The sequence below is a fragment of the Macrotis lagotis genome, chromosome 1 (genome assembly GCF_037893015.1).
Source record: "Macrotis lagotis isolate mMagLag1 chromosome 1, bilby.v1.9.chrom.fasta, whole genome shotgun sequence".
Classification (NCBI taxonomy): Eukaryota; Metazoa; Chordata; class Mammalia; order Peramelemorphia; family Peramelidae; genus Macrotis; species Macrotis lagotis.
Genome location: NC_133658.1, coordinates 501,266,975 through 501,339,063, shown reverse-complemented (window position 1 = coordinate 501,339,063; position 72,089 = coordinate 501,266,975). Strand labels below are relative to the sequence as shown.

At 36.5% G+C, this 72,089-nt stretch overlaps 3 protein-coding genes across 8 annotated transcripts in view; 1 reads left to right on the top strand and 2 right to left on the bottom strand.

Annotated features, from left to right (window-relative positions):
* TTC3 (tetratricopeptide repeat domain 3) overlaps window positions 1-12,882 on the bottom strand; it is a 187,913-nt gene extending 175,031 nt beyond the window's left edge. For 4 of the 6 annotated variants that reach the window (XR_012473988.1, XM_074213968.1, XM_074213969.1 and 1 more), the window contains exons 1-2: window positions 12,774-12,857; window positions 8,073-8,158 (exon numbers count right to left, since the gene is read on the bottom strand). Coding sequence is in view for 5 of the 6 variants with exons in the window: in XM_074213968.1 (XP_074070069.1) it covers window positions 8,073-8,147 (75 nt within the window). In the remaining variant the exon portion in view is untranslated. Of the gene's footprint in view, window positions 1-7,424; window positions 7,507-8,072; window positions 8,160-12,773 lie in introns of those variants that run through there. The other 2 variants (XM_074213971.1, XM_074213967.1) reach the window with 2 other exon arrangements.
* Window positions 12,883-13,153: 271 nt separating this feature from the next.
* PIGP (phosphatidylinositol glycan anchor biosynthesis class P) lies at window positions 13,154-28,785 on the top strand. Its single transcript, XM_074213966.1, has 4 exons — window positions 13,154-13,298; window positions 24,689-24,761; window positions 25,013-25,131; window positions 27,485-28,785. The coding sequence occupies exons 1-4, from the start codon at window positions 13,217-13,219 to the stop codon at window positions 27,613-27,615; spliced, it is 405 nt and encodes a 134-aa protein (XP_074070067.1). The 5' UTR covers window positions 13,154-13,216; the 3' UTR covers window positions 27,616-28,785.
* Window positions 28,786-42,955: 14,170 nt separating this feature from the next.
* Window positions 42,956-64,948, bottom strand: C1H21orf91 (chromosome 1 C21orf91 homolog). Its single transcript, XM_074213965.1, has 5 exons — window positions 64,823-64,948; window positions 62,690-62,820; window positions 49,747-50,280; window positions 48,765-48,827; window positions 42,956-46,636 (listed from the first exon to the last, which is right to left on the bottom strand). Exons 2-5 carry the CDS (start codon window positions 62,811-62,813, stop codon window positions 46,470-46,472), a joined length of 888 nt encoding a protein of 295 aa, XP_074070066.1. The 5' UTR covers window positions 62,814-62,820; window positions 64,823-64,948; the 3' UTR covers window positions 42,956-46,469.
* Between the last annotated feature and the right edge of the window lie 7,141 nt (window positions 64,949-72,089).

Below are 72,089 nucleotides of genomic sequence, written 5' to 3'. Positions count from 1 at the left end.
ATTTTTGGCAAAGTTTTGGGTTTTACAATTTTCTCCCCCCCCCCCCAACAGAAGGCAATCTAATATAGGTTATACATTTGCAACCAGCTCACATTACTTACAAAACTGTCCTTGAACTGTGCTTCCTTTTTAACTTTTCTGTTCTCTAATATCCATTAAAAACTTTTCAATGATCATTTTTTTAGCATCAGTATTGCTAGTCTTCTCTCCACACCACCCCATGTTCCCAATTAAAAACCAAGCAAAATAAATCTATAATGATTATGCCCCAAAATATGTCTTTCTGCACATAGGCTTCACCATAAGGTCCTCTATAGATATAGTTGGTGATTACATTAACCAAAATTCTTAAGTATTTCAAAATTATTTTTATGTACAATAAAATATTGTCAGGACATAAACCATTCTAGTTTAGCTCACTTCATTTTGTATTAGATCATGCTACCTAGGATTCTCTGTAATTATCCAAAAAATCATGAGGAATAGGACTTCAGAATAGTCTGGAAAGACTTGCATGAATTGATGCTAAGTGAAGTCAACAGAACCAGAAGAACATTGCACACACTAACAGCAATATTGTGTAATGATCAACTATAATGGACTTACTTTCTTATGGCACAGTAATATCTGATTACACTCATATGGCACAATTTGTTCAGCTATTTTCCAACTACTAGGTATCCTATCAGATTTTAATTCTTTGCTTTATTTTTTTTAATTTAGAAAGTCTTGTTTTGCTTTGCAACAACTTTGCCCCAATATTATCTTCTTGTTTACTTTCACTTTTCTTTCTTCTTTTACCTCTTAGAACAAAGTCAATCCATCTCCCAGATCTGATTTTCTTATTTCACTTTCCCAGTACCTTATGAAGAAATTAAGACTATAAAGAAACAGACACATTTCTTCTCCCGTCGATATGCTAGTACTATGTCTTGCATATAATTCTTTCAAACTGCTCAAACTTATTTTTCTAGATTTCTGTGGCCACAAATTTGTATTTCAAAGTTCCTACTCAGCTCTGGTCTTTTCATCAGAAGTCTGAACCTTCTGTTCAAGGGGTCAGCAAATTAGAGCTCATGGATCAAAACCTTTTTGTAGGGCTAATGAGCTAAGAATAGTTTTTACATTTTTAAATAGTTTCACCATATTGTGCTACCATACAAAAGTCAAGTAGTTCTAAGAAAGCTTTTTTTTTTTTGGCAAGGCAATGGGGTTAAGTGGCTTGCCCAAGGCCACAAAGCTTAATTATTAAGTGTCTGAGGCCAGATTTGAACTCAGGTACTCCTGACTCCAGGGCCAGTGCTCTATCCACTGCGCCACCTAGCTTCCCCTTAAGAAAGATCTTTTGTGGCACTCTCATTGCTTCTCACTTGAACTCAACTCATGTTGTGACAGTTATAATTTGATATTGTTTCAAGTGTCACCTGGCTTACTGTAACATAAGTTTTTAAAAAATATTTTATTTATTCATTTTTCCAACTACATGAAACAGTAATTTTTCAACAATTATTTTTTCTTAGATTTGAGTTTTACATTTTTCTCCCTTCCTACTTTCCCTCTTGGAAAGGAATTTAATATAGGCTATATAATCATACTAAACACAGATACATAATAATCACATTGTGAAAGAAGAATCAGATTAAAATAAAAAAAACTATAATAGCTAAGAAAACTTTTAAAAATGGAAGATAGTAAACTTTGGTCTGTATTTAAACCCCATAGTTCCTTCTCTGCATATGGATGGTATTTTCCTTCACAGGTATTTTGGAATTGTCTTTGATTATTGTATTGCTGAAACGAACAAGTTCATCATAGTTCATCATCACCTAATGTTGTTGTTAGCATGTATAATGTTCTTCTGGTTCTGCTCACCTCACTCAGTATCAGTTTATGCAAGTCTTTCCAGGTTATTCTGAAGTCCTGTCCTTCATTTCTTATAAAACAAGTGTTCCATTACATCCACATACCATAATTTGTTCAGCCATTCCCCAATTGATGGGCATTCCCTCAATTTCCAATTCTTTACTACTATGAAAAAAGTTGCTATAAATAATTCTATACATGTTAATTTTCTTAGCCTTTTTCACGATCTCTTTGGCATACAGATCTAGTAGTATCACAACATTCTTAATTACCAGTGAATACCATTATGTCAAAACAAAAAAAAAATTATATAAATTTTTGAACTCGGGAATGAAACTGGCTTTTCTGAACAGGAAGAATCCTTATTATGAAATACTGAGTGGCTTTTGAAATTAATTTTTCTTCAGACTTGATCTTTCTTCATGAATTCAACCTAAAATTACAAGGTATAATAAGAGTGCTTACATACAAAACTTTAAGCAAGTGAATTCAATAAGTATTGTTTAAATTACAAGTAATTCAAACTGCTCCATATACTTCCCATGCTATCAAAAATTAAAATAAAAAAGATATGCTCTCCATTCCCATACAAATTTACAGTGAATATATTTTCTGAGCTCAAAATACAGTTTCAGCATTTTTTGGGTTTGACAAAAGTACAAAAGAAATTTTCATATGTCCCTTTATGTTTGTGGTTGGTCCTTAGTTCTTGAAGAGACTCATGATATGCAAGTGAATTGGACATAAATGAAGGAGGGCTGTGCCTGATGCTAATCAGAATGACTAGTGATGGCACTAGATGCAGTGGGAGAACTTGATCTTTTTAAGCTAAAATCTTTTTTTAAATTATTATATAAATATTTTATTTGTTTTCCAATTACATACAATAGTTTCTACCTATCATTTTTTGGTAAGGTTTTGAATTTTACATCCCCCCCCCACAGAAGGCAATCTGATAGTCTTTACATTGTTTCCATGCTATGCACTGATCCAAACTGAATGTGTTGAGAGAAAAAACATATACTTGAGGAAGAAATAAAACTTTTTTTTTAAAAATGTAAGGTAATAATCTTCAGTCTTTATTTAAACTCCACAGCTTTTTCTCCAGGTACAGATGGTATTCTCCATTGCAGACAGCCCCAAATTGTCCCTAATTATTGCACTGATGAAATGAACAAGTCTGTTAAGGTTGATCATCACCCCCATGTTGCTGTTAGGAGTGTATGATGTTCTTTGCTCATCTCACTCAGCATTAGTTCATTCAAGTCTTTCCAGCTTCTCTGAATCCCCATCCCTTATAATGTTCTTTGCTCATCTCACTCAGCATTAGTTCATTCAAGTCTTTCCAGCCTCTCTGAATCCCCATCCCTCCTGGTTTCTAATAGAACAATAGAGTTCCCGCACATACGTATACCAGTTTGTTCAGCCATTCCCCAATTGATGAACATTCACTTCATTTCCAATTCTTTTCCAGCACAAACAGGGATGTTATGATTATTTTTGTACAAGTGATGTTTTTATCCTTTTTCATGATCTCTTCAGGGTTTAGACCCTGTAGTGGCACTGCTGAATCAAAGGGCATGCACATTTTTGTTGCCCTTTGGGCATAATTCCAAATTGCTCTCCAGAAAGGTTGGATGAGTTCACAGTTCCACCAACAATGTATTGGTGTTCCAGATTTTCCGCATCACTTCCAACATTTACCAATGTCCTTTCTGGTCATTTTGGTCAATCTGAGAGGGGTGAGGTGGCACCTCAGAGATGCTTTAATTTGCATTTCTCTAATCAGTAATGAATTAGAGCAATTTTCCATGACTATAGATAGCTTTGATTTCCTCATTTGCAAATTGCCTTTGCATATATATATTCTTTGATCATTTGTCAATTGGGGAATGGCTTTTTTTTTTATAAATTTGACTCAGTTCTCTCTATATATTTTAGAAATGAGTCCTTTGTCAGAAACACTAATTGGAAAAATTGTTTTCCAATTTACTACATTTTTTTTTATCTTGGTTACAGTGGTTTTGTTTGTACTTTTTTTAATTAAAATCTTTAATATAGGCTATACAATAAGTTTTAGTTTCACTGGGACAGTTATCATTCAGGGATCTAGACTAGGTAAGAAAGCAATGATGCAAAGATTGATCTCTTTTTACCTATTCAAAAAAAATGCCAAAAATCAATCCGGGAGGGAAAGACCCACAGGGTTTCTGGCCAAAACAGAGCAACTGTTTTATACATTCACTCTGAGCCAATCAGAGCCCAAACAGTGACCAAGTGGGGCTTGGCCTAGGAATCCCATTGGTCAGTCAATGAGAGCCAGAGTGATTTGAGGCCCATAAACTCCAAAGCATAATTTTTGATGTCCATTTAAATGTGCAATTGAAGAACTTTTTTACTAATCTTCATTTTGGAATGATTAATCCACAATGTAATGACTTGCTAAAAGGCAAGTATCAAGAATTTGATAGAATTATATAAATGACTCTAAGAGTCAAATATGTAAATTATATGTTCATACACTGCTAACAGTATTTCATGGCACCTATCTGTATGAAAAGACATTTTTCAAAGATGAAATATAAAAAACATCAATACAAGTCAGCATTAACAAATAAACACTTGCATTCAATTTTGATGATAGGGAATAACTGTAAATCACAATTAAATGAAATGTTGCCCCCAGCAAAAAAAAAATTCCATTCTTCTCATTAGTTAATCTGTATTACAAAACCATAACTGTATATATTATTATATTTTAAATTTCAACATATTATATTTTTAATTACAAATTTTAAAATTTGTTTTCTCATTATATAAGTACCTTTAGAATACTCTCAATTTTGCCTACTGGCTCACAAAGTCAAGAATATTTACTATCTGATCCTCTATAGAAAAGTTTGTCAATCCCTGATCTAGTCCACTGAAGTTCCATCCCCCCCCCCCCCCCCCCCCCGTAGGACCATACTGAGTTTTGCCAGCTGATGATATTTGCTCTTCATTCTCAAAGAAGATCATGACATCAGGAAAAGTGATGCTATAACAAGCACCAGAACTGGATTTGAGGGAGGGGGTGCTGTGCTAAATCACCAGCCTCATTTTCTCCTCCAGAATCAACTGAATCCACTGGCCAGATATGTATTGAGACGACTGGAGGTGGCCCTGGATGCAAGGCAATAGGGGTTAAGTGACTCGTCCAGGGTCACACAGTTGGTAAATATCAAATATCTAAGGCTGGATTTGAAATCCCATCTTCCTGACTCCAAGACCCATGTTCTAGCCACTGTGTCACCTAGCTTCCATGAACAACTCAGTTTTGCCACCTAAGTTATTCAAGGTTGTAAGTCTGGAATTTTGGGCATCTCAAGATTTACAATAATTTTTTCATATTAGTTTTACATTAGCTTCTTTGGGTTATTTATCACTCCAGCTTTAGTACCTGATTTAGGCCTTTGTGTCAGAACCAGCTTTCTCTCCCTGCTGCACTGTTGGGTGGGCTTGTTGACTCTTCTTGGTCAAGGCCTTGTTCCCATGGGTTACTATGCTGACACCTACTTTTCAAAATAGAATTGTCACCCTTGAACCCAGAACTTTGATGATCAGAGCACTGGACCTTTAGGGACCTCTAGCGCTTCTCAGTACGGAATGCTATACATACTGGCCCACTCTACTGAAGCAGGTTAAGAGTGACATGTTGCAACCCTTTGGTATGGAAACAAACAGTAACTTTCCTATATAGTTAAATTGGCTTTTAGAAACCCTTTTGGGTGTCTATGTCTGGAACTGGAGGGTGGCCATGTGTCTGACCTTGGTCATGTTCTTGGGGCAGTAACACGTGAAATACCAACAATTGCCAAGCATGCTCAGTAGGTAATAAACCCAAAGCATGGGCACAGGATAATACCTGAGGTCAAACATTTGCTACTCTTCAAGGATGTGGCATGTACAGTGGAAGGCCATGTCCACACAAGCTTTAAACCACTCAATCCCCACCCTTGCTCCTCCCACCACAGAAAATCATCACTTAAGGAATCATCACTTTGTCATGTGACTCCATTGGGCAGCTACTATCTGATTTCTTTCCTCTTCCCTCCTCCAGGTTGGACCCCCATCGTGTCCCAGCTCCATGTGAATGGATTCTTGCTGATCTAAGCCCAGTCACTGACTTGGCTGTTTCCTTTCCCTTTCCCCTTCCCCCCCTTTCTTAACTTGACTATCCTTTTTGCTATTCTCCCCTCAGCCATCTCTTACCTCCCCAAAGTTCCTAAACTAGACTCCTTCATGAAGGATCAGTAGTTTCCTGCCTTCACTTTACTTTCTTTCCCTCAACTTCTACTACTTAGCCTGCCCATTAGTCTATCTCTTTCCCTTTAGCTCATAGCAATACTGAAACTCACTACCTTGCTGCTTCTTCAAAAAGCCTAATTTGTGAACTTTTGATAGTAACTTGTAAACTGTACAATCTGTGAATTAAAATTTAAGCCTTTCTTAGCTACCTGAGACAGAGTTTGGTGATTTCATCACCCAAAGGAACCACAGCTGTCCATCTCTCTGGAAACACTATAACTTTCTTGGGTGTGCTCATTCCTCTCCCTGCTTCTAGACCAAGAGTCACACAGTCTACATGTGACTGTGGCCAGGCTCTGATTATTCTGGAAGCTACTAGCTTGTTTGCCTTTTCAAGATTTGCTGGAACCCCTCATTCCTACTGCTAATGGACCTCTGGCTGAATTTTTGCACAGTTCTGGGATGGAAGAATCACTGCAGCTTCTCACTCGATTTTTTTTTATTATAATTTTGGGGTCTGATGTGAATTTTACATTTTTATTAAAAAGGTCAAGTATCCATCTTAGCTGAAATCTTTTTCATTTCATTTATTTATTTTCTTTAATAAAGATCTATTTTATAGTCATTGCTATTCTACTGAAATCTTACTCTGATTTTTCACTGTGGCAAAAAAAAAAAAAAAGGTCCAGAGTTTTCAAAAGTAACAGCACAAGCTCTGGCTTCCAACCAACCAGAAGACATCTGAGGACTGAGATTTACATTTGGAGAAACTCAATACCAGGTTTTTTTACTTAAAAAAAAAAAGAATAGAAAGCTACATCACCTTTCAGAGATCATCCAAGATAAATCACAGAGTCGCAATATAAACCAGAGAATGATGTATCCATCCACAAAGAGGAAAAAAAAAATTACAGCTCCTGTAAGAACTGAAATAAACCTTCAGAGATCCAAATTCCATCCTGAGAAGTGTTAAATAAGAGCCTCTGGAGCTCTTATGCTTCTGTAGTAGTACTTACAATCTATCAGTAGCAGAATGCAAGTATACAAGAAGAAATTACTGGAATTATTGCTTGAATATAGCCAACAATGAATATCATGAATAAAACTTAAGTGCCAATTAATCAAGGAGAATTTATTGAGGTCTTACAGTGTGGCAAAGTTAACCCTGAAGCAGTAACAGGCTCTGCCATCAAGTAACTTATACTGTTATCAAGGGAGACAACACGCATATGAATATATATAGAAAATAAAGTGTAAGGCAGGGAGAAACTCACTATCTGCTGAGGAGAATCAGGATAAGCAGCAGGGAAATGGTATATGTCACTTGTCATTTCTTCTTCTCATTCTTGTCTCCTACTGAGAATTTTTGTAATTTTATCATTTAATTCTTTAATATCAGAAAGGACCAATGATTTTAATAATTGGCAGATATAAGGAAAAATTTATGATGTCATATAAATGTAATTTCTCTTCTACATAAAATTGCTTTTAATTTCTACCTTCAACATACATCCTCACTAATAATGATGTAGACTAGACAAAATGCTGAAATTAGAATTAGGAAGACTTGGGTTCTAATCTCAACACATTTAATAGCCTTGTGACCCTGAACAAGTTACTTCAGCCTCAATTTCTTTATTTGTAGCAATAATAATAAGAAGAAGAAGAACACCTACCTCAAAAGGTTGTTGAATATCAAATGAAATAATATAGACAGAAAATGTAAATTCTAGCTATCATTACTACCATCATTCTGTTAATTTTCTAGTTTATATCAGTTCCTAGTCCTGGATTTTTTGGGCAGTTCCTTCCCTTTTTCAGCTTTTTCTTCAAAAGTACAGATGGCATTAAAAATCGTTCATTCACTCACATTAGCTTTGAAAACAAATTTTAAAATGTATTTGCTTTTTAAAAATGCTCACCTGTTCACAACAAAGCTTAGCAACACGAACATAACTGCTGCCAATTAAATCTGCTTCAGAGATGGAATTCTCCATTGTACATGATCCTAAAGGTCAGCAAAAACAAATACAAATTCCAAATCAATGAATTAAATAGAAATTCTAAAAGTGAACCTTAACTTTGTCACAATCAAAACAATAGTAGAGACAACCACTGATTTTTTTACAGAATACCTGGGCTAGGTGAAGGATGGTATAGAGGAAAAAACATTGGCTCTAAAGGTAGAAAACTCTGGGTCAATTATCAGTTCTTGGTTTCCAGTTAAATGAAAAGTATGACAAGTTGTAATGGAGTCCATATTTCCCACAAATACTCCAGTTAAGATCAAAGAGTATAATTACTAAAAAAGAAATGCAAATCAAAATAACCTTCGTACTAATATTTAGCAGATTGGAAAAGATGGAAATAATCATTGTTGGAAGGGATATTGAATGTCTGAAGAATTAAAGCTTTGTTGGAGGAGTAGAGAAATAGTACTACTATTCCAAGAAGCTATCTGAAATTATTTAAGAAAGGGATTAAAAAATATTCATACTCTTTAAACCATAGACTTCACCACTAGGCATATATCCCAACAAAGTAAAAGACAGAAATAAAGACTCAATATATGTCAATTACATGCATGTAATGGAATATTACTTTCCTATAAGAAAATATGAAAATGAAAATACAAAGAAGCAAGTAATGACTCATGTGAACTGGTGCAAAGGGAAGTAAGCAGAGCAAGGAAAACAACATAATACAATGACTACAACATAGGTACAAAAATCAAATAATAAAACAACCGAAACTGAATGATGAGAAATTATAAAGAACAAGTTTGGTCCACAAAAGAAAATGAAAACTCCCCCTACCTCTTGGCAGAGATATGAAACATTGCATATAGTGTCAGTTTTTTGTATGTGTTAATCAGTTTTGCTTAACTTTTTTATTCCATTTTCTTTTTTTTCTTACAAACTGTTAACATGGGCTCTCTAGAGCAAGAATACAGGGAGAAATCAAGTCAACTATCTATTTTTAAAACAGTGACAGATCAAGTAAAGATTAATAAATTTGAAGAGAGATTGAATACCCAATCCAAGAGTGATACAAGTATTACCAATCCCAAATTAAGATTTGAGGCTACACACAAGTAAACAGAAGACAATAAACATCTTCTCTAATAGAGACACTGAAGAAGTAAACTCAGAAAAGAATACACATAGATATATAGGCAAAAACCTCAGGAGGAAAAAAAAGCTTGTACACTTTACACAAGGACTACAAAAATACAATAATTAAGATTAAAAAATGAAATAAGAGGGGGGAAGGCAAGGGGGAATGAGGGAACTTTCACTCTCATCAGAGGTGTCTCAGAGAGGAAACAGCATATATACTCAATGGGGTATAGACATCTAGAGTAAAAAGGAGAGAAGGGGGATGGGGGGATGTGAGTGATGGAGGAGAGGGTGGATCTTGGGTGGAGGAGAGTGGTCAGATATAACACATTTTCTTTTTTTACTACTTGCAAGGGGCTGGGATTGGGTGGCCTGTCTGGGACCACGGGGCCAGGTGGTTGCTTGGGCCTTAGGGGTAGTATGTGGGCTTGGGATCTCTTGGCCCCAAGGCTGGTGATCAGTGTGCTGTGCCACTGCTCAGCTACCCTACAGCACATTTTAGAAGAGGGACAGAGTGAAAGGAGAGAGAAAATACGGTATATAGTAGTAGGGAGGTATGAGTGGAGGGAGTTGTGATCAGCAACAGCAATAGTGGAAAAATAAGGAAGTAGCTTTTGCGATGGACTTATAAAGAATGATCCACCAGAGACAGAGCTGGTGGTGTTGGAACACAGACTGAAGCATTTTTTTTCCTCTTTTCTTTACTTTATTACTCATGAGGACCTATATTTTTTTGGGGAAGGGGGTATTATGTTTACTCAAACAAGAATATTTTAGAAATGTATAAAAAAATCATTTGTAAAAAGATATTGAGGTTATAATGGAAGAACTGTAGTGAGTGCAACAGGAGCACTAAATTTGTAGTAAAAAACTTTGAATGCTGGTGTCAAAAAAATGAAATAAGCACTCTAGAGACAAAAAATGAAAAGAGTGAGATTAGAATTGAAGGTGGAAAACCTTATCAGGTAAAGAGGTGGGCAAAAAGAATTCAATGTCTTCAGGAAATAAAAATAAATATTAGAATGACAAAATCTAACAGTGAAGTATCTTTTGCCTTACTTTTGTAATGTCAGTTGGTCAAATAACCATTTATTTGTACCTTATATGTGACAATTTCTGTAAAAATTACAAAGAAGGGCAAAAGATAGTTCTTGCCCTCACTGAGCTCACAATCATGGAAACAAGTAAACAGATATGTATAAACAAGTTATATATGGGATAAATAGGAAATAATTTACAGAGGGAATGCACTAGAAAAAAGAGGGATTGGAAAAACTACAAGGTAAGAATGTAAAGTATCCCTACCTCTTTTTAGCCTTATTCAATTTTTATTCTTATTCACTTTCTAACCAAATTTTTATTACTCCACTGTTCATACTCAAACATTCAACAAGTATTTCTTAACATTTATATGGGCTAGGGACTATGCTAAGCATGGAGGTTACAAAGGCAGAAAGAAAGAAACTTTGCCCCAAGGCAAAGGTGGTGCAGTGGATAGAACACTGGCCCTGGAGTCAGGAGGACCTGAGTTCAAATTTGACCTTAGTCACTTAATAATTGCCTAGCTGTGTGACCAAAGGCAAATCACTTAACCCCATTGCCTTAAAAATATAAACAAATAAAAGATTTGCCCTTAAAGATTGTACATCCTAAATAATGAGGTACATTCAAAAATAAATCCTGAATAGAGGAAATCAATCTGAAAGCTGAAAATCTCAGCTTGGGAGTTAGGTAGGAAGGAGAGAGAAAAGTGAGTTCTTCTGGCCTAGCTAGGCTTCACAGTCCATCTGTGTCCTTTTACTGTGATTTGGCATTGGTAATGTACATTTGAAATTTGTTTATCTTCTTGAGTCATTGGACTGCTATTCAATGCAAGGGTCACCTTCTTCAGGTGGCCTGAAAGCACTAGTATTTTCTTCATCTCCTCCTAAAGTTATCTTTCATCTTTTTATATGTTCTTAGATGTAAATAAGTGTTATGTTATCTTCCCCAACTAGGATGTAAGTTCTTCTCTTATCTCCAGCACCTAGCACAGGCACCTTTAAAAAATGTTTTTTAATTAACTGAGGTTTCTTCCACTAATGTCATACACTAATACTTCATCAAAGCATGGATTTGACCAAAGATTCTAAAAGACCATGATGGTAAAAGCTATCAGATGCAAGAAAGTTGCAAAAGCCAAGAAGAATGGGCTAATTTAAAGTACCAATCTACCAAAGTTCTGGGTGGTTCACCATTAGGTTGCCAAGGAAATTAATTTCTTTTTTGGTTATTGCTTCTCTTAGTCATCTACTCATTAGTGAAGACAAGTTTTTCCATATGAATAAAATCACATCTTTGAAATATTGGGTATGAAGCTTGCAGAAGCTTTCCATGTCATCTACTGACTTATAATGTATGGAAAAGAATCCACATTGTTCTCAAATTGATCTTTCCTTCAATTTAAAAGAGTACACTTTATATTGATCACCTACTAGGAATGGGTCACTAGGGATTTTTTTTTTGTTTGTTTAAAAGAGTACAATCTATAGTGATCACCCACTACGAATGGGTCACTGGAGATTTTTTTTTTTGGGGGGGGGTCTGTTTAGATCTGTGAACTAATGCATGTAGAGACCTCTTATCCCGCACAACTCCCTTCACTGATGAATGGTAATTGGTCTGTTAGAGAGCTTGTATAATATTGAGAAATTAATTTTTTGAGAAACTGAGGAATTGATTGTTCATGCCTTTATAGCTGGTATATAATGGAAGTAGAATTTGAACTCTACATTGTCTAGGGATAAGGCTAAGGCTACTAAGGCCCAAGAAAGTAAAAAAGAAAAAACCCCAACACTTCCCACTCTGAGGAGCTTCTATTTCTACGGACTTCGCAGTCAAGAAACGCTTGCTGGTTGATGGACTTTTTTAAGGATTTTTGGCAAGGCGGTGGGGCTAAGTGGCTCGCCCAAGGCCACACAGCTAGGTGTGTCCGAGGCGGCATCTGAACTCGGGTCCTCCGGACTCCAGGGCCGTGCTGCATCCACGTCCGATGGGCTTGTAAGAGCCCAGGCGATGAGCGGCCGGACGCGCAGGCCCGCTGCCCGCTGCCCGCTGCCCGCCCCTGCCCTGCATCCGGTGCGCGCTACCCAGCTGTACCCAGTGTGCAGGTGTGCGCGCACACGTGAGGCGGCTAATGTACACGCCGCGCCCGGCCCCCGGGATGCCCATCTTCCCTGGCGGGCGCTCTCCCTCGGGCAGCCGGCCGGCCCGGGCATAACGGCCTCCCACGGTAACAAGTGGCAGAGCGGCATTTGCACACACACACGAATGGGGGGCGCGGATGACGGGCGTGAGGATGGAGGCGCAGGGGGAGGGCACGGAAGCCAGACACAAAGGCACACACACACACCCCGGAGCGACATGGGGGAAGGGCCCGAGGGGGCGGGGGCGCACCCGGCCCGACACGGCGGGCCCCGGGGGGCGGCGCCGCGCGCGGATGGGCGCTCACACTCACACACTCACCGGACCCGCTACGGGCGAGCTTTAATCCGCGTCCTGGTTCCGAAGCGGGGCTCGAGCCGAGGGCAGCCGTCACCGCCGCGTCACTGCGAGCCGGAGCGGGGGAGCGACAGCGGCGAAGCGAGGCCGACGCCGAGCCGTCACGTGGGCTGCGCGCAGGCGCACAGCCGCCGCCCGCCCCGCCCCCCGCCTCCCGTGCCGCAATCCGCCCCGCCCCAGCGGCGCTGAAGCTCGGGGTGCCCCCCCCCCGCGCTTCTCCGGGCCTCCGAGGGGGGCGCTTGCGCACGCGCGTTCGGCCCGGCGCTGCCCGAGCCGGCGGCGAGGAGCGCTGGTGCGTCGCCGCATCCAAGCCCGGCCCCGGGGGGGGGGGGGGGGGGGGGGGGCAGTGAGTGGGCGCGGAGGAGCGCCGCCTGGTGCCCTCCCGCACGCGGGTGCCCCGAGCCGCCATGGTGGAGAACTCGCCATCGCCGCTGCCGGAAAGAGCCATCTACGGCTTCGTGCTCTTCCTGAGCTCCCAGTGCGGCTTCAGTAAGTATGGGCAGGCGGGAAGCGCCGGCGTCCCAGCGGGGGGATGCCGCCGGGCGGGGGCACCTGCAGTGCCGGAGCACCGGCCCTGGCGCAGGAGCCCCGGACTTCAAATCCGCCCTCGCTGGGGGGCCCTGGGCAAGCCACGTGACGCCATTGCCTTGCAAAAACGAAACAAAGCAATTCTCCCAGAACTGGTTGCCCAAAAGGACACAAAACGGGTCAATAATCTTTGTTCTAGAAAAAACTCCTCCTAGGCAAGAATTATTCCTTGGGGAAAAAGGGGGGAAACACTCACATCATTCTTTTCCTTTTACATTTGTTTGTTTTAATCTTTGCTTCCCTAATTGTTAACCCACAAAACAGCTGTCCAAGCTGGTATTCCCCAAGCTTATAGACTCACGGATGCAGGACCAAAGCGGGCCTCAGAGGCCATCTAGTTCACCTCTAGAGATAGAGAGACTGAGGCTGAGAAGAGCTAAGTGGCTTTCCCAACATCCTTCAGGTAAATAATCACCAGGACTCGAACCCAGTACTCTGACTGCAATCAGTTGTGTTTACCTTATCTCCAGCTTCCTTTAGGAAGCCCTCTTTTCACTGAAAGAGGAACATTTTCACTACTGGTGTGATCCCAGTGATTCTGAACTCCTTTCTTCCATCCTACCTCCTGATTCCTTATTCCCATCCTCCTCACCCCTTCTACCAACAAATTTCAACCAGATACCACTTAGTCCATCCATCCACTGTGCTCTCCGGAATACCTGCTCCACAGGCAATAAACTTCCCTTCATCCTAAATCTTTCACTCTGCCATTTCTTCAGTCTACTCAAACCTAGCTCCCCTAGCTGCAGCTTTACCCATTCTACTTGGCTCATTGGTTGAGGCAGGGGAATTGGCATACTCCATGCTCCTCATTAGACCTCCAGACCTCTGTTCTACCACTCAGTAACCTTTCCTTCTTTTAGGTTCATGTTGTTCATATCTACTTCCCAATCAAAATCCTGGAAGCAGTTGTCTACAGACTTACTCCCACCTTCCTTCAAGTTTAACTGGCTCCTAATTTTTTTCTCCTCCCTAACTCCTGCCCTTTAATGCCAGGAGACCAGCATATATAGTGACTCCCTCAAGTATCTTAACCACTAAGTCCCTCAAACTGTTTACTTCCCACAAGATACTCCACAGCCTCACCTCAAAGATAGTCATATCCTTGAACTTGCCATCACCCTTAAATATATTGCTCTGTATTTTAAACATTCTTTAAATTCTTATGTGATCATAATTGACATTTCATTTCTTCCTCTGTTTTCCCTTACAAAACCCTATTCTTCTTTCAAACTGTGATCTCCAATACCTGGACCCTGCATTTGTCTCCCAGACCATCTCCTCTCCCATTCTCTCCTCTTCTCTTTATCTTGTCTCCTCTTCTTTTGCATCCCTGCAACTTTATCCTATTACTGATTACTCCCAGCAAAGCCTTGGCCTTGGATCACTCTTATCATTTACTTCCTTTGCTGCTATACAAGTGCTGCCCAACAAAGATAGATAAAATCATATATACATTCTGATTAGGTCCACTAGCATTCATTCTGATTAAGTCCACTAGAAATTTATTACACAACCTCAGTTGGATCCTTACTGCTGCTAGCCAATCCTTCTATACCAATTTAAGAACTCAGTATCCCACTCTCCTTAGCAGCTCTTCTAAATTTTTTCATGTATTCTTAAACCTCCTAGTGATTCCCTCTCCCTCCACCTTCTCAGAGAATCTTGCCTCATATTTTCAGGAAAAAAATTAAGCCATTTGCTGTGAGCTCCCTAATTCTTCCCACTTCATTTCATATTACTCATATGCAATCTGGCATTATCTTCACTCCTGTTTCACATGATGAAATGACTTCACTCTTTTCCAAAGCTAACTGCTCTACTTGTCCAAGTGATCCCTTACTTCTTATCTGCTCCAGCAGATTTCTTCTTATGTCATCCTCACTGTATCACTTGTTTTCAAATTCTTGATGATTACTGACTCATTTCCTACTCCCTATGACTCCCATATCCTAGAAAAACCCTTCCTTGTTCCTTTCTACCTGCTGTCATCCTTTCATCTTCTTCTGCCCTTTGTAACCCACTGGTGAGTCAGCCTCCTTTCAGCCATCAAAGCCATCTTCCTAAAGTATAGATCCAACATGTCATCCCCTCCCACTCCATAAACTCCAGTGGCTCTGTATCACCTCAGGGATCAAATACAAAATCCTCTGTCTTATACAGTCTTTTTTAAAAACATTTAAAAAAATGTATTTATTTTTTAATTTTACAGTTTTCCCCCAATCTCATTTCCCTTCCCCCACCCCATACAGAAGGCAGTCAGACATTGTTTGCATGCTACATACGTTGATCCAGATTGAATGTGTTGAGAGAGAAATCATATCCTTAAGGAAAAAGTAAAGTATAAGAGACAGCAAAATTACATAATAAGATAACTTTTATTAAATTAAAGGTAATAATCTTTGGTCTTTGTTTAAACTCCACAAATCTTTTTCTGGATGTAGATGGTATTCTCCCCTGATTGTTGCACTGATGAAATGAGCAAGTCCATTAAGATTGATCATCAACCCAATGTTGCTGTTAGGGTGTGCAGTCTTCTTCTGGTTCTGCTCACCTCACTCAGCATCACTTCATGCAAATCCTCCTAGACTTCCATGAATTCCCATTTCTCCTGGTTTCTAATAGAACAATAGTGTTCCATGACATAGATATACCACAGTTTATTAAGCCATTCCCCAGTTGATGGACATTCACTCAATTTTCAATTCTTTGCCACCACAAACAGCTGCTATGAATATTTTTGTACAAGTGATGTTTAGACCCTGTAGGGGCACTGCTGAATCAAAGGGCATGCACACTTTTATTGTCTTTTGGGCATAATTCCAAATTGCTTTCCAGAAAGGTTGGATGAGTTCATTGCTCAACCAATAGTGTATTATTAGTATCCCAGATTTCCTACATCTCTTCCAACACTGATCATTGTCCTTCTGGTCATATTGGCCAATCTGGGAGGTATGAGGTGGTACCTCAGAGATGCTTTAATTTGAGGTTTTTGAATTTTATTGGCTTTTTCATAAAATCGACTCTTGATTTTAATTATTAGTGTAATAGTTTTCTTACGTTTGATTTTATTAATTTCTCCTTTAATTTTGAGATTTTGTAATGTGATATTCAATTGGGGGTTTTTATTTGTTCTTTCTCTAATTTTTAGTTGCATGTTTAGTTTGCTGAGGTCCTCTTTCTCTAATTTATTCATGTAAGCATTTAAAGATACAGTATATCCCCTGACAGCCACCTGGAGTGAATCCAATAGGTTTTGGTATGTTGTTTCATTATTGTCATTATCTAGGATGATATAATTAATTTTTTCTGTAATTCATTGTTTGATCCACTCATTCTTAAAAGGAGGTCATTTAGTTTCCAATTAGTTTTGGACCTATATCTCCCTGGCCCAATATTGCATATGATTTTTATTGCATTGTGATCTGAGAAAGATGTCTTCGATATTTCTGCTTTTCTGCAATTATTATGTTTTTATGCCCAAGTACATGGTCAATTTTTGTGTAAGTGCCAGGTACTGCTGAAAAAAAGGTATATTCTTTTCTATCTTCATTCAGTTTCCTCCATAATTCTATAATATCTATGTTTTCTAACAATCTATTTACCTCCTTAACTTCCTTCTTGTTTATTTTATGATTAGATATATCTAAATCTGAGAGTGGGAGCTTAAGGTCTCCCACTAGTAGAGTTTTGCTATCTAGATCTTCCTACAGCTCTTTCAACTTCTCCTCTAAGTATTTGGATGCTATACCATTGCGTCCATGCATATTTAGTATTGAAATTACTTTATTGTCTATGGTATCTTCTAGGAGGATATAGTTTCCTTCCTTATCTCTTTTAAAAACATCTATTTTTGCAGCTGCTTTATCTGAGATAAGGATTGCTTTTTTCACTACAGTTGAAGCAAAATATATTTTGTTCCAACCTTTTACCTTTGCTCTATATGTATCTCTTTGCTTCAGATGAGTTTCTTATAAGTAGCATATTGTGGGATTCTGGTTTTTAATCCTCTCTGTTGTTTGCTTACATTTTATGGGAGAGTTCTTTCCATTCACATTCAAAGTTATAATTACCAACTCTTCATTACCCTCCATGCTGTCTTTCCTCTGTATTTTTCCCCTTTTTTCACTTCATACATATTTTTCAGTATTTTGTTTCTGAATTCCACCACCTTCAGTGTGTTTTCCCCCTTGTATCCAACCTTCCCCTTTCTTTTCCCTTTCCCTTTGCCCCTTCTTCCTTCTGTTAGTTCCTCTTTTCCTCCCCTCCACCTTTCCCCTTTTAATATTTGAAAGGTAAAATATGGTTTTTTTTTGTTTTTTGTTTTAGGTTTTTGCAAGGCAAATGGGGTTAAGTGGCTTGCCCAAGGCCACACAGCTAGGTAATTATTAAATGTCTGAGACCGGATTTGAACCCAGGTACTCCTGACTCCAGGGCCGGTGCTTTATCCACTAGGCCACCTAGCTGCCCCTTAAAATACCTTTCTTAACCGAATGTGTGTATGTTAACTTTAGGCCAAATCTGATGAGAGTAAGATTCAGGCAGTTCTCACCTCCTCCCTTCTTCCCGTCTACTGCAGTAGGTCCTTTGTACCTCTTTATGTAACGTGAGTTACCTCATTCAATCTCCTCCATCCTCTTGTCTCTTTACTGTCTCCCCCTTTTAAGGATATATTGTTTTTAAATCATTCTATCAGAGTCACAGATAAGTCACGAATGTCCATTACTTCTGGCTAAGTATGTTCTCTCTAATAGAGTTGCAGTTCTCGAGAGTTATGAGAATCTTTCTCCCAGCATGGGATATAGCCAGTTTCATCTTAATGGATAGCAGATTTTTTTTCTTTAACCCTCACCTTTTTTTTTAACCTTTTCATGTGTCTCTTGAGTCTCTTGTTTGAAGTTCAAATTTTCTATTTAGCTCTGGTGTTTTCTTCAGGAAAAGTTGGAAGTCTCCTATTTTGTTAAATGACCATCTTTTCCCCTGTGGAAGAGAAGGTTCACATTTGCTAGATAGTGAATTCTTGGCTGCATTCCAAGCTCCCTGGCTCTTTGGAATATTGCATTCCAGGCCCTTTGATCTCTTAATATTAATGCAGCCAGGTCCTGTGTAATCCTTACTTTGGCTCCTTGGTATTTAAATTGTTTCATGATATCAAGGCAATTTTCTGTTGTTAAATTCTGTAATATTGCGTCCAGGATTTTTTTTTCCCCCTTCAATGTTTTCAGGGAGCCCAAGGATTCTTGGGTTGTCTCTCCTGGATCTATTCTTGAGGTCAGTGGTTTTGCCGATGAGGCATTTTATATTTTCTTCCAGTTTTTCGATTTTTTGGTTTTGTTTAACAGATTCTTGTTGTCTCATGAAATCATTAGTTTCCACAGACTCCATTCTTTTTTTTAGAGGAGTATTTTCTTTATATTTTGCAACTCCTTTTCCAGTTGGTCAATACTATTTTTGAAGGAGTTTTCCATTTGCCCAATTGAGATTTTGAGATAATTATTCTTTTTTGCATTTGCCCAATTGAGGTTTTGAGGGGATTATTTTTTTTTGCATTTGTCCAATTGTATTTTCCAAGGATTTGTTTTCTTGTTGCAAGGTGTTAATTTTCTTTTGAGTTTCTTTTCCCAGTTTTTTCTTTTTTTTTTTTTTAGGTTTTTTTTTTTTGTGCAAGGCAAATGGGGTTAAGTGGTTTGCCCGAGGCCACACAGCTAGGTAATTATTAAGTGTCTGAGGCCAGATATGAACTCAAGTAGTCCTGACTCCAGGGCCAGTGCTGTATCCACTGTGCCACCCAGCTGCCCCTATTCCCAGTTTTTTTCAATTGATTTTTAAACTCCTTTCTAATCTCTTCAAGGAAGTCTTTCTGGGCTGAAGATCAAATCATATTCTCCTCAGAAGTTTTAGATCTCTCTGAGTTAGGATCTTTTCTTCCAAGGTAGTTTTCTATAGACCCCCACCCTTTACACTGGCTTTTCTTCATTTTTCCAAGATTTTGTGTTGGGGGAGGGGTTGGCTCACAAAGGTTTGGTGTTGAATGTCCTAAAGGCTTTGCTCACTGGATTTAGTAACTCTAAGTGGGCTGGCCAGTAAGGGTTGCTGCTTACTTTCTCTAGAGTGTCTGTGACCTTGATTTGAGGCCCACTCCCTAGGCCTGGGCAGCAGGAAGGGTGGGGGGTACTGTTGTATACTGTTATCCTTGAACAATGTGGGCTGGGTCCTGGGTCAAGGTATTTAATCTCCCTATTCACCTGAGGGAGCTCTGCTGCCCACACCTGAACTGGGGGGTGGGGTGGCTGTTACTGTGTTTGTTTTGGAAAGAGGGCTTGACTGAAATGGAAGTAAGGAGCCCTTGGTCCTCCCAACAAGCAGAGCCCGGCAGACCAATGTCCAGTCGCACTCCACCATTCTCTGTGCTGAAATTAACCCTCTAGCCCTACTGGAGCTCCCCAGACCACCCAAAGCTTCCGTGGCTTATTTTAAGTTAGTCCTGAGTCTCACCTGAGTCTCTTACCCCATGTTGTCTCTCTGCTCTGTCTCCTGGCTCACCCAGGCTCCCCAGAGACAGACCTTGTTGGTAAATGATCTTCTCCTAGCTTCTTTTTCTGGGTTTTGTCGATTGTATTTTTGTTAAGAGGTTTATTTTATATTATTTCTGAGGGAAAACCAGGAGACCTTAGCACAGTGCTTGGCTTCTCTCTGCCATCTTGGCCAGAAGTGTTAAGTCTTTTATAGCCTACCCACTCCCCTTCTTCCAACTTCTCTACACTTCACTCCCAGCCACATAATTTTCCATCTAGTAACAGTGGCCCCATCTCTTTGTAAAGTCCCCTCCTCTGCTTTATCTGCTACCTTCCCTGGCTGCCTTTAAGTCCCAACTAAAATAAAGTCCTTCTGCATCTGAAGCCTTTCTTCTCTTAATTATTTTATATATCCTGTACATACCTTGTTTATATATGTATTTATTGGTTTATCGAGGGGAGGGACTCTCTTTTTCCGCCCCTCTTTGTATCACCAGTTTTCAGCATAATACCTAATACATACTAGGTGCTTAATAAATATTTGTTGATTGATTGTACCAAAGAGTCTCCACATCCCTAGTGAAAAATCAGACTGGTAGCATGATGTGGAAGTTGCTGCCACTTGGACTGGAATTGGCCTCTAATCTGTGGGTGGCCAGAGCTGCACAAAACTGACTAGAGATGGAGAGTCAGGACACAAACACAAGTTTAATTAATTTAAAACTGAGGGAAACGATGTTGTGGATGGAATTCCCACCTCCTAAAAGAGAGGGCTTAATGCTGCTGAGGCTAGGGATGTTTATGTACATGAAACCTGTTAGACCATAACACAGTCCTTCTGAAGTCTTGAGATAGTCCTCATAATTGGATAATGTAGGTATCACTGGCTCCTGTGGGAACAGTTTTAAATTGTTGTCTTTATACAATCAATCACATTATCTTTATCAACTATTCCCTAATTTTACTAATGGCCACCACTCTAGTTCAAATCCCAAAGTATTGCAATAGCACATTTCCCTTCTACACAACTGCCAAATTGATTTTATAAAAATACTCTGACCATTCCACTCTTGTACTCAATAAACTTTAATGGCACTTCTAATTGCTCTCTGAAATAAGCTCCCTGAAAGGATCATAATTACACTACAGGGTACAGAACCAGAGTTCTGTGATGGGAACTCTAAATTATTTTGACATTGCCTTGTGCTGGCACACATAGTAGCCTTGGGACATGCAGAGCAGAAGATGGCTTAGAGCCAGAGGAAGATCTGGATCCTCTTCTCACCGAAGACTGGAGTTCAGACTGTTGTAGCAGGAAGTTAGAATCTCCTCCAGAAGGGAGATGTCACTTTGGGGTAGATGGAAGTCATGTTGTCCAACCTCTTGTTGCCTCCCCTCAGGGGAAATACCCAGGTGAAGATGGAGGATCTTCCTACTCCATTATAGAGACTTCCTTAGGAAAGCTCCCTTCTGTGCCTGGAAAGTTAGATTCTATTTTCACAATAGTGTAAGAGTGAGGAAAACATATTAGGAAAGGCTGAAAGTTATAGTTATTATTTTAGGGACCTACATGGGACTATCCTCATATCCTTTTTTCTAAAGATAATCCTATAGCTCTTAAATATAACCAAAATTACATTCTTTTCTATGGTGTACCTGGCCTGTCATTGGTGATTTCTACCATTCTTGTAACATGAAGGAATATCTTATCTTTTTTTCTGATGGTGATTTTCCTTTATCAGTCTAATTTATATTCTTTTCCCTTGTCTCTACTTTTCCAGGCAACACAGATTAGTCCCTGGTTCTATCTTTGCATATAGTTTCTGAGTGCTCTTTCATCCAATTTAGCACCCATAGGGTCTTCACTCATCGAGTTCCATGGTATCATGATTAGGTAAATGTCCTCAAGATAATACTTATCTTGCCTCATCAGCTACATACTCAAATGATTTCACATAATCTTTACCTAATAAGTTCATCACTGGCCAGTATTCATTATGACACTCTTTATAAATCTTTGTAGGTCAGGCTAGCCATTGACTTTATCCTTTGGCTACTTAAAGCATGCTGACCAAGTCTGTGTCCTCAGAATAATACCCTTCTCACTATTAGTCTAGATAAGTGGTTATTCACCAGGATAAGATTTGGAATGGCAATTCCTCTCTTTGCTACTTCCTGTAGATTCAGTCAGTGCTTCTACCACTGTTTATCTAAGACTACAGAATACTTTAAATTTATGTACACACACTAATGTATACATTTTCACATGGATCTAGAATTTATACAATCAGTCACATTATCTTTATCAACTATTCCCTAATTTTACTAATGTGGCCATCACTCCAGTTCAAATCCCAGAGTATTGCAATAGCACCTACCTTTCCCCTCTACATAACTGCCAAATCGATTTTATAAAAATACCCTGACCATTCCAATCTTGTACTCAATAAACTTTAATGGCACCTCTAATTTTTTCTCTGAAATAAATTGCATCTACTTAGGTGGGGGGTTTTTTGTGGGGCAATGGGATTATATGACTTTGTCTGAGGCCAAATTTGAACTTGGGTCCTCCTGATTCCAAGACTGGTGCTCTATCCACTGGACCACCTAGCTGCCTCCTCATCTGATTAATTTTTTAATCACCTATTCACAATCTATCTTTCCATGCTTCTTATCCATCCATCCATCCATTCATTCCTTTCCTTCCTGTACCCTGCATTTTAGCCAAAGTGGTTCTTCTTGCTACTTCTCCCATTATACTCTATCTCCTGTACACCTTTGTGCTCTTGGCCTTCCACTTTACCACTGCATCTTAGAATCTTTTGTTTCCTTCAAAATTCTGCCCAAGAGACACTTCATAAAGGAACCCTTTTCTGGTCCAACTAGCTGCTAGTTTCCTCCTCCACAAAATATTTACATGCATTTATCATTTATTTATTTTCTGTTTGCTTAATATAGTTAAAAAACATTACAATGGACAATTATAAATAGTATATATATATGTAAATATATATATGTATATATACATGTCAGTGATTTGTAAAATTGTGATTGTTTGCTTGTGTTAGGGCAACTCCCAAAAATGTGTTTTTCAAACAGTTTAGCTGATAGTAATACATGTGTTTTAAACTATATTCATTTGTAGGAGAAAAGTTATTCTGGACAAACTTTATGCATAATTGAGTACAGAAAGTAATCTAGAAGATAGTGCTACTATATTACAGTATAAAGAAATTAAAAAACTCTTTAGTAATTTCCAGAATTATTATTGCCTTAAACATTTTTTGTTTTTATTCAGTCTCTTTTGTTATACTAATGTTAGATCTACTAGTAATTAGAGTTCTGAAAAATTATAGTAATTGTATTTTCTATTTTTTGAAATAGAATAAATTTCCTCATCTTCCTATTTAAGTCAAATCTTTCAGATCTAGTCTTACATTCATTTACCTAGTTGTATCAATTTCAACCCTCACCAGTGTTCTTCTACAAATTTTGCTGGTTTTCTTTCCCCTCTTGTCACTATAAAGCTGAACATCAAGTAATTGGTTCATCATTAAGTAGATACTTATTTTAGAAAGAGAAAGATGATGTGGGTTTTTAAAAAAAATTATTTATTTAAATTAATGAGATTAAGTGATTTGCCCAAAGTCACACAGCTAGGCAATTATTAAGTGTCTGATGCTGAATTTGAACTCAGGTACTTCTGACTCCAAGGCCAGTTCTCTATCCATTACACCGTGTAGTCGCCTAGCAGCAAAGAGAGGGGTTTTAATTTAACTGGAGAATAGAATTTTATTGTTGTTGTGTCATTTCAGCCTTGTCTTTGCTTCTGGCAAAGATGCTGGATTAGTTTGCCATTTCCTTCTCCAGCTCATTTTGTAGATGAGGAAACTGAAGCAAACAGTGTTAAGTGATTTCTCCAGGGTCACACAGCGAAAAATTGTCAGTACAGACACATTTGAATTCATAAAAATGATTCTTCCTGACTCTTAGACAGGCACACTATTCACTATACCTCTTAGCTATCCTTTAGTGAACTTTTCAAACTTTTCAAAGTTTTGAAGTATTTTTTTTCCAAGTGGCTCATATGGAATAAGCCTCAGAAACTTATTGGAACCTCGTCACTTTCTACAATACTTCATAAGCATTCGTTTATGCAAAAAACACTTATTACATGTTCAAAGTGTTGTATAGTTGGCTATGAACCCCATCATACACCATTAATTTAGGTCAAATCCCTCAAAGATAAAAAACTTCCATAGGCATGTTGCTAAAATTTAGTCTTCCTCTTTATTGTAGCAGATGTCTACCTTTTATAAGTCATGTGGGTTATACCAAGATGAATGATATAAATTTCCTAAAGCCATTAAACTAGTGAGGAAAATACTTATGCTTAAATAACTATACTTCAAGGCCTTTTGATAAAAGTACCATGAAGACAATGGACCACCCAATACAAAGTATTGCTCCTTTCATGTAAGAGTTCAAAAGATGGCAAGATTATTTTTTTTAAGGTTTTTGCAAGGCAAATGGAGTTAAGTGGCTTGCCCAAGGCCACACAGCTAGGTAATTATTAAGTGTGTGAGGCTGAATTTGAACTCAGGTACTCCTGACTCCAGGGCTGGTGCTCTATCCACTGTTCCACCTGGCTGCCCTGGCAAGATTATTTTTTACTATCATGATAAAAGAAGACTTCTTGGTTAAGGTCTTGAGCAAGACTTTAAAGAATAGAATATGAGTTTTATTTATTGGTATTTCTGATTTTTTTTTGTACAGTACTCTATCTTGTGTGGGCATTTATTCCCGAGACCTGGTTAAACTCCATAGGACTAACATACTGGCCTCAAAAGTAAGTTGCAAATATACCTTTAGTAAAACTAAAGTTCATTTTACTGTCATCTTAAGGGATTACATATTTTCTTTAAAAATCCAAACACTAGCTATTTCTTTTTAATGCCTCTCTAGTAATAGTAAATAATAGTAAAGCATGAACATTTTACCCAGATGACTTCAGAGCCAGGGGTCAACAGAGGTGGCTTTTGGGACTATGAGAATCAAAACTTTTAAGAATATTATTGACTTTAATATTATGTTTTACAGGTACTGGGCAGTGGCTTTGCCAGTCTACCTCTTGATTACCTTAGTAATTACTTACATATTGATATTTGGAATTAATATGGTGAATACTTCTCCACTGGATTCTATTCATACAGTCACAGGTAAATTTGCATATTGATTGGTTCAGATCATTTTTTTAAAGTTTAACAAAAACTGGAAAATATTAAAATAATAAGGCACCTAGGTACTTGAGACCTGGACTTGGAGTCAGGAAGACCTGAATTGAAATCTTTCCTTTGAGGTTAATTTAGCTATGTGACTGAACAAATCTTTCAATCTCTTTCAGGTTCATTTTCTTCATCTGTAAAATGGAGATAATAATACACCTACCTCACAAGGTTGTTGTGAGGATCAAATGAGATACAGTACTTACAACATCTTAAATTAACATATAAAATGGTGGCTATTATTATAGCTTGACTTCAATATAAGCAACTATATTTTTGAAGGTGATTGATTTCTTATATTCTGATATTACAGTCAAATTTTTTATAATTTTGCTCTTATAACAACTTTCATTCGAATAGCTTTGTGTAGTTTACAATGAGTTTTCTCATCATCTTGAATAATAATAATAATAATAATAACCCTATAGAGGAAATAGGACACATTTTATTATCCCTCTATTCTAGATGAGCAAACTGAGACTAAAAGATGTTATATTATTAACACACAGCCTCAGACTTGATGGGAACCTCAGAGGGCATTCTGTCTAAACCATACTTGAACAAGAATCCCCATTACAAAATACCCAAGTGGTTATTCAACCAAGAATTTCAATAGAGCTCTCATTGCTTCTGAAGGAAGCCCATTCTGCTTTAATTTTTTAATAAATTTTTCTTAAGATCAACATTTTGCAACTTCAAGTTATTATTCCTGTTCCTGGGGACTAATCTCTTTTTATGATAGTCCTTCAGTAGTTATAATAGAAAATCTCAAACTTGGGCCGATTGATTATAATTCTAGTGTTCTTTCTACTTATACCACACTAAAACTAAAAAATAGTTTTATCCACATTTAGGAATTTGAGTGGAAGAAATAGGTTTTATACTTTCATTTGGAGAGTATTGATTGGTTATCATTCTTTCTTATGAGAACATATTTTGGTTGTAGTTTCTAATCAGTTCTGACTCTCTGTTGACCCCATTTGTGCTTTTCTTGGCAAAGATACTGGAGGAAACTAAGACAAATATATTTAAGTGAATTGCCTAGAGTCACCAGCTAGTAAGTTTCTGTGAGGCTGGATTTGAACTTACAAAAATATCAACTTTTGTTTTTGATGTGTTTGAATTTTAGTTGTAAAATATCTTCCATGACAACCTTCCACAGCATGCTCCCTATGCCCCCTAACTTTAATGGCTATAAGATAAAATTAGTTATAAAGATTTGTATAAATAATAGTAACATAAAATCATCAATTAGGGGCCATTAACTTCAGTAAGTATGGCACTTAGATGTAGTTCTATTCTTATGAGAAGTATACTTTTCATGTGGGGAAAAAGCTGACTTTAAAAAAAAATCATTCACACATTTCTGGCAAAATGTTAATTTCTCAACATGTAAGTGGAAGAATAGATGTAGGTTTACTTCCTTTCAAATGTTTTTTTTCATGTTTTAGATTTGTTTAAATATAATTTTAAAGCCTTTATTGCTAAGTATGGGAAATAAAATATTTATTATTATCTTAATGATTTGCAGTGAGATAAATTGTTTTCCTTTTGTCTTTTGAGCTATATTGTTGGTCTTGATTAATATTAAGAGATTATGACTGGGGCAGCTAGGTGGTACAGTAGCTAGAACATTGACTGACCCTGGAGTCAAGAGGACCTGAGTTCAAAACTGGCTTCAGGCACTTAAGCTACCTAGCTGTCTGACCTTGGTTCTGCAGTCACTTAACCCCATTGCCTTGCAAAAACCAAAAAGAGGGAGGGAGGGAGGGAGGGAGGGAGGGAGAGAGAGAGAGAGAGAGAGAGAGAGAGAAGACTATGACTTAGATCACCAATTCTCAACCTTTTCAAAATATAAGAACTTTTCATTTCAGATAATATTTTCATATCACTTTAAGGTGGGAATTGTATTGTTAATATATATTAACTGGAAAAATTCATGAGAAAAAGTAAATTGATAATGGTTCTAAATTAATTTGTATTTTGTTATAATAGCTTCTACATACATTTGAAAAAAAGAAAAAATGCATGACATTTATCCAATCTACATAGTTTATGCTTGCTTATTTATTTCATTGAGTCATATTCCATTGAGCTGATGCAAAATAAAGACCAAAATGACAATCCTTGGTCCATACCTTCATTGTTGGAATTCTTTTAATAATGCTGCTGTCCTCTAGAGGTCTCTAATTTACAGATACTGATTGAATAAGATCATTAGATTTAAGCAATGCTTTTTTTCTTTTATTTCTTTCTATTTATTTATTTGTTTGTTTGTTTTTTGCAGATAACTATGCCAAAAATCAGCCACAGAAGAAATCTCAAGAAAAAGCTGTCCCAGCCTTAAAGGACATACCTATTAGTGAAGTAAACCAGATGTTCTTTATTGCTGCCAGAGGACTATATACTAAAAGCTGAATCCTAGAGAGAACATTGTAATCACAAACATTCATTTAAGAATTTTTAAAATAGGATTATTTTTAACTAATGATTTTTCTATCTCCCCCAAATACCTTGTGTTCATTGAGAAGGGAAAAGATTTATATTGATTATATGGAGACCTGACCTTGGAGCCAGCAAAACATTGATTCAAATCTCCCTTCTGAGACCCTAAATTGTAAGATGTTGGGCAAACCACTTCTCAATGTTCTTTTTAACTCTCTAAAACTCTATGTCACAGAGAAGATGCAGAGACAGGGACTTCCCTATATTAGTTTAATAATGGATCTAGTCCCTATCTTGATCAGATTTTTTAGGAAAAAATTCCAAATATCAGTTGATGAATGGAAGAAATAAAATATTATGTGTCATATGTACTAGCAAAGAAGTTCTAATTAAAAATCTGTCTAATTAAACACTATACTTAATGAACAAGAGTTAGCCTCTTTTTCACTTGCTTTTAGTGAGTTAAGTATTCAAAGTACTTGCCACAGAAAAGATTGCATCTGATTCAGTTCAACAAATAATTAGTACATAACATTTGCAAGACATCCTAGATCCTGGGAATATGAAAACAAAAACAAAAGCTACCCTCAAGGAGTTTACATTCTATTGAGAAGATAGGACATATATACATATAAATATAGATAATATCTGAAAAGGAAGAGGGTACTAATAAATTGGGGGAGAGGAGATTAAAAATGTTTCCCATAGGAGGGGACTTACCCATAGCCCTTTAGGAAGTTAAGAATTTAAAGGTGAAGGAGAACATCCCTTGCATGAGGATAACTGATACAAAGACATAGTGAGTGATAGGATTTGGAATTCTGCAAATAGCAAACAAGTAGTAAAACTGAATGACTGACTGAATCAAAAAACAGAAGAAAGGGAATAATATGAAATAAATTTGATAAATAGATGGCGTTAATTGCCTGGCTAACAAGTTTATATATTATCCTAGATTCATCATGAACCACTGAAGGTCCTTAAGGGGAATAAGAGACTAGTCCCTTAGGTAGATAAATGTGACATATAAGTGGAGGCTATATTGGAGAAAGGAGAGAATGACAGCTAAGAGTACATTTAGGAAGCTTTTAAAATGGTACAAGTGAGAATAAAGAATATTTTACACACAAATTAGTTTTCTTTTTTTGGTTTGTTCTCTCAATTAACAGGACAATTCTAATTCATACCAAAGTGACAAAATCTTTCAAGTAGAAAGCAAGATAAAGTCCTTCCATGATACTGATGTAGTGGAGATACTGATTTCAAAAGCCAATGGAGAGTTTAAGTAACATGTTCAAATACCCTTGTGTCTATAGGAAGACTCCTAAAAAGCCTCAAGGAAAAACACAATATAATCCCTAGGACCCAGATATGTAATTAGTAATCTGGTATATTCTTTTATCAAAATATATAGTGGATGGGGTACCAGGTTTACTTTCACTTGTTTTCTGTTACTCTTAATATTATTAGCATTTAATTTGTATTGTTTCTTATTGGTAGAATAATTAAAGTAAGGATATGCTTTAGAGACCAAGATAATTAAATTCAACACAGTTTTTCTATCACACTAATAGCCAGTAGACTGTTCCATTTCCTATTATTAACCTAGTAGAATACTAAATTCTAGAATACTAAAATTCCATGAGGAAAAAATGACAAACTCTTTAAAGAGGAACCAAATATGGAATATTAAATCCATTTATTTCTTTGAATATAATTTGTGGTCTACAAAGCTCCATGTACTTTGATAGAATAGCTCCATTTCTGATTTAACACATACATTCAACTAAGAAAAAAATTTTTTTGGCAAGGCATTGGGGTTTTGTGACTTATCCAAGGTCACACAGCTAGGTAATTATTAATTGTCTGAGGATGGATTTGAACTCGGGTCCTCCTAACTCCAGGGCCAGTGCTCTGTCTACCGTGCCACCTAGCTGCCTCTCAACTAGGAAATTTTAAAAATTCAGTACAGTTCTAGGACGGTGATCAAATTGCAAATGGAAAATTAGGTTTCATATTTGGTTTATGCTTATTAGAAGATTATTGAAAACTTTATGTGATAAAATAAAATCATTATATGCCACATTCCATTGATATAATACAATATATCAGTAAACATTAAGTGCCTATTTTCTGCCAGGCAATTACAGTATGCTAAGCACTTGTAATATGAGAAAAAGTGAAAAGACAATCCCTTGCCTTAAAGAAGTTCCATTCTGATGTGAGAAAACTATGCAAACTACTAGGCAATAACAAGCTATGTTCGGAGGGCAGTTGATGACATAGTTGAATAGAGCACTGGCCTTGGAGGAAGGAGGACCCGAGTTCAAATGTAGCCTCAGACATTTGCTATTTTTGTGTGACCCTGGGCAAGTCACTTAATCCCAAATGCCCAGTCAAACCTACCCCTACAGAAACAAAACAAGGAAATAATCAACAGAGGAAAATCACTTCCTTTAGAAAGTGGATTTCAGCAGGGACATAAATGAAGCCAAGGAAACCAGGAGGTGGAGATAAAGAGGGAGAACATTATAGCCATGGGGGACAGCCATTGAAAATGACTTTGAAAAGTAGAGTGTCTTATCAAGGAGGTCAAGATCACAAGAATGAAGAGTGGAGGTGAAAAGAGGTATATGAAAAGTATAACTGGAAAGGTGGGGTGAGGATAAATTATGAAAGACTTTGAATGCCAAGCAGGAATTGATCTGGAAGTGGTAAGGAGCTACTGGACTTGACTAAGTAGGGGAGTTTGGGGAATGGTATATGATATGGTCACACCTGCACTTTTTAACCTAAAATTAAGAACCTTAAAAAGTAGAATTAAAATAACATAACAGTGATATAAAACAGATGAGACATAGACATGAAGTTTTATTCTCTAGGAGACCATCTAAGATCTCCCCAAGCTGAGGGAGATCGGAAAATTTATACAGCTACAAAGTCAGGGGGGACAATATACATGACAAAAGTAGACAAAATCTTAAACTTACCTGGAGATCATTCTATTATTTGATCTTAGAGAACCATTCTTCTACAATGCTATTTTCCTTGAGGGAGGCAACATTTTTTTTGAGTTTAAGTGCTAGGACTGCAGGGTGAATGCTTGTTTTTAAAGTCTAAAGGAGGACCCAATTCTTTCTAGGTTTAAGGAGGGCTGGACAAGTTTTTCCTTTCAAATTATAGAGGGGTTAAAGAGGGCAGGACAAGTCTTCCTTTCAAAGTCTGAGGACACCTTCCATTCCTCAAAATAGCTAAGAAACATCAACTCTTGACCAGAAATAATTATAATAGTTATAAAATAGTTTGACCAGAAATAGTTATAAAAACTTGTAGCAGTTACTACACTTTGTCAGCTTTAAGAAAAGAGCTTTGCAACTGAATGGACCTTGGACCAGAGCGGGAACAGACGTGTAGCAAGCAGAACAATCAACAGCCATTGCAGTAATCCAGATGTGAGAAAATGAAGGTCTGCACCAGGATGGTAGCAATAGCAAAGGAGAAAAAGAAATATTTAATATGAAAGATAATACAAAGGGAAAACTGACAGACTTTACAACAGATTGAATATGGAGCTGAGAAATAATGAGATATTGAGGATGCAGAGAATTATGAATATAGGAAATTTAAAATTAGAAAAAAATTCTGTAATTTTTTATGCTGTTACATTCTGTTAAAGTGTGGAAGGCCATTTGCTCCTGAGATGTAAACTGGCCCCTGTAGTTTCACTGTTAAATATAAAATTTGTAGACTCTTCTCATTCTCCCCTTCACCCAGCTTCCATTTCCAGTTTCCTGACCTAGCCCATTGTAGTCCCTGATTTGTTTCTTGGGTTCGGCTCTGCCCCTCAAAGAATCATGGCTCAGACTCAGGAATGCAGGTTTTGGAAAGAAAATAGAGATTTATTAAAGAAAGTTACAGAATATTCAGAAAGGAATAGAAAGTTAGAAAGAGTTTAAAGAGAAGACCACATGTATTGATGATTGAATTGGCCAGGCCAGCTGGCCAGGGTTCAGCAGGAGACTGGATGGTCAAAAGGGACCAGCCCCTTCCCCAGGATCTCCTTAAATTCTCTACCAGAGTCCATGGGAGGGGGTGGTGACCTGGGAATGACCAAGTCCCTCACTGGAGATTTTGTCTTTTGAGGAGGGATCTCTTTTGAGTGGTCTTCCTGTGCTCCCTGGCTGCCCCACCAAAAAAAAAAAATACAATCCAAATAAGGTAGAAGGTCAGATCCTCAGGTGTGGAAGGACAAAGGAAGATTCCCTTTACAATGCAAACAAAAGATTTACAAAGTTTATCTCCAACTGATCTCTTCACTCCCATGCCCACTTTTCTCTGCATCATATTCCCCTTTCAAATTATTAAGGACCCTAGGGAATTGGGATGAAGGTCCATCTTCTGGAACTTCTTCAAAGCTGAAAAGGGGTGTAGCAGTCTCCCTACCTAACCTAACCTATTAGGGGCCCATTTAGACAGGGAATATTCTGCAGATGAAACTCGATTCAAGTGGCATCCAAGGGGTGTGGGCAATCAGGATCAGAAAGAGACTGATGTTCGGCTGAGGTCACTAGCTGTAGGTCTGTCTGTTGCTTGAATCCCAGAGGAGACAAATTTGATGAGTTTAAGGAGGCAAGGGCCAAAAAGAAGCAGAACAATTATTATAAGTGGAACAATGAAGGGACTCAGCAAGGAGAGTAAGCAGGAGCCCCAAGAAGATCCAGAGGAAGAGGTGCTCAAGGTGGAATGGAGATCTTGCATCCAAGATGTCTCTTGCAGTATTTTCTTGGTATGGAGTTCCAGTTATGAAGAATCTGACTTAACCCTAAGCCCAGAGATATAGGAGCGAAAAGACAAAAGATAATTAATAACATAATGTGTTTGATTTAAGGACAGTGAGGATGAGAATAAGAGTATGCTCAGTTATATTGAGTGCAAAGTATCCACAGACATTTATCTCCAAGGTTCCTCAGGATGTCTTCCTAAACAGGTACTTCAAGTCTTCCAGTAGCTCACAAGAGTATGTGCTATCACCTGGAGGAGAAGCTAGGGGAGGGACAGGTTTAATCCTAGAAAGGTGAGTCCAACTAGGGAAACCTTCCAATTTACTGCTGTTGGGGTAGAGAGAATAACTAGATATGGTCCCGTCCATTTCACCCCAGCAGAACTGTTTCCTGAGCCTTCCAGGACTTTAAATATATCATATCCCCTGGATTTACAGGAGAGACTTCCCTAGAGCCATTATCTTTAGCTTTGGGCAGATGCTTGTTAGCATACTCAGAGAGCTGTTCTAATTGCCTAGTAACTGTGTAACTAGGGTATTGCTGAGTCCACAAGAATATCTGCTGTCAGGAATGGTCTGTCATATAACAGCTCAAAAGGGCTTAAGCTTAATGTTAGAGCAATACAAACTCTCAACAATCCCAGTGGAAGAGGAGTTATCCAGTCTCCCTTGGTCTGAATGAAGAATGTATGTGATGTTCAAGGCTCTAGCTACTCCTTGAGTTATCTGAGAAACATAAGAAGGGCCATTATCACTTTGCAAAGAGCAGGGCAGGCCAAAGCATGGAATTATCTCCTTCAAAAGGACTTTGGAGACTTCCTGAGCTCTCTCAGTTCTACAAAGCCATGCCTCCACCCAGGAAGTGAAGGTGTCCACCAAGATAAGGAGGAACTTAAAGCCTAGTTAAGGGGCATATGGATGAAGTTGATTTGCTGGTCTTCCTCAGGATAGGTACCTCTCCTTTGTATGGGTTTTTAAAGTGTAGGCTTAATCCTACCCTCAGGGTTCACTTGAGCACACTGGAGCAGGTTCTGCAGACTTAGATGACAGTCTCCCTTAATTTGTGGCCTGTAAAAACAGATGTTATTAGAGAATAAAGGGCATCACTTCCTGAGTGGCCTGGTGTAATCCAAAGAGGAGTTTCCACTGACTCTCTTCCGGGATGAGAAGTTGGCCTAAGAGTATTTGATACCACCCAGAGGGGGAGAGAATATAACCCCTGCCTTTGGCTAAAGCTTCTTGCTGAGGGCTAGAAGAAGGGGAGAAGGATTCAGGGAACTGAAGGATTAAAGGAGCCAATGCCATAGGCTGACAGGCTGCTTGCTTGGCCGCTGCATCAGCCACTGTTCCTTACAATTATATCTCAGTCACCTTGTCTGATGAACTTTGCAAAATATGACTGTTGGCTGCTCTCTCTCCCTCTGTCTCTGTCTCTCTCTCTCTCGCCCTTCCCATGTCTTGTAACCTTTTTAATAAATTTTTGTTTTATTTCCACCCTTGCTCTCCTGAGTCTGAATAATGATTCCTCATTGAACTCAAGTAGCCAGCGGCTACAGTATGACAGGAAATGACATGTTGAACTTAGAGGTCATGAACCTTGGGACAGGGAGGACCAATATGTAGCTTGCCCATTGTAGAACCTGGGCTAGGTGCTAAGACCCCCCCCCCCAAGTGCCAAGTGCTGCTGCTTTTTGCTTCTTCTTGACCCTACATTTCACCCTGTAGGATGGCTTTCTCTCTCTTTCTTAGGCCATGTGCTCCCCACTTAGACACTCTAGAGCACCAAGGGCCTCCCCATGCCATGTGGCCGGACTAAGGCAGCCCTCATGGCTGCCTATCCTCTGTCTCTCTGTTACACACACACACACACACACACACACACACACACACACACACACGCACAAGTCTTGTCCTCAAAGTCTTATTGCTTTTCTAAAAGTTTTAACCTATATACTTTGCAATAATTTATAATAAACCCTAAGCAGTTTTGAAATCCCAGGGAGCATGCAAATTTGTTTTTCAGTAACCCTTAATTTCTGTCTTTATTTGGTTACCCCAGATCTCATCTGCAACAGAATGTCACCTGTGTTCTGAGCCTGAGTGACTTGGAGGATGGTAGTAACCCTGACAGGAAAAGGAAAGTTTGGAAGGGAAAGGGTTTGGGAAGAAAGACAACTTCAGTTTTAGACGTTTTGAGGTTAAGTTGTATCTTGAGATGTCTAATAGACAGTTGTAAATGAAAGAACAGAGGTCTGTAAAAAGGTTATGACTGGATAAGAGATCTGAGAATCATCAACAAAGAGATAATGATTGAATCGACAGGAACAGAAGAGATCAACAAGCCAAATAGTTTAGAGGGAGAAGTACAGGGGAGAGCCCTGTGAGGTATCTATAATTAGCAGGCATGACCTGGGTGAAAATCCAGCAAGAATAATCAGGTAGGAGGAGAAGCAGGAAAGAGGAATCCTGAAAGCTTAGAGAAGAGAGTATCAGTGAGAAAAGAGTGACCAATAGTGTCACAATCTGCAGAGAAGGCAAAAAAGATGAGGATTGAGCAAAGGCTATTAGATTTGGTAATAAGATGTTATTTTAGAGAAAACACTTCAATTGAATAAGATTTAAAGCACCAGATTTTAGAGAGTTAAAAGACTGAGAGGAAAGGGTAAGAAGCACCTTCTGAAGATCATTTCAAAGAACTAATCCATAAAAAGGAAGGAGAAATGATTGTAGAGTTGGTGTCTGGATCAAATGAGGGTTTTTTGAGGATGGGAGAGACATGGGCATGTTTGTAAGCACAGAAAACAGAGGTTAAAAGTGAATTGGTGGGGGCGGCTAGGTGTCGTGGATAAAACACCGGCAGCCTTGGAGTCAGAAGTACCTGGGTTCAAATCTGGTCTCAGACACTTAATAAATACCTAGCTGTGTGGCCGCGGGCAAGCCACTTAACCCCATTTGCCTTGCAAAAAAACCTAAAAAAAAAGTGAATTGGTAGAGATCTTAGAGATGGAAATATTAATATCCATCACCCATCACCATAAGTATACCATATCCAAATTCATGAGCATGTGTCCATATAAAGATTGGCTTTGGCAAGAAGTGCTACTTCAGCATGAGACAGGACTGGAGAATAAGGCAACAGAACGCAACAGTATAGTCAGATATGAAGTGAAGAGAAGATGAAGCTCTTGGCAAATGGTCTCAAATTTTTCTGTAAAATGAGGCGACATTCTCAGCTGAGAGTGGCAGAAGGGGTGCCATGAGAAGTGTGAGGAGAGATTGAAAGAACCTTTGTAGTGAGTGGGATAATGAATTAACTAAGGAGTGATATAAAAGATGTTGCTAAGCAGCAGTGAGGACCCAGTAAGTTATTTATTTCTTAACAAAAATTTGAGGTGGACCTGATCAGGATAGTTGTATTGGTATACAGTGTTAAGATCAATTCAGCACCTAAATCTTATTTTTTTTTAAATTGGTATTAAGTGATTTGCCCAAGATCACACGGCTAGTGTCAAATGTGGATTTGAACTCAGGTCCTCCTATCTTCAGGGCCTGTGCTCTATCCATTGCAAATCTTAGTTACCCCTAAAATTTTGTTTTTCTTCTAAATATTCTAATGATGTAAAGGAAAAAATAGACTAGGCTTTCTAAATCTCGAGCTAAAATTAATATGTTGACTATACCAAGTTTTGTAACTTTTGTACATTGCTATGAATTCTTTTTTTTTTTTTAGGTTTTTGCAAGGCAAATAGCGTTAAGTGGCTTGCCCGCGGCCACACAGCTAGGTAATTATTAAGTGTCTGAGACCGGATTTGAACCCAGGTACTCCTGACTCCAAGGCCAGTGCTTTATCCACTACGCCACCTAGCTGACCCCCATTGCTATGAATTCCAATAATTTTTTTTCTGAAAATTTTTAGAAATCTTAATTTTAAGATTCTTCGATTTACATTACTAGAGACAAATTATGACTAATAAGTTACACTAACATTTGTTTTGTCTCTATAAAGACGATTTAAATTCACATATATTTTTATAAGAATATAATGGGGGGGCAGCTAGGTGGCACAGTGGATAGAGCATCCGCCCTGGAGTCAGGAGGACCTGAGTTCAAATGTGACCTCAGACACTTACTAATTACCTAGCTGTGTGACCGCGGGCAAGTCACTTAACCCCATTGCCTTGCAAAAACCTAAAAAAAATTTAAAAAATTTAAAAAAAGAATGTAATTTGTGCTTCTAGATTTAGGATACTCTTATGTAATTTGAGCACAAAAGTTTAGGATTCTAATCTAAATTTTTTTAAAATTAAGTTTATTTTAGGAGAAGTTATAATATGTTTCCACTATGTCCCCAATGACTGAATTTTTTATTTTTTTAGATTTTTCAAGGCAATGGGGTTAAGTGGCTTGCCCAAGGCCACATGCCTAGGTAATTATTAAGTGTCTGAGGTCAAATTTGAACTCAGGTACTCCTGACTCCAGGGCTGGTGCTCTATCCACTGCATCACCTAACTGCCCCTCAATAACTGGACTTTTAAAAAGAATGAAAGATATAAATTCCCACTTTGGCCATGTCTGAAAAGGGGTGTGTGTGTGTGTGTGTGTGTGTGTGTGTGTGTGTGTGTCTATACATTTAAAATTCATTACCTCTCTAGTAGGAGCTGACTGATGTTTCTTCTTCAATCTTCTGGATTTTTGGCAGAAAGTTTATTTTCTCTTTAAAGTTAACATTATTGTATAAATAGCTATCTTAATACCGATCCAAATCAATTTATGGAGATCTTTCCACTTTCCTCTAAAACCATTTTGTCATTTATGATACAATAATATTTCATTACCTTCTTATACTAGTTTATTTAGCCATTCCTCAATAGGTAGAAGCCCTCTTTGATTCTAGTTTGTTTTTTACTACTATGAAATGAACTGCTATAAATATTATGAATATAAAAGCTCTTTTATTTTCTTTATTTGGCTTTTTAGGGTATAGTCTAGTAGAATAGGCCAAAGGTCAAAGATAATGTATCTTTTTGTAACTTTCTGGGCATAGTAACAAATTATTTTGTGTAATGAGTGCAGGAATTCACAGCTGTATGTAGCACAGTGGATAGAGCACTGGCCTAGAATGAGGAAGATTTCATGAGTTCAAATCTGGTCTCAGTTACTCACTACCTGTGTGCCCAGGGCAAGTCACTTTACCCTATTTGCTTCAGTTTCCCTATCTGTTAAATGAAGGAACTGGCAAAGCATTTTAGTATCTTTGCTAAGAAAATTTCAATTGGAATCACAAAAAGTTGGACACAACTGAAACAATTCAACAAATCAAAGAAGCTCTGTATATCTTTTTCTTTTTCTTTAGTCCCCAACAGTTGTTCTTTGAGGTAGATCCTCAAAGGTGCTTTGATATGCATTTTTATATTAATGATTAGGAGGATTTTTCAAAATTGCTGTGTTTGGATTTCTTCCTTTGAAAACTGTTTGTTGATATCTTTTGACCATTTATTTATTGGAGAATGGATTTTGGTTATATGTATAAAATAAAAACATCAAATAAATAATTAAATAATATCAATTTGTCTCTTACATATCTTGAAAATGAGACCTTAATTGGAGAAATTGCTGAATTTTTGTCACCTGTTACTTCTAATTTTAACTAAAATAATTTGTGTACTTAAAAATCTTATTCATTTTATTTTTTTTACTTTTGTTTTATTTTATTCCTAACACTTATGTTTAGTCATGAACTCTTCCACTATCCATAGATTTAAGGGTAATTTCTTCCTTGCTGTTTTAATTTTTTTCTGTGATCTTCTAGGTCACACATCCATGTAGAATTTATCTTGGTATATGGTATTAAGTGTCACTTTGAACCTAATTTCTATAAGACTTTTATCACTTTGGATTTATTGAACATCATTACTGCTTGGTTTGTCTTTTTACACACTAAAATGGATCTGCCTTTTGCCTCTGCATGTCAACTGTTCACTCATTCTACTGCCATTGGGTTTCTATTGCTGCCGAGAGCTAATTTCTTGGTCCATACCCCTGGGGGGCAATCTGTGTCCACTGGTATTTTTGCTAAGGTTATTTATAACTTCCTGTTGCTGGGGCAGGACAACTACCATTACTAAATTCTGAGTTCCTTTGTTGTTGGGACTATGTCTCACTAAAGATGTGAGATTATTGCATTACCATTGTTGAGGCCTGACTGTTACAGCATGGTAGACGTGATTGACCTTTATGCAGGAGGTTGTTTGGACCTGTTATCATGAGCCTTCCAGAAGAGCTGTGAGTGCCTCTAGTGGTGGGACCTGACTGTCTTTCTTTTGCAAGGAAATGGAGTTAAGTGACTTGCCAACTTTACACAGCTAGGTAATTATTAAGTATCTGAGGCTGGATTTAAACTCAGGTCCTTCTGGCTCCAGGGCCAGTGCTCTATCCCCTGTGCCACCTAGCTGCCCCCAACTTTGCCTTTCTATGGTCAAGGAAAATCAGAAGGGAAAGAGCAATCTTTGGGTTGCTGAAAAGTATTTAGTATTGTCAAGTACTGCCAAATAATTTTATCAAAATCTATTTAGCAAAACAGATGTTGGTTTCTCAAATTTCAAATTAAAAAACAAAACTCAGTTTCTTCAGTATAAAAGCAAGACAATCCTAAAATTCCAGGGATCTCCCTTGGTTTACATTCTCTTGCTGTTGGGATTCCTCATGCCACCCCTTAATTGCCTATTCTTACAAAATCATAGGACTAAGAACTGCAGGTTAATTGCACACTCATTTCCAAAAAGTTATTCAGAATCAAGTAGATGACAAAAATATGCTCCCTTAAAACTGGGAAGGACTTCCTTTCAGTATATCTCCTTGAGGCAATTCAATGATGATGACTACTGGCAAAAAATAAAAGGTTATTAACTTCAGCAAGGGCTGAGCTTAACTAGTTCTAAATTTGTTATTTTCTAGTGAGGGGAAATTTTTTTTCTCAGGCCCTAACCCCTCTAATGCAATACATTTAGATTGCTTTAAAGGTAAATAAGTTCTGAAAATATTTCTTGGTAAGACTTGGAGAGAATTCATTTATCAGTCTGGAAGGTCCATCCAACAAAAGTAGAGGGCCTAAAATAGTTATAACTCACCTATGGCTCCTAGAAGCTGTAGCATGCAAAACAGCCATAACAGCCATACCGTGGTTACCTATATAGGAAACAGGCTAAACCAGGTTGAGGGTAAAAGGAGTCTCAAACTAGCTGATGAGGTTAGGAGGGTGTCTACTGAAAGCATGTATAAGATTCCCCTAGTACTATGGGCAGATGGGAACAACTTGTTCCAACAGGCAAGAAGAGTACTGAAGAACATGTTATGGAGCACTTAGAGCTTGGTTAGACAGTGAAGATGCCAAAGTCATCCATTGTATTTTGAGCTACCATCAGTTGCCATGACTCTCTTGCCATCAGACTGTGATGACTCTGGGAAAGTGAGACTGCCGGCAACTTCGTGCAACTCTGCTTCACTTAACGTCCAATGTCAAAAGACATCACCCTTACCATTTTACCATTAGCTGGCAAATTTAGAGACTTCAACCCAAACGTTCACATAGTCTATTTGTGCCCAATCTGTGGTAGAAAATTCTGAATTTGTAGTCATCTGATCAGCCATAGTTGGAAACTCTGTAACTAGACTCTAATATAGTGAAATATTTTGGTCCTTTTCAAGAATGGAACAAAAAAGATTTACTTAGCCACAGCAGGATAGGAGTTAAATACCCTTTGAGTTGATTTAGCTGAAACAGAACATTTGAGAGTTTTTGGAGTTTCCTCCTCTGTCTGCTTTAAACTCAGGAAATGAGGAAATTGTCAGCAATGTTTAGTTATCCGAGTCAACTTAATCTTTAGAAACCTAAGTGCCAGTAGAACTACTAAGGTAGTCAGTAATTTTTTTTTTTGTTAGCAGATATACAATCATTCTATGTACGAAACTTCCAGTCAGCATTATATAGTATTTTCTATAATCTGCAAATTTGTAATATTAGAAATGTTAGAAGAAGCAATGTATTAAACAGAAACCAAAACTTAAATGAGGAAATTTTTATTTGCTGATAAATTAAGAATATACAAGTACATACATTTGAAAAGCTGAGTAATATAAAATAAACATGTGATGTGTAAATAAGCATTTATGAAGTCAATTTGTTTTTTACAACGGAAGTTATAATTTCACAAAAAAGTTCAAAGAACAATTTTACAGAATTAAAATCTCCAAGACAAGATAGAAATAGTTGAATAGCCACTGACTATCCATAATTTGGGCAGCTAGGTGGCTCAATGGATAGGGCCTAGAGTCAGAAATATTAATCTTGGTGAGTTCAAAATTGGTCTCAGGCTCTTACTTTCTGTGTGAACTTGGGTACATCACTTAATCCTGTTTACCTCAGTTTCCTTATCTATAAAATGCACTGGAGAAGGAAATGGCAAACTACTTCTACTATCTGCTAAGAAAATCCCAAATGAAGTCACAATGAGTCACAACTCATTATTTAAAACAAATGTAATTTTTTTTCTTTTTGAAATGTGACCTAGGATTTCACATTTTACAGAAGTCATTTATTAAATATTTTCTACATGGCCTTAAAGGTAATAGCTAAGAAATAATCATTATACCTAGACAAGCTGAGGTGAAGAAAAATATTTTCCCAAAAGCATTTATATGTTAATGGGATAAAAATTCAATCAATTTCCCCCCAAAAAAAGTTTTGCTGAAGTCAAATTGAAATTATAAAATAATTCAAAAATTAGAATCAAGTATAATATTCTTGTCTAGGAACTATAAATACAAAGAGCAAAACTTTAAGTAGAGAAAATACATATAAAAATATTTTTTTTTGCTTAAAATGCAATTAGTTATGTAGGTTATCTAGTAAATAAGAAAAATAGAGAAATTACTAAAATTACACATAAAATATTCTATTATTGCTAGACAGCTAAAACTAAGTTAATATGCTAGAAACTGCCATAAGTTGGTACAAGTTAAAGGTCCATAATGAGAAACAGCCTTAACAGGTAACACTTCTTTGAAAAATGGTCAATTCTAAAAGGATAATATGAAATTAGAATCTTGAGTTATAAAGCAAAACTGTAAGATTCTTATTATGGAACGCTTACAAGGCGCATTACTCCATGTAATCAAGTGCTCATTGCTTATAAGAAAAGATCTTAAGAGATTTCATTTATATATTTCAAAAAAAAAAGATAACTAGAGCAAGAAACCCCCCCCCACGAAAACTGTCCCTTCAAGACAATATCTTAATTTTTCAGAACAAAAAACCAAAAAGAGAAACTAGTCTTTCCACCAAGTTAGAGTTACAAATTCAATTAACCATCTGTAAAAAGTATTTTACTTTGTATGACTACACGCATATCAAAGATTAAGTTAACTATCTTTTAGGACAATATTATTCAATATTTTAATCAGTAGAAGAAACTATATTTTATTATTTATAGTATTTTTCATAATCCAAAATTTCATGATGCCAATAATCTTTCAATACTGTCATAGTAAATTATTTAAACTTGATAAAACACTAATTCACTTGTAGACTGTTTTGAGTTTTAAACTCTTAAACGTTAATAATGGGTTTCCTAATAACTTTAAAAATAGGTTAAGGAAACAGTAAAACAGCTGCCTGGGTTTAATGAATATACATAACCTAAAGAAAAACAAAAAATAAACAGAACAAACAAAAAACCATGAGTAAAATAACCTCAAATGTAAACACTGAAAAATAGATCACAATGAACAAAAATGGAAAACATCCTGAATAATTTTCACTATGTTACACAAATTAAATGTGGATACTTTAAAATCTATTTAAACTAGATTATTACACTTTTTCATCAGAATATACTTTCTGGCTAACTTATTCCACACTTCAATTTATACGTTAATAATGTGTGTATGCACATGTTTATGTGTTGTTTTTCAACTGTATTCTGTAAAATCAATGTGCAGCTTAAAAAAGCAGTATACTAATACTGTATGTGACTTCTAGATAAAGAAAATAGTACTGTTTTGATGCCCTGAATCACCCATTAATGGCTTTAGGAAACTGCAATATGTACATTTTATATCAAATGGTAGACATGATTAAACTGCAAATATGGGATTGTATTCTATATAAAACTAGTCAGGAGAATTATTAATTTTAATTATAAGTATGGTAACCTGACCGGGGATTTCATTATTACAGGGAAATCCAGAGTGAGAAAACTCCCTACCAATGAAGATTAGCACATTTTCTGTGACTAAGAGCTGCGTAGAGCACTGAGAGTTTAACTGACTTGTCCAGAGTCACAGATCCCTATGTGGGAGGCAAGACTTAAAATATCTGCTCTTAACTATGCCATGCTGCTTCTCATTTTAATTCTAAAAAGTTTTTTTCTATTTGAACTGAAAGATAATAAACTAACATCCCCCCCCCCCCCAACTCTTAATTCAATTCTGTGTGCTGGACACTGGGGGATGCAAAGGCAAAAAGATGAACCATACTTCAAAAACAGCTGTTCTATTGAGAGGGATATGCAAATAAGTACAAGTACAAGGATTATCTGAGAAGAAGGACTCTAGAAAGTACAACAAAACACCTAGAAAGTGCAACAAAACATTACAGGAATGATAGATGACAGGAACTGTGAATGCATACAACTAGAAGATTACATTACCTATATGTTAAGGGGAGCATAGCAGTCTAGTATGAGCAGAACATGTGGTATGTGAAGGTGAAAAATGGCAAGATTGAAATTTGGATTTTTCTTTTGAATTTCACCAAAAAAAATTTATTAATGTAATACGTTGAAAGTCAATCAAAGGTTCCATCAAATCAAAACTAAATCCAAATGAATCTACTTATTTGCATATGCAAGAATTACATATACATACAAGAGAACAGAAAAATAGGCATATTTAACGAATTGCAAAGATAGCAATGACCTGTGTTTTCATGGGTGTAGGAGGTCCTTCCATCAAATCTTTCTTTTAGGTTTTTTTTGCAAGGCAAATGGGGTTAAGTGCCCAAGGCCACATAGCTAGGTAATTATTAAGTGTCTGAGACCGGATTTGAACCCAGGTACTCCTGACTCCAAGGCTAGTGCTTTATCCACTACGCCACCTAGCCGCCCCCATCAAATCTTAATAGTGAATATAGTGAAGGTTCTGAGACATTAACACCAGAAGGGCAAGATGGATCAAGTGATGGAAATTTAAAAATTCTACTATAATTTGTCATAATTTTTCTTACCTCTTTAAATTTAAATACAAATAATTAAAAGAAAATATAATTCTGCTCTGAAATTAAAATTTTCCATTCTACTTTGTTTTCTTTGCCTTAGGGATAATTGAAGTTTGATCTTTCAAGGCATTCTTATATTCCTGACCAACTACAAATAACTTGTGTGTAGTCAAATACAAAGTAAGTGTACAGGTAGAATTTGAATTTGTTTCTTCTGAATTTCAAATTCAGCATTCTATCAATTATGCTATATTGTACCAGTCTAAATATATTTCATATATTTGGATAAGCTTTTGTGCAAATTTTTGTGCAAAATTTTGAAAACTTGAAATGGATGGGCCATCTACTACTCACTATCCTATACCATTGCCACATATTTGCATGGTCTTGCTCATTTGAAGAGTTCAACCTAAATAGAACAAATTGAAATTTAAAAAAAAAAAAGATCTGAGCACACTTCTATTTCCTTCCACATTTCCCAGACTTAGAGGAACATGCAGTTTCCAAAAGCTCTAAATGGGATAGAGTTTGGAATTGGACCTGTGATTTCTAAGACTACAAACTCCAGAGAAGTCTTCACTGATAGAAGAAAATTCCCTACCAGGAGCTACCTCTGTTTAGTGATGAAATCATAGGAACATAATTATATACAAGTGTAAACATTTATATAAAGCTATTCAAATGCATATTTATAAAGATAATTGAAAAAGGTACCTAAAATAGTATTTTTATATAAAATTTCCATATTAAAATATTGCTCATAATAAATAAGAGGTAAATTTCATGAATTTTTCTCCTCTTAAATTTCAGTTTAGTAGCTTAGTCTAAGGCTTTAATTGACATTTTTTTCTATTGAAATGGCAGATTTTCACAAACAATAATGTTTATAATATACTCACACAGTATACTGTATTGGTACATACAGTGAGTAAAACATCAAAGGATGTATGTAAGATGAGGTGGCAAGAGGGGAAATGAGAGCATTTGCAATCAGGAAAATTGTAAAAAAAAGAGCTTTTAAAAACTGAATCAAAATCATCTACTAACTTAAAATCTTCAAGATCTGGCATTTAAAATAGACTGAATGAAAAAATCCTTGACAAAATCCAACACCCATCCTATTAGTAACTCTAGAAAGCATAGGAATAAATGGAACTTACCTTTAAATAACAAGCATTATCTATCTAAAATCATTAGCAAACATTAGCAAGCATTATCAGTAATGTGCATAAGTTTGAAACTTTCCTAATAAAATCAGGGGTGAAACAAGGACGCTCATTATCACCACTATTATTCAATAATATACTAGAAATTAGCTATTAACAATAAGAAAAAAAGAATTTGAAGGAATTAGAATAGGCAATAAGGAAACAACTATCACTTTCTGCAGATGATGATAGTATACTTAGAAAAGAAACCCCCAAAAAACCCCACAACCAGTTGAAAAAATTAATAACTTCAGTAAAATAAAGCCACATAAATCATAAGCATTTCTACACATTACTAACAAAGTATAGCAGTAAAAAATAGAAAAAGACATTCCATTTAAATTAACTGTAGATAATATAAAATACTTGGGAATCTACCTGCCAAGACAAACCCAGGAACTATATGAACACAATTACAAAACACTTATCAAAGTCAGAGCTAAAAAACTAGAAAAATATTAATTGTTCATTGGCAGGTTGAGCCAATATAAGATGACAATTTTATTTAAATAAACTTATTCAGTGCCATACCAATCAAGCTACCAAAAAGTTATTTTATAGAGCCAGAAAAAAAAATAACAAAATTAAACCGGAAAAAACAAAAGGTCAAGAATATCAAGGGAATTAATAAAAAAAAAAATACAAAGGCAGTCTAGCTATACCAGATCTCAAACTGTACTACAAAGCAGTAATTATAAAAAAAACATTATCTGATACCGGCTAAGAAAGAGAATGGTGGATCAGTGGAATAGATTAGATCCACAATATGCTGTAGGAAAATCACCACAGTAAACTAGTGTTTGCTAAACCCAATATTTCAAGTTTTTGGGACAAATACTCATTATTGGACAAAAACTAGAAAACAGTATGGCAGAAATTATGTACAAAAACAACATTTCAAACCATATACCAAGATAAAGTCAAAATGGATACATGATTTACATGTACAGGGTAATAAAGCAAATTAGGAGAGAATGGAGTAGCTTACTGTCAGATTTATGAATGGTATATGATTGGAGATTATTATTGTGCTCTAAGAAATGACAAGCAGGATAATTTCGGAAAAACATGCATAGACTAACATGAACTGATACAAAGGGAAGTGAGCAGAACCAGAAAAACATTTTACATAATAATAGCAATACAGTATTATGAAGAACTGTGAATGACTTAATCATTCTCAGCAATATAATGATCCAAGATAATACCAAAGGACTTGTGATTAAAAATGCTAAATACCTCCAAAGAACTGATGTTATCTGACTATGGATTGAAGCATAATATTTTTCTCTTTCTTTTGTTGCACAAAATAATTATTATGGAAATGGATTACATGATTGCACATGTTTAACATATCAGATTGATTACTGTTTCAAAGGGGGGGTGGAGATAAGAATTTGGAACTTCTAAACTTAATATAATATTAAAATTTGTTTTTACATGCAAATGGAGAGGAAAAAAAAGCCCAAATATTTTCAGAAAGACTCCAACTTTCAACATACTTATTAGAAGTTTGTATGCAAGATAGACCAATGAATTGATAAAATTGATTAAGTATAAGTCTTGTTCAGTTACTTATGGGAAGGTTACACTTCATTCCTTGTTTCCCTGCTTGAAGACATGGCAACTTGGAATGATTCTTAAGTAGTTGTTCAATGGCAATATGTCGGACATGGAGTTCAGAAGCCAAAGAATCCTTTTCTTGTACTTGGTGTGCCAACTGCTCAAAAATTTCTAAAAGAATGCAAGGAAATTTTATTTTTACTAATTAGAAAGATCATGATTCATAATTCATAGTGCTTTATCAAAATTTTTCTATTAAAACTAAAAAAAAACCCAAACCCAAACCTTGAAATACTCCATCAATGAAATGAGATAATTATTATTATTATATTGATGTTAAGTTGGAGTACTTTCCATAAGATACCTTAGTTTCAATCACCCCCCCCCATAGATAAATCTATTATGCTGGAGCACTAGTCATATACATATACTATCAAATCAATTAGTTAAGGAGAATACATGATCTATGATGAACAAATTTCTTATTAAACTCGACTTTTTTCCCCTTCATCCATCCTCTATCCATTAATTCTCACTGAGAGCTGACTTTCCACTGATGATGATGCAGCGTCCCCAGCAGTGGCTATACTTTCTTTTAATACCTTGCCCTTCTCTACCTTCCCTTTGGGGAAAAAAAAAAAATTCCCCCAAACCCAAAACAAAATACTGGGGGAGTAGGAATACTCCTTGTCTGCCACTTCCAGACTCTCTCTTTTCCAACAACCTCTTTTCCTTTTAAGTTCACATAATCAAAGATTTCCACCTACTAAATAACTGTGGCTGCTATAGAACAGCATCAGGTCATTCTTTTTCCTTTACTAATAATGGGGGAGTTCAACATTCATGCTGAAGCTACCTCAAACTTTTTTTTTTGGCAAGGCAATGGGGTTAGGTGACTTGCCCAAGGTCACACAGCTAGGCAATTATTAAGTGTCTGAGGCCAGAATTGAACTCAGGTACTCCTGACTCCACGGCTGGTGCTCTATCCACCCCTACCTCAAACTCTCTAACTGCAAATTTCTTATCCCCTGAATTTCATTACTTCCTTGTAACACTTCAGCCATACATTGAAGTGTCACACAATCCTTTCACTTGCTTAGTTAAGAACACTGGCATTCCTCTTTCTCCAGAACTTCTTTAATTCCATCTATCTTTCCACCCTACCCTAAACTATTACTTGCTTTCCCTCCTTAAGGCCCCTGCCCACAATTTAATACGTTTTTAGCCCTGCTCTGATTTCTTTCTTCCCCTTCCAATTTCAAACCTATAGTTAGCTATTTCAACTCTATCCCACCTCCCTGCTTAAATCCTTATTCCCTTGTCTTATTGCCATTAATCTACTGCAGAACTTTAGTTCTGGAATATTCCCACTATTTCCTTTCTTTGCTCCTACTCAAAGACTGCTAAAAGGAGGAGAAAGCCACATACCATGGTGGCCTGAATATTTTATAAATTTATAACATTCAACTTCAACTGTGCCCTCAATGTAGCAACTGATGCTTCCCAATTGAATCCTATTTCATTCCATCTCTTCCTTTCTCAGGTTTCCCAAACTTTCTTTTCTTCTCTCTCCTTAATGGAGGCCATTATTTTTACTGAGAAATGAGGCCATTAAGAGACTTTCTCCCATTCTCTCCATTCCAAAATCCCTCAATGCTGTTCAGTCATGTCTGATTCTTCATTAGCTCCATTGAGTTTGTCCATGTAAAAGCTTTTCAATTTCACATAATCTTATTTTTTTGCTTTTGTAATCATACTTATTTCTTATTTGGTTAAGAGTTCTCCCCCTTGTTTAAGTTGTGGAAGTTACCAAACTTATTTTCTTCTCATTTTTGTGGTGTGATTTTTTTATAATTAGTCTGAACATATTATTTAGGTTTATTGCTATAGATATAAATTATTTCAGATATAGTGTATTACAATGCTGCCATCCAAGTCATTTTTATGTTCTCAGGTTTGTTGAATACTGGCTTACTGTTATACTATTTAATATCTTTATTCTTCCTAATCTAGGCTGTTCCACTGATCCATTTTTTTCTTTTTAACAATTACTCTTTTATAGTCTGAAAGAACCATTCCTCCTTAATTCCTACTTTCCCCTCCCATTATTCCCCTTGAGATTCTAGACCTTATGTTTCTCCAAATATGTTTTCTGACTCAAAATTTAAAGATTATATTCCTATACAATATTTTAATTTCCAAAGTCAAATGGAAGTGAAGGAATCCAGTAAATTCTTTTAAAATGAGATTGTTTTCTACAATATAAAATTTTTCCCAAGTGTTGAAAATGATTCCTTACCTTGGATTTGTTGATGAAGCTTTTCATTCAGCTGCTGTACCTCATTCAGACTCATTGAACTCACTGCAAAATGAATATATATATATATATATATTATTACCATAAAAACTGGGAAAAATAAAACACAGATTAAATTCAGTGGCCTCACATATTAAAAATCTTGTTTAGACTATAGCTGAAATGATCAAAGAAAATTATGACCAGAAATACACTTTGTCAAGTCAATAGAAACCTCAACTATTCACATTTCTCCAATTCTTGTTAGGAGGCTATGATGAATTAATATCATTGTGTTTATATTTTTAAAAAACATACTTTTTAAAATACTTTTTGTCAAGTTACAATTAATATCAGGGGTTTCTTTTGTCATTCTCCCTTAATTCAAAGTTAAGATTCTTGTGAAACTATGCAAAGAACACAATAATCAGTGGTTGAACCTCTGCAGCTAACTATGGGAAAGTCATTCTTGACTGATAACATTTAATTTAGAAACTTAAGATAAAACAAAAAAGCAACACAAAATAATACTTTCAATGATAAAGCTAACTCTTCAACAACATTATGGAAGTCAATATTTCATTTGGGTCTGAACTAGCAACAAACTAGCTGCAAAATATTAGTTATGCAATATTTTGAGGACTGATATAGTTATCAACTTTTTATGCCTTATCAGATAGTTTTTGAATTGAAGTCAAAATAAATTTTTAAAAAAACCAGTTAGTTACAAATATTCTCACAATGGGCCTCTTTGGTCCATGCACTTTTTCTAGTTTAACTGAACCTGCCAGAATTGTGCTTTCTGGCATAGACTCTGGCATGAATCTATGGGTATTGATACATGCTGAAAGATCAGAATATAGGAATAGTTGAGGAAGGACCCATCAAATTAGTTAATTATAAAGTACATAAGACCACACAGCTGACACATTATAAATTCAAAAACATAAAAAACTTTATCTGCCTCTGACACTGCTTTACTTACATTGTTCTTTTGTATAATAAGTACGCTGTCTCTGGTCACAAATGTCTGAAACAGAAGCTTTCTTTTCTTTTTTCTGAGTTTGCTGGTGATGAGACCACAAAACACTATTATAGCAGAAAGGGGCACTTGGATCTTGTAACATATCAAGTCGGAAGCTTGCAGATTCTCTTTGCTCCAAAATTCTTTGTGCATGATTTGAAATGTTTACTGTTGTTCCATCTAACCATTTTGCAGAATACTTTGGTACTTGGGAATCAAATTGTGGTAATAACTTTCTATCTGACTTATGCGTAAAATTTAAAAATGGGTGCTGGGAAGTTTTAGAACATTCAGGATCAGACTCTTCATCCTTACTCTGAGCATGTCGTATTATCCAGTTAATTTTTTTACTAAATATAGTTTTGACTTCTTCATAAGTGCTTTTGGAGAGTTTAGATCGAGGACAATCCTGGTTTGCTATCAAATGGAATTTTTCAAAGCATTCTTTGTGGCCCCTTAATGATCTGGTATGCAAGAGATTAGATTTTGGTACTCCTATAAAGAAAAACAAAAGAATTAAAATTTTAAAGATCAATTACTAAAAAAAAAATTCAAGATCACAAACCTTAGAAAAAAGAAAAAAGAATTTGTGAATTAGGAGAAAGAATAATTTTAAAAATTAGTTTTAGATGGGATCTGGAAGTTTGTCTGAAGAGTTACAGGTAAGGAAATATACACTACAAATTGTTAAAGTGTTCTGCAATTTATATCTTCTTAGAGAGTTGCCTGGAGCAATACAGAAGTTAAGTGTTTTAGTGAAGGTCACACAGTCAAGGCTGGAAGTGTTAATCTTTATGTCACAGACCCTTTTGGTAGTCTAGAGAAACCTATGGATTCCTTCTTATATAATGTTTTATAAATGTCAAATTTCAATTAGAGGCTAAAATAAAGACATGTCTACATGTGTGTGTAAATATACCTATGCAATTAGAAATTCAAAATTTACAAACTCACAATAAATTATCTATGCATCCCTTGTTAAAAATCTGCAGATTAGAGGTTATCTTTGAACCACCAAGATACACTGAATCAGAGGCAAATCCTCTATCCACTATGATACTACCTTCTTATTAAGGACCAATGGCATTAATACTTTTAAAAATAGCATTAAAAAGAAATTATAAAGAAAGCTGAAATAAACATTAAATATAATAAAATCTTATGAATTTGTGAAAATAATCTCTACTAAGGTAATGATTTTTATCTTACATCAGGTATAAGATATTTTGCCTAGTATGAACTTTTACAATTTTATGAACTCTCAATCTTGCAGTATTAAATTTAGAGATTTAGGCACATAGTTTTAAATACTACATCCTTCTAATTTACATATCAAGTATTTTTTCCATTAGGCAAAATAAAGTAAATACTTTTATTATTTTTCAGGACATAAACATGGTAGAACTATTTAACACAATAGATTACTTTCCCTAAATTAGTAATAACTGGAACCCAAAGAATAAGACATATCAGAACCAGAAAAATTTTTTTGCAGGGGGTTGCAAGGCAATGGGGTTAAGTAATTTGCCCAAGGTCACATGGCTAGGTATATTTGAACTCAGGTCCTCCTGATTCCAGGGCAGTGCTTTATCCATTTCGCTAACCCCAGGAAAAATTTTTAATTGCTAAATAGCATAGCAAAAGTTATCTTAAATTATATGCAAAATTAAACACACAAAAAAATTTCAGATTTTTTAACTTTTATAAAACTTAATTCTTCCCCATTATTATGATCACATTTTCCTAAGTCAAATATTTTTTCATATTAAAAATAAATCAGGGATACTGAGCTCAAGAATACTCCCTGGTCAAACAAACCCAATGGATATGCTTAGTTCTGAGAAATTTCAACAAATGGCCAAACTAATATCTAGCATGTTAATTTTTAAAAATTGTTAATTTCTGTATTTATTAGTGTCTACCATAATACCTTTTTTAACAATCATCCTGATTTTAAGTCTAAACTTTGGCTGAAGTTATGGGCAGACATTGCTATTGATAAAAAATAAAAAATATTGCTTATTATTCTTTTTCTCCTTCCCTCTCCATCTCATGAAATCTGAAGTTGTATATAATTATCTAAAGAATACTAATATTTCAAGACTTTTTTGAAGACTTAACACTTAACCATAAGAAAAATTCCAAGATCTTATTTCATTCATGCAAAGTAATACTTCAGAAGTATTTAAAATTAATTTTTTTAAAAATCAAAATTAAAATTTCCCGTATATTTTGGCAGTTGACTTGCAGCATAATCTTACAATTTATCTCCAAGCAATATTAAATAAAAAAATGTACAAAACCAAAGTTTAATAATTCATGTACATTTAGCTAAATTAGTATTTACATGTAAAAAGGAGCAAAAACTAATTTCTTGCAACAAAAACATGTTTCTAAAAGTACATTCATACTCTTGATGTCTTTAAAAATTAGCTAATATCATAATTTAGCTATTTTCTAATGATTTGTATATAAGTTCCCGATAAGAGAAACTGTATAAGAGAATAAAGAGAAATTTATTTGAAGCTCATGAAGCCCGTCTTAAAAAAAATAATTATAGAATTAGCTCTCCTACTCTAAAAGAACTTTTTCCAAGCTCCGATGTCTCTGGATAATTTCTACTGGTGGATGACATGAAAAAGAAAAATGATGATTCACATTTATATGCCTTATAGTTTACAAAACTTGTATTTAGCATGTAAGGTTTACACTTAGAATAATACCATACTATTAAAAAAAACTTTAAAAATTTAAATAAAGGGCAATTAACTGACAGATTTCAGATTTCTGACCTTTTGAGTCTGAATGAAAAAACATTTCACATGGTTCATTTTCTTTTATTAGCTTACTATCAAAAAGCAAGATAAAATTAAGGACTTAAATGATAAGAATGCCTTTGAAACATTAACTTTTATTTTGTGAGAAAATTTTTTTTAAGTTTCTAAAAGTCACAATAATATCAGATTTAGATGGAAAACTATAAAATGACATTTATGCTCAATGGAATTTTATAGTATCCTCTCAATATACAATTACAATTTTTATTAATTTTATTTAAACTTTGAAAAAAGAAAAGTTAGGATAATTTCATTTGAATACTCAAATTGATTCAAAGTAGTTCACAGAATAGAATTCTCACATTTGTTTTACATCATTCTTCCTCAGTTAAACCCTGGCTTATAGTCTATTATTTTTTAACAAAATATTGTTCCCATAAAGCCTTTTTTATTTCCATTTTTCCTAATACTTCTCTTAGAACATTAAATTTTTTGAAGACAAGGGCTATTTTATCTGTTCACTTCTACATATCACCAGAACTTCTTACAAAGAGCATGTACTTAAAAAAATTAACGTTTAATTGAACTCAATCCCTCGAACATTTTCATAGATACCTAGAATTATAGTTCAAAAGATTCTTAAAATATAATCTATTAAGGTTAACAAGTGAAAAACTCAGAGATATAAAGGGTTTTGGAGTAAAGTTCAAAAAGTGGGATCTGGAATAAATATTCAAAGAGAAAAATGAAAGTTTGTCAATTATTTAAGGGGCAGGAAAAAATAGAAATAATGCCATAGTGAAACAATACTGTGATAACAAAGAAATAGTCTACATTTAAAACAAAAGGGGGAGGTTAAACTGAGATGAAAGACATAAGACAAAAATGTAGGAATGAGGGGTCTTGAAATGCATTCAAATGACAAACATTTTTGCAGAAATTTAGAGGACTTATTCTTATGCAAAGTTGCGATTAAAAATATTCAAAGTTACTTAAAACCAGAGTTTTAGTGGATCCCTCTGATATAGTTCATTATATGGTTTTACAATTTCTGAATCAAGAGGCAGGCTAGAAAACTGCCAAAGAGCAAGAGATGGAACAGAAAATAATTGGTTTTATTAATAAACCTGAAGAACAGAGGGAAAGTGTTCTATTGGTTGCCACAAAGCAAAGGTAGTGCTTAAATAAGAACAAAGTAGAAATAAAAGTCAATTATGGAAAAACAAAGAGAATCTCTTCAATGCTCTATAAGATTTCCTTGACATATTGCATATCAAAAGCTTCCATAAGACTCTTCAATGACTCTGAAACCCTCTGATCCCTAACTGGAAAAAAAAAAAGTTAAATTCATAAAGTCAAAGTCTTTTTGTGATATCACATCAGATGCTAAAAAGATTAATTAGAAATATTTGGATAAGACTTTAACCACTTGTTTATAAGATAGGTATAAAAAAATAAAAACTGCTTTCTAATCCGTATCTTCCAATTTGTGATGTCCTATCTCACTTCTAAGCTCACCAAATATTTTCTTCTCTCAGCATTTTCTTCTCTCTCTAGTTTTCCTTTTCCTGCAGCGTCTCATTTTTACTAATTTACTAATTTCAGGTTAGTTCTTTTTCCACTTTCTTCATCTCAAAATCCCTTCATACTCCTTTCTCCCAGTCTCTATCAGACACTGAATGCAAAGAGCACTTTTTCCATACTATTCCCCCCCCCCCTTTTTAAACATCTCTCTTCTTAAAATTTTATTTATTTAAAGCAATGGGGTTTAGTGACTTGCCCAAGGTCACACAGCTAGGTAATTATTAAGTGTCCGAGGCTGGATTTGAACTCAGGTCCTCCTGACTCCAGAGCTGGTATGATGCTCTATCCATTGTACCACCTAGCTGCCCTTCCATACTATTCTTGATCCTGACATTAAAATCTGAAAGACATTATTGCTAGGGGCTAGAAGGACTCACATGTAAAAGAAAATACATAGGTAAAACAGAATTTCTAGAAGTACTATTTTTACCAAAAAAAGCTGATATAGGAAATAAGTTCAACCACTTGTAAAACCATTTAAAATATGGTACATGAATATGAACACTATTATTGCATCATAAGAAACAAACATGACAAATTCAAATAAATATGGGGAGACATGAAATGATACAGAATGAAGAAATCAAAAGCACAGAATTATATTCATGTTATAAAAAAGTAGCAAATCCATTTTAAATAAACAGAAAAGTTCCTTCAATTGTTGAAATAAACAATGTACCAAAAAAAAAATAAAATTAGTTATCACAGGAGTAACATCATATATATATTTTCTGTTAAGGGGATGACAATCACTATATAGTACACAAAGATACAGGTATTATAATTTCCAGTATTTTTTTTAGTCTTGTAGTTTTTATTTTCTTAAATTTCTGTCCTATAATTTTTAATAACAATAACAACCTACAATGCATGTAGCACTTGCAACATGTCTGGTAAGCACTTTACTATTATCTTATTTGATCCTTGCAACAACCATAGGAGATAGGTACTATTATTATCACTCCCATTTTAGAGATGAGGAAATAAAAGAAGAAAGAGCAACTTGCCCAGGGTGGGTCACAAAGCTAATAAGTATTTAAGGTTGGATTTGAACTCAGGTCTTTCTAACTCCAACCCTGAGTCCTCTGTCCATTGAACCATATAGCTTCTCCATAGAGATAATAATTCCTACCTTATAAGGTTATTGTGAGGATCAAATGAGATAGTATATGCAAAGTGCTATAAAAATGTTAGCTACTACTGAATAATTGTACTTGGTAATGAAAGTGAAAATAAAATTTATTTTAAAAACAGGGCAAAGATTGAGAGAAGTGGAATGGTTCAGTAGAAAGAGTACAGGGTTTGGCACTAGAAACTTTGACCCTTATCTGTATTACTATGGAAAAGTCTGATTTTTAGTTTCCTTGACTGAATGAGAGGAATTACATGATTTCAGAGGTCTCTTATAGCTCTAATTCTATGACACCATTGAGAGCTGTCTTAGTTTTGTCTTTGTATTTTCTGGGCATAGCACACAGGGCTTATTGATTGATCCTATAATCCTGTTTTGGATACTAACTTAGCACAGAGTAAAAAATGGACAAGAAGCATACTATCTCACTGGTATTCTTGCAAAGTCAATGTCAAAAGAAATCAATCAAAAAGCCAGGAAAGGGGCAAAGCCATGTAACAAACTTAAGGGAATATATGGACAAGAGTTACCTAGGACTGGCAGGCACAGACAGGTTATGATCTATTTTGGGACAGAGAACAATATTGAAAAGACCACAAAAAAAATCATAAAAAGATCACAAACTCTGTAAACTTTGTCTGAAATGGAAATGTGAGAAAACTTGTCTTTCTGTAAACAAGTGCACCTGGAGAACCCTCCTATCTCTAGCTCCTCCAATTGAGATTTGCACAGATACTTCTGTTGATAGGTGAGTTATCCTCTTTAAACTGAGAGAGAATAGAACTTTTTTTTTGCAAAACAGTGGGATTAAGTGACTTGCCCAAGGTCACACAGCTAGGTAATTGTGTCTGAAGCTGGATATGAACTCAGGTTCTCCTGACAGGTTCCTCCAGGGCCTGATGCTCTATCCAATGCACCACCAAGCTGTCTGAGAAAATGACTTCTTTTAAGGAAATCAAATGCCAATTCAAAAAAGATCAGCCTAGCAAGTCAAGAAAAGCCAAGGGAAAAAAAAAACCCAAAGGAATGAAGACTGCATATTATCCAGATCATGGCTGTAGATAACACTGCATCAAAATTCAAAATGTTAAACTCCTTTGAGAGTGAGGACGCTTTTCATCTTTTTTTTTTGTATCCTTAGCACTTCACACTGTTCTTGCACAGAGCAAACACTTAATAAACATTTTGGTTTAGTCAAATAGAGTATGAGTTCAAAAGCTACTACAGTCACTTAGTGAATAATACTACTTTGTCTGTATGTAGAAGTTGGGGGGGGGTTGAATCTGGCCTTGTTAAAATGATTTAACTATTATTCTCTCAATGGTTTTTCCTTTTTATCCTTCCTCAAATCTCCCATAGGTCCCCTCATCCCTTTCTTTCAGTTGAGAATCTTGCCTCAAAATGGTCTCATTTACTGAAAATTTGTGGCCATTAAGAGCTCCTTCTTCTCAACCTCATCTCCTTTCTGTACAAGTGAACCCTTATCATTCCATTCCTCCAGTAGATTGCCCCCTTTTATCATCCCCATTCTCTCTTCTCTTCAAACCCTCCCTTTATATACTGACTGCTTCCTTGATGTTTCAAACATGCTCAGTTTTCCCCATACTCAAAAAATCCTCCCTTGATAACAGATTTCAGTATCAAGACTACACTATGCAGAGTCAGGATTTCTGAAGATTAATGTGTGAATATCACATACTCTTGTCTTTGCCCTATTTATTATAAAAGACAAGAAACCTTCCCCCTCCCATTAATTATAAAAGACAAAAGAAAAGAAAGTTTGGATTTTTTTCCAAAAGAAATCCAGAGTTAAAAATGTAAAAGTGACACAAGATCTCTCTTAAGAGCTTTGGAATCGACTGTGCAACTTGGGAGATACTGGCACAGGAATGTCCAGCATGGCATGTCCTCATCAGGGAGGATGCTGTGCTCTATGTGCAAAGCAGAATTGAAACAGCTCAAAGAAAATTTGAGATGCCTAAGTTTAAAGTAAGCACATGGACTATTTGTGCCTGCTATGGGAGAGCATTCTGAGATCATATTGGGCTGATCAGTATAGTCAGACACATTGTAACTTGTTTCCAACCTAGTGATAACATTTTGTTCTTCTTTGATAAGAACCATATACACACATTAATGAAGTATCCTTTATCTAATAACCATAGATTTAGCTTCTGAGCAAGGTGTGTGTGTGTGTGTGTGTGTGTATATATATATATGCATATATATATATATATATATCAATGATTTATGACAAGATCTGATGAAGTGCTGCATAGTGACATGGTACTTTTTCTAATTGTCTTAAATTACAGGAAACTAATAGCACTATAGATGCTGACTTCAAATATGATTTCAGATCCTACCCTTTTTAGAGGCATCAATTTTGCTTTTTTAAACTCATGCTCAAATAAACAATTGTGTTTAACTTACCTAGAATTTGGACACTGATGATTTTCAGTTATATTTTCATTGCAGCATCCAACATTTAGTTCTACCAGCATAGGCCTGGACTCTACTTGTTCAAGTCTTTCTTTTCCACTGAGATTCCTTGATAGAAGCATTCTTTTTGTTTGTGACACTGATATCACTGAGTTTTCTGGTAGGAAGTTCAAATGCAAATCCAAGAAACAGATCTTGAATGTTATGTTTCATTCCAAAATTTTATAGGCTTTGAAGGTTTTACTGTGGACAATTTCTTGGTAATTTTCTACTTTGTAATTCCCCCCAAAATTTTGATTACTTTAAAAAATGATTTCTATGCATCTATTTCAACTTCAACTGTTCTTGAAGATATTTGTCTTCCAAATCTTTCATTATTTGAGGATCCACAAATAACCTCTTAGATTGTGACCTCATTCTTTTAAAAAAAATATTTTATATTTTCCTCAACTGCATGTAGAATCAGTTCTTTGTTCCAAATTCTCTAACTCCCTCTCCCTGAGTTGAAAAACAATTTAACATGGATTATACATGTGTAATCATGCAAAACATATTTCTATATTAGTCATGCAGTCAAGATTAAAAAAAAACATGAAAAAATTTAAGTGAAAAAGAATATTCTTCAATTTACATTCAGACTCCATCAGTTGTTTTTCTGGAGGCAGACAACATTTTTCATCATAAGTCCTTTGGAACTGTCTTGGATCACTGAATTGCTGAGAACAACTCATTCATAGTTGATCATAGTGCAATATTGCTCCTACTGTAATGTTCTTCTCTTTCTGCTCCCTTCACTTTGTATCCATTCATGAAAATCTATCCAAGTTTTTCTGAAATCATCTTGCTTGACATTTCTTATAGCAAACAATATTCCATTACAATCATATATCATAATTTTTCAGTCATTTCCCAATTGGTGAGTATCCCCTCAATTTTTAATTCTTTGCAACTACTCAAAAGAGCTCCTATAAATATTTTCGTATCACTAGATTCTTTTCCCTTTTCTATGATCTCTTTGAGATACAGAGATGATATTGTAGATCAAAGAATATGCATAGTATTATTGCCCTTTGGTACAATTCCAAATTGTTCCCCAGAATGCATGGATCAGTTCACAACTCTACTCACAATGCAGTGTTCTAATTTCCCCCCATCCTCTCCAATATTTCCAATATTTCTAATTTCCCTTTTCTGTCATAGCAGTCAATCTAACAGGCCTTTCTTTTTTAAAATTTTATTTATTTATTTAAGACAATGGGGTTAAGTGACTTGCCCAAGGTCATACAGCTAGGCAATTATTAGAGTCTGAGGTTGAACTTGAACTCAGGTCCTCCTGACTCCAGGTCGGTGATCTATCCATTGTGCCACCTCGCTGCCCCCGAAGTAGCCTTTCAGGTTGCTTTAATTTGTATTTCACTAATCAAAAGTGATTTAGAGCATTTCTTCATATGATTAAGGATAGTTTTTGATTTCTTCATCTGAAAAGTGCCTTTTCACATTCTTTGACCATTTATCAACTGGAGAATGGCTTGCATTCTTATAAATTTGAATCAGTTATCTTTATATTTTAGAAATGAGTAGATTCAGTGACTCTTGGAAATTTATTTTTCAGATAAAGAAAATTACAATTTGATCCCTCATCTTGACAAGTTTTTCTATAAGCCATAACTTTTCCAGGATTCACCAGTGATTGACATATATTTTCTTCCACAGAATTGGTTTTTCTTTGAAGCCAGCAATTTTTAGAAACATTTTTTGTCATTTTTGTGTTACTGCTGTCATATTCACAAGACAGTAATACTTAGCATACACCATTATAATACTAATGAGTCATACAGATATGCAAGAATATTTTTCATACTAAAACTTCCTTATATGTTCTTCTGAACATATTTGGGGGCTCTCTTATGGGTGATTATATCATTTTAGTACAGGAGCTAAAAATTCAACTTTGTAGTTAGATAAGCTTAAATCATAATTCTGGTCATTTAAATATATTTTGATAATTTGAATCATTAAGTGAAGTTCTGAGGACAGAGAGCATCCTTTAAATAGGTGAATCACTGCCTTGCTAGCCTCCCCCTTTACCATCCATGCGAAGTCCATTAAAATATGAATCATTAGTTCATTTTCTTCATCTAAATTGAGGCTTTCAGTGATTTCTATATAAGTAGTTTTCCTCAAGGTAAATAGCTGTAGTAGATTTAGACACTGTACTGTATGTTTAGACTTGGAAATAATCCCAGATAGATTTGTTAAGCAAATGATCTTTTTTTGCTCTCTCCCAATCACAGAACTCAAAATGTCCAGAATGAGACCATTTATTCACCCAATGAGTAGTTTAAAATAACTAAAGCAGTACAAGTGAGGGGGAGGCTCAAGCCTTATCCTGATTCCCTATTTTATAAGAAAAAAGAGAATTCATATGCTTTAACAAGGGGAATAAAATTTTGACTCAGATATATATATACACACACACACACACACACACACACACACACACAAAAACAATTCAGTTGACTAACATACTTATGAGATATATTAATTGGGGCAGTGACAAAAAAAAATCTTTAAAGAATAAGAAAAAATTGAGAAAGCAGAATTAGAACTAATAATGACGTTAACCAAATGATTCCTAACATACAATTGACAGGTCAGTTAAATATGTAATTTTAATGAATGACAAGTATTAAGTATATTCCAGTTGGCTCTGCCTAGAAGCAAATAAGTTGAGGCTTCACAAAGCATGCAAATACAAAGGAACTAGCAATTTCTCATTATTTCCAATATCCCACAACTAACCATATATAATTACTCTCTTTTACTATATAATTTATGTTAGAATTCACATGTCAATAACTATGGGTGAAAAAATTCCCTTTGAAGTTTTATTTAATAATCATACAAACATAAATAAAACATCAAAAAACCCATCATTGACAAAATGTGTTTTTTAAATAATAGTACTTACCTCATAGGTTTGCTGAAGGGATTAGCTCAAGTATGTCAGGTATTGTATTAAGTGTTGGAGGATACAAAGAAAGTCAAAAAAACAGTCCATGCTCTCAAGGAGCTGCCATTCTCATGGAGAATATAACATACAAAAAAAGAATATAAAGAGGATAATTTGAAGATAATCTCAGAGGAAAGGCATTAAAATTAAGAACTAGCTAAAAGGCTTCTTATAGAAGATGGGAATTTAGCTGAGACTTGAAGAAAGTCAAGGAAACCAGGAAATGTAGATGAGGGGAAGAATTCCAAGCTTGGGGAACAAAAGCCAATGAAAATGTCTGAAGATGGTTAGATGGAGAGGGGCAGCAAGGAACCTAATATCATTTCAAAGATCACATGGGCATGGGGTGAGGTAGTGGTGGTGAATAATGTAAAGGAAGACTAGAAAGGTGGGAAAAGACTAGGTAATGAAGAGTCTTAAAAGCCAAACAGAGGATTTTATATATTTGAGCCTGGAGGTAAAAGGAGCTTTGGACTTAATGACTTTTGATTAGGAGTGGAGAGGTGGCATGATTAGACCTGAATTTTAGGAAATGCATTTGGCAACATAAGATTTGAGACAGGGAGACCAACCAGCAGGCATTATAGTCCAGGAGTGAGGTGATAAAGGTTTACATTTATTATCTAATGACATAATGCATATGAAAATACTTTGTAAACCTTTAAGTACTATATAAAATTTAACTATTATTATTATTATTATTATATTAATTAAACAGCTAATATTAAGAGTTAAAAGCTACTTAAAAGGACCTAAAATATGAAGCTCAAAATATTCCTTACAAATGTTATTCATAGGTTAAGTTTATATTATATTGTCTTTCCAAAAGAGGGAAAAAAGTTGATAAAATAGGATGCAACTGAATCAATTAATAAACTAAGAAGCCAAGAGGATAATTATTACTTAAACTGAAAAAAATCGTCAGCTAAAAACATTTGTCTTTAGACTATTTCAAAGAATATTAAAGAATGAAATTAATAATTAAAATGTATATACTATTCTCTGGATAATATTTGTAGCATGTTTATCTGATAAAGGCATGATATTCAAAATAGATAGGTGACTCATTGAAGTGTATAAGAAAAAGTGCTGTTCCTTAATAAAGAATATGGACAGGTAGCCTTCAAAAGGACAGAAGCAAATTATCACCAACTTATAAAAAACTGCTTCAAATCACTAACCAGAGAAATGAACATTAAAACAACTTTAATGTTCTATTTCATATGCCAATAAGATTGATAACAATAACAAAAAGGAAAACTATAAATGTTAGAATGGCTATGGGAAGACAAATATACTAATGCATTGTTTGTAACACTATTCTGGAAAGCAATTCAGAACTAGTTCCTAAAAACTGCTTCACTGTGCTATCTTTTGATCTAATGATACCAGTACCACCCTTTTACTATAAAGAGATCAAAGAAAGAGAGAAAGTAGTTAAAAGAACAAAAATATTGCCAACTAAAATCCCAACTTTAAAGAAGTCTTTCCCAACCCCCCCTTTTTTTTTTTGGCAAGGCAAAGGGGTTAAGTGGCTTGCCCAAGGCCACACGGCTAGGTAATTATTAAGTGTCTGAGGCCAGATTTGAACTCAGGTATTCCGGACTCCAGGGCCGGTGCTCTATCCATTGCACCACCTAATGCCTTCCTGCTTTTAATTACTTTCTATTTATTCTCTTATAGCTTGTTTGTACATATTTATTTTCCTCCATTAGATTATGAACTCCTTGAAGGCACGGACTGTCTTTTACCTCTTTTTGTATCCCTAGTGTTTAACACAGTGTGGGCACATCGTAGGTGCTAAATAAATGTCTACTGATTGATTCTCTAGTCATTTATATCTTTCCATCTTGAACTAGAATACTGTCTATATTTCAGTGTATAACTATGTCATCATAAGGTACAGGAAGTTGGTTTGTTTGAAATTTGCGCTATTTAAATGTATAGTATATTTACCTTCAATATTTAACTCAAAACAAAGGTGGCAAAAGGATAGTGTTTCTTTTTCTGTTCCCAGTTTACAAATACTGCAAATGTTGTCATCATTTAAGTCAATGTTTACAAACTGCTCTTCATTCATAGTTGCCCTGTTAGGGAAAAGAAGAAAAATTTCAATTTCAGTATATTTACATTTTCTTTGCATTTTTTTAAACATTTATTTAAAACAATAACGACTCAGAGGAAAGCCCCTTGGGTACAAAGACAGAAGGCTTGAATGGGTTGAAATCTGCCCTAATGAAAGGGATTCTCACATGGATAAATGCAAAAATTAGCAGAAAAGTCTACTTTTCTTAATAACTTTGTATATTCTCAGATAAACTTCAGTATTAATTGGATCATAGACTAAGAAATCATCTTAGAGGAACTCTTAGCTAACTTCCCTGCCTCTCTCCCCAAATCACTGATGAGAAAATGGAGGGCCTAGAAGTTAGGTTATATAACTTGTTCAGCTTGGAGACAAGATTTGAAAACTATCCTTTGAATCTAGATCCTATAATTTTTCCTCTCTAAAGAATATATTGTACTACTACACAGATAATAGAAGTTACTTAATATGTTTCAGTTAGTTTAGGGAGCTGCAGATTTCTGGGAATGATATTCTAGGACTTCTAAACATTGTGTCTGAAAAATTAGAGCAAATAATCTTTAGATCTTTATTAGTGTCTAAACAGTAATGTGGGAGGTGGGTGGGTAGGATCTCAATACAATTCACAGCATTTTCAAACACTGAACAGTTCACTTCATGTCTTTTCTAGCAAGCAGAAGGGCAGGTTTATTCCTGCTAGATGTCAGACAATGTAAAGCAATGCAAATAGAAAAGAGATAGTCTGTGCCCTCAAAGAACATGCCATATAATGAGGGACACAAGAAAATGAAAGCAGAAAACCAGAGGCTTAGGGGAGAAAGGTACTAAAAGGGGAGTGGAAGCATAGTGGAGAGGTCATTGAAAGTCAAAATGAATTTGTAATAAATGTCTGAGGATATTTCTCTCTAGTCTTTGCTCTTTAAATGTTTGAGATTAAGGCTCTACCGTCTACAAGGAAGTGTAGAGCCCAGATTGATAACACTAACAAAAAGGAAAATTATAAATGCTAGGAGATTAGGAGAATGTAGAAAGACTAACTGCATCTTGTAAAATGTTGAGATTTCCCATAGAAGACTTTTGCTGGAAATACTATGGAGAGGGGCAACTGGGTGACACAATGGTGAAAGTAAGGAGGACATGAGTTCAAATCCGACTTCAGAAACTTAATAATTACCTCCCATTGCCTTGCAAAAAAATCCCCGCCCCAAAGGAAATACAATGGAGAAAAAAAATCCAAAATGAGTGTAGCTGGATGGAAAAAGAGATTTCTGTCACTGAATCAAAGGAAGAAGAGCATCAACTAACTCGATGAATCATCCTTGGAGAAAGGAAGAAAGAGGTAAATGCTGAGAAGTGATAGGTTACAGAGTTCTAGGATGAGCCCTCAACACATCCACCTAAAGAAGCACAATCAACCAGCATTTTCATTAAAGTTTCTACAAATTGAGACTATAAAGAAAAATGAATGTTCCTGCCTTCGAGGAGCTTGTAGCCTATCCGAGGGGAACATGTGTATGCAAGCAGGAGCAAGATCAATACTGGGTCATCTTAAAGGAGGGGGAGGGGAAGAGTAGGTGCAGCAGAATCAAGGGGTGCTTTTAAGTATCTCCGACGGGCAGGGGCACGAAGGAGGGAATAACACCCGGGGTCAAGTCGCTTCTATTTTTAGGGCGAAGTTTGGAGGCGAAGGCACCCCACTCACTTACAGGTGTTCCCCCTCAACTTCAAGAGGAAAACGAGGCTTTTAGAAAGCCGGGAAAGAAGTCTTCAACCTCGGGGCTTCGCAACTCCCCTCCCCCCTCAGCCGGGGGGGGCTCCCGGGGACCCTCACAGGTCAAAGGTCAGGCAGGAGCCCCTGGAAAGGTCACGGTTAGAAACTGGGGTGAAGACGTAAAGCGTAAAGCGCGGTGGGGCAGCAGGAGAAGGCGGCTGCCCGGCCCGGGTCAGCCCAGCCCCTCCGGGGCGCCGGGGAGGCTCCGAGGGGAGGAAGGGAGAGGACTCACCCCGGGCAGGTTCCCTCGGTTATTCCCGCCGGCCTCTCTTTAGAGCTGCCGCCATCGGGGGAGAAGCATCTCCCACCGGCCTGGCGAGGTCTGGGGTCACACCGCGCCGCCTCCCCGCTGCGCTCCGCTCCGCGCCCCCCACCCCGCCCCCGCCCCGCCCCCACCTCCCGGCGAAGCGGAAACGGCGGCCGGAGGGACGGGCTGGACCAGGGGCCTGGAAGAGTCCATTCCGAGGCCGGAAATGGGAACAGCCTCAAACCGATGCTTCGGAACGAGGGGCATTAAATAAGAAGGGGTTTTTTTTGGACAAAGAGTTCCTACGTTGAGTGACGTAAATTTTCAGATGTTTGAAAGGAAATTCGACCTAATTCTTGAGAGATGGAATCTTTCTCCCCCCCCAAAAGTTGACCTCCAGAATGGTACATCCCACTCTCGGGCCTGTCGCCTCGCCCCTTCCGGGTTCTTGGCTTTAGGTGCTCCTCTCCTGGGTTTTGTTTTGGAGAAATGTTGAACCCGGACCGCTCCGGCTCTCTGGGCTGATCTTTAACATAGGAGATATGTTCTGTTGCTATAATCTATATACGATATAATTCATAACCCGTATGTAGTCTATTTTTTTCTCTCCTTCAAAGTTTTGATAGATTTTTTTTTGCCCACGTGAGCCCCATCCCCTCCCCCATGTTACTTTTTCTTTTTTTAGTTTTTTGTAAGGCAAACAGGGTTAAGTGGCTTGGCCAAGGCCACACAGCTAGGTAATTATTAAGTGTCTGAGGTCGCATTTGAACTCAGGTGCTCTATCCACTTCGCCACCTAGCTTCCCCCATCTTACTTTAGAGTCACTCAAATGCATCCAAGAAGTCAGCAATAAGTGACCGACTTCTGATGAACTTCAGTTTGTTGTATTTATTATGAATACTTGAAGCATTTACAACAAGGTAGCACTTGGACTTTGTCTTTAGGACTCTGGAGAAGAAAAGAGATCATAAAATACATTGATAATATAAATTTCAATTAAAATTGATTTGGAATCTGAAGATATGAATTAGAAAATTTGGACTAATTTTGTGGTTCAGTCATATATATGACTATGACTATTTGGGCTTTGTGTGTGTGTTTGTTTTTTTTTTTTTTTTTTGGCAAAGGTACTATAGGGATTTGCCATTTCCTTCTCCAGTTTGCTTCACAAATAAGGAACTGACAACCAGGTTAAGTGATTTGCACAGGTTGACTCAGCCAGTAAATGAGGTCAGATTTGAACTGACCTGACCCTGGCCTGGCAGTCTTATCAACCATGACAACAAAATATCTGAATCAAGTCTGGCAACATTTATAGCAGGAATTCTTACCCCCTTTTTTTTGTAACAATACATTTTAGCAATCTGGTGAAGACTGTGGACCCTTTCTCAGAAATGCATAAAATGATAACAATAATGCATAAATGCATAATTTTACATAAATTCACATAAATTTCACATAAATGCACATTCACATTATATTGAAATAGTCATCAAAGGATTTTAAAATTTCAGGAATCCTGGATTAAGTAACCCTATGAGAAACTATATATAGAGACAATATTTAAGGTTAACATCCAATTCCCCCAAAGATGCCATTAAAGAGGAGTTATTTAAAATCAAGGACATCCTCTTTAGTAAAGAACTTTGAGCATGTCTTCTGAAAGATGGAATTCGATAAGAGATCAATTGATTAGCAGTCTGTGAGGATGCTAATGAATCTGTATTGTAAAATCCACAAACTAGAATAAATAAGCATTATTCAATCCCTTTGAGACTCCTAAGGCTCCTATCACTATTTGGCAATCTAAGTCATTCAAAACTCCATATTCAGATATGAGAGATTTGGGGAATGAATATCATAGGACCAAGACCAGAATTCTCCTGAGATTCAGATCATTCCAACTGGAAGTCCTCAAGAGGAGCATATGTCCAAGTTTTGATGACCTCAAAAGGAGGGGGGGACTTATCAAGGGACACAATTTCTATAAGAGGATTTGGAGACATGCTACGGAAGGGAAGGGCATCCATGTTGAAGTAAAAGTGGATAAAAGACCCCCTACGAGTGTCAGAGTTGTGGTGGTGAATTGAAAGTATATTTTGGAGTATATAATGGACCCCCCTCCCCAAATCACCAGACCTGCTTCTAGCCTGAGCTCCCATAGCCATCATTGGAAGCAAAAATCATTGTGTATAGGTATCCCACCTTCTCTTCACCATAAGCAAACACTGCTGACCAACTTTCACCAACAATCAGATAGGCACAGGATCTTTGAGAAAGGCAACATATCCCAGGTCACCTTCCACTCCTGTGTCTAACTTCTTTGGAGAAGAAGCTAGTCCTCTCCACCAGCTGTCACCCAATGGCCATACACAAGCATACAAGCCAGCCTGGATGAAGCAGAAACACTCATGGAGTTGTGTGTAACCTCACAATTGTTCTTACTTTTGCTAAAGATACAGCTATTGAAGGACCATAAAAGAAAGTTCTTTGTAATCAAAGACTTTGGCATCATCAACATCAAAAATTGATGTCATTTTATCAGTGGAAATAACATTAAAGAGGTATTAGCATCCACTTTGCTAATGCATCCTAAGGACCAGTCAGCCAGTGAGTCAATAAACATTTATTAAGTGCCTACTGTATGTTAACAATGTACTATCTATTGTAGATAAAAAGAAAAGCAAAGTATTGTCTGTGTCTGGAGGAGCTCACAGTCTAAAAGTGAAGACAAATTATTCATGAAAAATATAATAAAAAACAAAGAAGATACTAGAATTACAAGGGATTGGGAAAGGTTTTCTCAGAAGGTAGAATTTAGCTGGGAATTGAAGGAAGCCAGGAAAGCAAGGAAGAGGAGAGAGAATATTCCAGGACAGCCAGAGAAAATGCCCAGAGTTGGAAAAGTTTTTTATTTGGCCAACAGCAAGGAGGACTTTGTTATTGGGATTATAAAATGTGTGTATGTAGTAGGGGTATGAGGGGGAGATTTTAAGGTGTAAAAAGACCAGAAAGGTGTATGCTTAGACAATGAGGGGATCTGAATGCCAAACAGAATCTTAAATTTGATCCTAGGAGTGTTTGGGAGCCACTGAAGTTTATTGAGTAGGTAAGTGACAGGGTTAGATCTGGGATAGGAATGGAGTAGAAGACTGGAATGGGGAGAGACTTGGGGTAGGCAGACCAATCAGCATGTCATTGCAATAGTCTAGCTGTGACGAGATGAATACCTTCACCATGATGGTGGTAATATCAGATGAAGAAAAGACATGCATTGTAGAGATATTATAAAAATAAAGATAAACAGGCCTTGGCAACAGATTAGATATGGAAGTGAGAGAGAGAGTGAGGAATTGATGATATCTAGGATGTGAGCTCAAAGGGATGGTTAGTAATAGAATAATAGGGAAGTTTGGAAGTGAGGAGAGTGCAGGAGAAAAGATAATGGGTTCAGTTTTGAAATGTTGAGTTTAAGCTACCTATCAGATGCAGTTCAAGAAGTCTAATAGTTGAAGATGTAACATGTGGAATTCAGGAGCGGTTAAGGCAAGATAAGGAAATCTGAGAATCATCAGCAAAGAAAAGATAAAATCCATGAGAACTGATGATATCACCCAAATAAAAATGGTATAGTGGGAGAAGAAAAGAGAAGGCCCAGGACAGGTATTGTGGGACACCTATGAGGCTACCTGAATAACTATGTAGTCGATATAAAAAAACCCCAAAACAACCATTAAATCTCTGGGGAGGTGAAAAATATGAAGGAGGTTGGAATATTTAGCTATAGCGATAGTAATGCATATGACTACTGGTAGCTTACAATAGACATCAAGGAACTGAACAAAATTGTCAAGTCTAACCCTACAGCTATTCTTGACCTCAATATGTGGACTAGTTGGTATAGGCCCAACATGCTAGTATGATAGTATTGATTCACCAGTGCTTTTTTCTCTATTCCTTTGGCTAAGACTAGTCAGGCCCAACTTAATTTTACTTTGGAAGGAGTCCTATATACTTTCACCATTCTTCCCTTGGACTACCTGTATGTATGGCTTCATACCTAGTCTGTGGGCAAAGATCTGAAAGAGGCTTCTCATCCTGAGAATATTAGGGCACACTATTGCATAGATAATTGTTGTGGCTTGCTTCCTTGGGGCCCACAGCAGCGACCTTCCTCCAGGAGGGGAGCTGAGAATGAGTCAAACCACTACTGCCTTATGCCTCCAGCTCAATTTTATTACTGCTTAGCTATTACATATATACTGTTAGGTCTTCCGGGGTAGAACGAAGAATAATGAGGTAATTGGGGGAGATACAAGCCGTGTGTACGTGCAACATCTTGCGTTACAGGATAGGGGGGTACGTGAGGGAGGAGATGATAAGGCACAGCTGTGTCTAGTGCCCTTGGTCAGTGGGGTGGAATGTGCAGCTCCCAAGGACTCTGGCTCCCAAGGACTCCAGCTCACCTTATCTCTCAGAGCGGCAAGCCAGCTTCTGAAACTGTCCAGGTGGTGGTTTACTTGGGAATGATTTGTGTCATGGCTGTTAGAATAGCCTGTGTACCCACAGATAATCTTTAACAATCAAATGATTTGTCAAATGACAATGCCAGGGATCCAATGATGACCTTTATGAGGGACAAGAGTTGGGAAATAACCCCTCCCCAAATCCAGGATCCAGCCTAATCAGTAAAGTTTGGGGGAACTAGAGGGGATGGAAAGAACTCATGATTCTGGACAAAAGTCAGAATAAGGAACCTAAAAGGAAGCACAGAGACATATTGTACTTTCTATCTTGAAAATACACACTTCTTATTTGGGAGGTCTGACAGTTCCTATTTACTGAATCACCTCCAAATCTGCCATTTTTGAAAGGAAGTCAGAATAGGCTATAGCAAAAAGCACTGTTTAACTGTCTCTCCCCCTGGGTTCTTATGAACCTTTAAGGTCCATATGTTTTTTGAGGTTTCTTTCCATAAAGATCAGGCAGAATGAATACTTAGGCAAAGTGTTTGGGTTTAGAAAGAATAGGACTGGATAATCAAGAGCCCTCCTCTTTGGGGTTAGGATCCATGGAGGAATTATGCCTCCAGTGGCATATGTCTGTCTGTTGACCATGGTTAGTGCCCATCAATGACATTGTACATCCTTGCCTCAGCTTAATAAGCAGGTTAATGCCTTTTTAAGAACAGCAGAGTTTAGGGAAAGGTCTATCACCAAGCTGGACATGGAAGCTTTGATAGGTTGCAATGGGAAGGGAACCATACGATCTCCTAACAAGGGACAAGATAGCCATTTCTGCCCAACTCTGTTCCTTACACCAGTTAGACTACATACTTCTGAAAGACTAGTACTCCATAATCCCACATAGCTCTTCAGCCTGTATCTGACTGATAAATTGAATATATTGACCTTTTTCTACTATCTCAGAGAAAAAAGTCTGCCCTTCCTTCAATGGATACCTATTCAGTTTATGGCATTAAAGTGCTAGTCAAATCTGGCACAAATGTTCACAAAACATAGTCTTCTTCATAAGGGACCCCTACCTTTCTGCCTGTACCATTTATTGCTTCTGATCATGGGATTCCCTTTATCTTGAAGGAGTTTCAAAATTGGGTCGGCTGCCAAGATTCCTACTGGTTTCCTTCATTCCATCCACAGGCAGTATGAATATCATTGAACATTGGAATGGGCTTTTGGAACATTTTGATCTCCCTACCTATCATGGGTACCATCCCAATATCATTAATAAATCAATGCTACTTCAGAAAGAGGAAGGGCCCTCTAGGTTAGCAGTTTTTTGTTTCTGGTCTCTAGGAAGAATCACCTGATAAAGCCAAATGATTTTTTTGTCTGTTTTTGCAAGGCAATGGGGTTAAATGACCTGCCCAAGGTCACACAGCTAGGTAATTATTAAGTGTCTGAGATCACATTTGAACTCAGGTCCTCCTGACTTCAGAAATGGTACTCTAACCACTGGGCTACCTAGTTGCCCCTGAATGACTTTTAAAAATGGTTTTGTTTGACTTTCACAAGTTCCTTCTTTGTTCTACTCCTTACATAGAATACCTAGACCTCAAGGTCCTTTCTCCCCCCAGTGGGCTCCATATAATCCTGTGGAAGTGGCTCCATTTCCTCTCAATTAGCAGTTTTCTTTTCCAGTGGAATGATTTGGATGATTCCTTATCATAGAGAACTTGGGGGATCATGGTGATGGTGAGAGGTGCTCTGATTTCAAATAACTTGGAGAAGTGAAACTGACTCTATATACATATAATGATTATAAATGTCCATGAAAGGAGATTCCTTAGACCACTTGGTGGCAATCCTGAGTTCCTGGATCTTTATCCAGAGGTAATAAGAGATATTTCTTAACCTATCCTCATTTAGTCCCTGTGAAAGGAAGGGGCAGAGCTTTAGTAGAAGCCTTGAGAGGGGTAAATATTTGTCATAAACCAGATGGGATTCCCAGAAAGGAAAAGATCTTCTTGGGTGGACTATGGAATACTGAATTGGTGGGTACAGGTGGAGCCTTAGTGTCATTAGATACAGTTTGCATTCAAGAGACATGACCTCAAACCAATTTTACCACAAGATATAACCAATTAACTACAGATGGCTCTTATTAAAGGAAGTTCTAACACCAGTCCTAACACCACCCATTAGTTCATATTTTATTTTGGGATGAAATGAAGCACTCAAAAGACATTGAAATGTTGATTTAAAGGAGGTTTACTTTGCCTTAACATAGTAAGGATATGCAACAAGGATACACACATTATCTGGACATGGCTACCTTTTTAACTCCATAAGGAAACACTTCTAAGGTATGGTCATTTGTGTAGTCTTATTTTATTTTTATTTTTTTTAGTTTTTGCAAGGCAAATGGGTTTAAGTGTCTTGCCCAAGGCCACATAGCTAGGTAATTATTAAGTGCCTGAGGCTGGATTTGAACTCAGGTACACCTGACTTCAGGGCCCATGCTCTATCTACTGGACCACCTAGCCGCCCCTCATTTGTGTAGTCTTTATAAATCCATTAAGTTGGGGGGGAGGGCTCAGACTTCCAATGAGTAAGACCTTTGAGGTTTTAGGTAATTAGGAAGCTGGAGATACTAGGTGACATAATGAATAGAGCACTGGGCCTTGAGTCAGGAATTCTGAGTTCAAATTGACCTCATTGTGAGACCTGGCAAGACACTTAACCCTGTTTGCCTCAGTTTCCTCATCTATAAAATGAGTTGGAAAAGAAAA

Excerpts from the sequence above, each read along its gene's own strand:
- C1H21orf91 (XM_074213965.1), bottom strand. The coding sequence starts at position 62,813 with ATGAATGAAGAGCAGTTTGTAAACATTGACTTAAATGATGACAACATT. Across the intron at positions 50,281-62,689 it reads TTTTGAGTTAAATATTGAAG|GAGTACCAAAATCTAATCTC; the intron begins GTAAATATACTA and ends TTTTCTTTATAG. Across the intron at positions 46,637-48,764 it reads GCTTCATCAACAAATCCAAG|AAATTTTTGAGCAGTTGGCA; the intron begins GTAAGGAATCAT and ends GCATTCTTTTAG.
- PIGP (XM_074213966.1), top strand. The coding sequence starts at position 13,217 with ATGGTGGAGAACTCGCCATCGCCGCTGCCGGAAAGAGCCATCTACGGC. Across the intron at positions 13,299-24,688 it reads GAGCTCCCAGTGCGGCTTCA|TACTCTATCTTGTGTGGGCA; the intron begins GTAAGTATGGGC and ends TTTTTTGTACAG. Across the intron at positions 25,132-27,484 it reads TTCTATTCATACAGTCACAG|ATAACTATGCCAAAAATCAG; the intron begins GTAAATTTGCAT and ends TGTTTTTTGCAG.